Genomic DNA, 71,562 nt, shown 5'->3' with positions numbered 1-71,562 from the left:
ACTAATCGCCGCTTTCGTTAGCGACTTTGATGGAATACCCCCCAGGTAACCCCCGGCACTATTATCTATTATTATATTATTAATTCTATTACTAGAAAATATACCAGAAAATATACCTTTGGTACAATATTGCTTTAAAAGAAAAGGAAAAGTGAACCAGAAAATCTATCTTTGGTACAATATTGCTTAAAAGAAAAGGTAAAGTGAACCAGAAAATACACCTTTGCAACAAGATTGCTTTAAAAGAAAAAGGTAAAGTGAACCAGAAAATCTATCTTTGCAACCAAGTTATAATGTGCCATTGAGAGTGGTGTGATGGTGACGTGGTTGGACACCGTTAAAAGATAATGTCTAGTTTGCAAAATGTGTGCAGGCAACGCTATTAAAATTCCTATCAGTCTTAGTCACTGTTGAAACAGTATTTGAATAGTACAGTTGCCGTTATGCCGAAGTCCAAGTTCCCTGTGCTTCAGTATAGCACTTGGGTCTGTATGTAAACAATAAAGCATGAGTGAGAGTGAGGTAATGGGTATCCCTCTAGAAGCCATTGTTGATCAAAAGCAAACAGTAATTTACACAACAGAGGGGTGTTCCACAAAGCCGGTTTTATCACCTACCCAGCTAAGTTAACCCAGGGTTAGCGGCAACCCTAGGTTTTTCCGTTCCAAAATGACCACGGCATGTAAGTTGCTATGGAAACATATGCTCTCAATCAAACCTGGTCGGAGCAGGTTTTGCGCAGGTTAAGTTTGGAAGATAACCCGGTTTTGCTCAGAGTAGGCTATTTAAACCCACGTTTATCGCAGCTTTTACGTGTTCGCCTATTGATATCGGAGCGCAAATAATTTGTGCAATTCACAGAGATTAATTAGACCACGGCTCGACATATTGTCCTTTCCGGATGACTTTTTGCTGGAGAGATATAGTTTTTCACGTGATTCTTTGATATATTTAAATAGCCTTCTCCAAACCCTACATTGCAAATGTTACCAATCGTGGATCTGCCCTCAGTTCACTACAAACAATTTGCATAGCTTTCCGTTTTTTTGCGACGGGTAGCTTTTTGTACAGTGTAGGAGATGCTGAGCACATAGGCAAAGCTACCGTCTGCCGCTCCGTGCGTCTGTCTTGCGCTGAAGCGGTTGTTGCGTAACTTCATGGAGTTTCACCAACTTGCAGGTCAGCATTATCTACTTTAAGTGTTCCCAAATGGCTCCGAAATTATCCTTGTTGACTTTTCATCTGGGTGTTATATTTCAGGATTTCCTAATGTAATTGGGTGCATTGATGGCACACATCCAATGTGAGCAATACATTTCAACAGGGTGCGTTGCATTATTAACATATCATAGACCTCATATAATTGTTGTGCTTGTGCAAGATAGCTCAAAGTTTGTATTTGATCGCAGGGCAATTCGATGGGGATCTCCTAGGAGATCGAGGGTATCAATGCCTCCCGACGCTCATCACCCCGTACCCTAATCCCGCTCCTGGACCACAGACAACATTTAACCTGGCACACAGCAGAACCTGCGTTAAGATTGAAAATACATTCTGGATATTGAAGTCCAGATTCCAATGCCTACGTGGACTAAGAGTTTGTCTGGAACGGGCATGCGATGTAATTGTTGCATGCGCCGTCCTCCACAATATAGCCACTCTGCGCAAAGAGATGCCTCCCCACTTTACCCGTTCCTCGAGGAGGAACACATTCGCAAATGTTTGTAAGGGCTGACAAAGGATGCAAGACCACATTTGCAGAAATCATTTAAATAATAAAAAATAAAAAAAAACTTTTCTTCGATGATTTTTATTCTTTAGTTGCTGAGGGAGGAAAAAGAATAATTAGTACCTTGATCGGTAAAATATGCGGCCCGTTTCGCCATTTTGATCAGGATTTCCATGATCCATACATCACGTCTTTATAGGTTTGCCGTGAACGCGCACAACCCTGTGTTAACCAACCCCGTGTTGATTGAACTAATTCATAACCGGTGCTGTGGAACCGACAGCTCTGGGTTAGTCGGCACAGGATCGGACAACCTAGAGTTCAGCGTTAACTCTGTGTTTGTTAAACCTCCGTTCTTGGCACACCCCTCAGGAAGTGAGTGAGGACTGTCAGTGTTTGTTTATGTCGTGCAAAATGTATGGATAAATGGCAGAGAATGGGTTATGGAGCAGATCGGCTGGTACCTAACCGATTGCTAGGATGTGTAGATGAGTTACCAAAGTATAATGTAGAAGAATAATGTAGTAGAACGTGATCATTAATGTTTTAATGACAAGACGCGGTTGCCGGCACTGCGTGTCATTACCAGATGTGTGAATGTGTGTGTGCGTGTTGATCAGTTAAATGTTGTGGGTAGCAGATGTATACGTGAAAAGGAGGGCTGCCTTTTCACAATGTGACTTATTGTTATTACAGAAATACAAATATTTTATTTTTGTCATTTTGTGTGTCCAGAGAACATGCTGAGTGCCGGGGAGGAAAACCGCTTCTTAGAGAAGGCGAAGCGAAAGATCCCCAAATTGCTCAGTAAGTAAGCCACCAACATATTCTCCTTTGGTTTGCCTTGTTTAGGTTTCAATATAGTTCAATTCAAGTTCTGGTACAAGCTTATTTATAGCCTTGAATCCCTGTTTACAGTTTAAAAGAGCTTTACATGCTCACAGTCCTCATGTTCCCTAGTATGTTTCCTTATAGCAGGCAATAAGGAAACATACTAGGGAAAATGAGAAGAAGTCCTCTGAAGGCCATGACCATGAAGAGATGGTGCCCCATTTAGGGTTTCTATTTTTTCTCTTATTAGATCGACTGGAAAAAAAGGCCACATCGCTGGACCTTGACCTGGTCCAGGGCTACCTTACTGGCTACCTGGCCATTCTAACTGGACACCGGCCAGTGGTGTTCAATTCTTTGAAGAAGAAGAAGGAGGTCCTGGGGGCAGAACACGAGGGAGAAGGATATGTAGTGTGGGTGAGTTACATGTCAGATGGTTGTTTTTCATGCTTGTTATCAAGTGTGTGTGTGTGTGTGTTTGACTACCATGTTTATTTTGTCTTTCAGGTTGGGGAGCATAAGACTCAAAAAAGCTTTGGGCATGCCCAGATGGCTCTCTTTGAGGAGGAGTACGGTTGGCTGAGACGTCTGATGGACATCAGACGTCCAACTGCCTCCACAAGGACTCGCCTTACCTCATCCACAGGCATGATGGGCAGCAACATTCAAAATTGAGTCGTCTGCTCGTTGGCGCTTGGGTTGATGCTGGCATGAAGGGCAGCATCAACTTTAACATGGTGCGATCCAGTGTCAGCAGTCAGCTAAGTGTGGAACCTTGCATTGCATTCTCCACCATCAGGCTTGAGTGTGAAAGTGGACATAACTTACACCAAAGTTCTCTGAAATTTTTTGTCCTCTAACCAACTTTTATGTCCTCTTTTTTTTTTTTTTTTTTTATAAGTTTATTTGAAAACAGGGACAGTGCACATTAATAACATTACGAAACATAACGAAATTTGAATTCAGTCCGCCCCCATTTACCTGGAGGATGACCTAAACTATCAATACAGTTAGGAGCTGCACGGCAATGCCATTCAATCAGTTCACACGTCAAGATGGTAAGTAGTCTTGTTCTTCTTACGGGTCCTAATTTGAACGTTGAAGTTGGAAGTGAGTTCAATTTTTAACTATTACAGTGTAATACCATCTTCACTACATGTTGATAAGCATTTGTAATTCGATTGAATGTTGATTTTTATTTTATTACTTGTCCATTATTTGTCCATCTCCTCAGCCAGACAACAAAGAGTGCCCGATTTGCGGGAAATGTATGTCCCACCCGAGGCAACACCTGACGGCACATCATAAAGTACCAAACGTTGAGGAAAAAACCCTGCTCCTCAAATGGTCCAGTGGACGGTGAGTCAAAGTCATAGTTGAGTGCTCAACTACTGTTATTATTCTTTATATATTTATTTTTCTTTATTTAACCTTTCTTTCCACTACAGCACTCGCTGCATTGTCTGCAAGAAATGCATTCTGTAGTTTCAGAATTATTCCTAACCCTATCTACAGCCAAGGCTTGATGGAAACTGTTCTTGTTTTTAGGGTTACAGGTAAACTGAACTGCAGTGTTTGCGACAAGGTGGGCCTGTCCCGCCTGGACAAACACCTGGCGGACCTCCACCAACTTCCTCCAAATGTGAGTTCACTTAAAAAAATAAACATGCTACCTTTATTGATCCACATAGGAAATATCCATGACACAGCAGAACACAATGGACCTCAATAAAAGAGCTTCTTATAAAATGTACAAATATAAAACAGTGAAATAAGAAATAGATATAGAATGAAAACCTTTGTTATACATTTGCAACTGTCTCTACATTGTGTTTATAATTGCATTATAATTGATTCAATATTTGTATTCATTCATATTAACTTGCAGGAGGTCGAAAAGCAGATGCTACTCGCAAAGCAGCAGCTTGTTGTGGTGAAGCTTGGGGAGCTGAGGGCAACAAGGCCCACTTGCTCGATGGTGTCCAGTTTGGATCTACCCCGCTCAACCCGCAAGCACTCTCCATTGGCCCCTCCCCTACCTTCTCCAGGACCAGTTTCCAATGGATTCCTGGCTTCCTCCCCATCCACACCTGCCATCCATCCAGTCTACTCCTGCATGTCATGCACTGCACTGGAGAAGAGAGTGGAAGGGTTGGAGTTGTCAGTAGGTCGTCTGCAGGCCATGGTGTCCCTGCAGCTTGATAACAGCACTGGAACAGCACAGGCCACCTCTTCAGCCACCCTTGCCAGACCCAGCCCTGGAAACACACACAGCCTTGACATGGAGATCCCATCCACACCAAGGTCACCTGCATCACCCGCTTCACTGAAAGGGTATTCGGAGGGTGAGCACCTGAACACTGGGCCGACAGTGACACTGAGCACACAGCCCGAACCCGCTGTACCCTTTTCAATGCTCTTTTTCTTGCAAGACCTCCACAATTTGTCCTATGCCCAATACATGTCACCCACGTCCACGGGCGCATTTAATGCATAAAGGATCCAATGTGGCCATTTTAATAAAAGAATGTTTGATTGTTGACCGTCTTAATTACTGATTCAATCATGTACCGTTTTCCCCCTAACTGGCCTTCTTCTAAGGCAGGGGTCTCCAGCCTTTCTGGAGCTGAAGGCTACCAGCAGGATGAGATACTATATGTAGGGCTACTGATTCAAAATAATTTTCTTAAATGAAACACCTCTTTAAAATAAGCCTATGTCTGTTGATTTGCTGTTCATTTAACACCAATCAAAGGCAAGATACTGACATTTGAAGTGACATTTTTAATTAGGAATAATTATGATCTCATTAATCTCAACATATATTATATATAGAATATACATAAAACCCTGTAGATTTTGGTGTGTTTTTCACAATGTTTTGATTTTGACAGAAAACTGACACCTTTATGGCGGCCATTTTGTGTAATTGTAGTTTATTTATAATTTGTTTATAGTTTAGTTTATTTGTTTACGAAAGGATTAGTCTCACCATTGAACATATATAGATTTGGAAGTCGGAAGTTGTCATTTTTGTCAGTGTCACCATTAAACATGTGTAGATTTGGAAGTTGGAAGTAGGTAAATGTCCTGAAGTTGGAAGTTGGAAATTAGTTAAAAATCAATGTATAGTCTAAGTCCACCAACCGCAATCGGTTCATGTCTACAATTTGGAAGTTGGAAGTAGGTCAATCTCCTGAAGTTGGAATTCCCACTTCCAAAAGGAGAGGGGTACCGAATCTGGAAGTGACTACCATTCCACAATGAAACAACAGAAATGCCCCAAAATAAGACACTGGGCTATTTTAGGGATGGTCAACAGCAGAGTCCAATTTAACCTATCGTTTCACAAAGTGTTCCAAATTTAATTTCTATATCAAGAAATAGTGCCTTCTATTGATGATGACATGTGCTGGAAAGAGCTCATTCAGACCTCTCCAAAACACGTGGCCTCATGCCTCTAGGCCAGGGGTTCTCAAAGTTTTGACAGCTGAGGGCCAATTTAGGAACCCAAAATTTGACTGAGGGCCACCAAAGGAAAAAAATTAATAAAACAGAAAAAAAATCCCATTTGTAATAATTTTAATGACCAGGTTGCATCTCTACAGTTACATGTATTGGTCTGCATACAGTATAAACACATTTTAAATAACAAATTAGGCAAAACCTGGCACAACTTTAGAAAACCTTGAGAAACATTTTAACTAACACACAATCCCTGGGGTTCTCTGCCCTATACAGTCGAATTTGGGATATAACAGTCCTGTGTGCATTTCATAATATATGTAAAAACTTATTTAGAAGAGTTAGTCTCATTGTGCCTTCCTTGAGAACAGAAAAAAATCCCATCTGTAATCATCTTAATGACCAGGTTGCATCCTACAGTTACATGTATTGGTCTGCATCCAGTATATATAATAAACACATTTTAAATAACAAATTAGGCAAAACCTGGAAAACTAGAGAAAACCTTGAGAAACATTTTAATGTTTAATGTTTCTGCGGGCCGCCATTGGCCCGCGGGCCGCACTTTGAGAACCACTGCTCTAGGCCTTTCTTTCACAAAGTTATAAGGGTTCAAAGTGGCTTTTGGAAGCACCTTTGACCCTCTCTAAAAGGCCAAAGAAAATATGTTTCTGTCTGAGCTTGAGGTATGGTGTAGCATCAACAGCCTTCTCTTTTGGGTATAAGCTTCAGCCTCTTAAGATGGCAGAGCGGCACCGTTATGTCAATAGGTCAAATAAGGCCTAACCTTTTGGAATAATTTCCAAGAACTAAATCTGTCTATCAACCTTTTGCTCCAACAAGTTAATTCAAGCAGGTTAGCCTCGGTGGTTCACCGGGTAGAGAGCATAACATCAAGGTCTAGTCCTTAACACTGCGACCAGTGTTCGATTCCTCCATGGGTTATTGGGTCTCATTTCTATAATTAGTAAATAAGCTTTAAAAAAGACAATAAGGTAAATTAGCTCAAACAATTTTTGGACAGGGTCTGAATTATTATTTAATTATTATTATTATTTCATTCCTGGAAGCCCATTGCCAAGATGGGGCTCAGTTGTCAATCCTTTGTCATGTATGTAATATTTGGACCCTACAACATTGACATTTATAGAGCGTTTAGGGAATAATATAACATTCTTGGAAACCATTCACCACAAGTGTCAGACACATCAAGTGTCCATGATGGATTGCCAAAGGCAACGTCATACATTCTGTATCTGTGGAAGTGTGTGTGTGTGTGTCCTCCTTCTTTCTTGTATATGTGGTCTGCTGCTGCCCCCTTGTAGCTATGTGTGGTTATTACAGCTTTGTATTTCTGGTATAGCACTGACCCCTATTGGCTATGTGTGGTTACTACAGCTTAGTATTTATATATGCTAAAATACTTAAAAGTTAATAGTTTAGTTTATAGTTTAGTTTACTAAAGACTTACTTAGCAGGAGCAACAATCTACATGTTCAATGGTGACACTCTGACAAAAAAAAAAATCAAACTTCCAACTTCCAACTTCAGCATATGACCTTTCTGCCCCCTGGTTGAAATATAATTATTTGTAAAAATTACTTGCATGCATCTGCCCCCTGCTGGTGAAAAATGCACTTCCAAATTAAATGCACTTCCAACTTCTGACTTCCAAATAAAGATTTGGACTAGCGCCCCCGAATTATGCATGGTCATTGATGGAATTGCAACGTTAAAAAAAAAAAAAGTATAACTCAGAGGAAACAAATGATAAAGTTTTGAAAATATTTTCTAGGGTTAGGGTTGACGAACCCTAACCTTCAACCCTAACCTTTTGAACCGTAACCTTTCTGGGAATTTATAAAAAAAATACCTTCCAAAATCAGCCCCTCAACTTCCAACTTCCAAATTCAAAGTTCCAAAATCAGACTGAGGTTAGGGTTCAAACCCTAATCCTAACCCTACTAACCCTAACCCTAACCTTTACCAAATAAAGTGAGTTAAAAGTGATCGGCTGTTTCGGCTGCCTTTTCTGAAAAAGAACACAACAATTTTGGTAAATAGGACATAATAATGCAATGTATCGGGCCGTCTCCCAGAATCCTCAGGGGACATTATGGACACGTCTACGGATCAATTCATCAACACAAAGGACATGTCCTGTCATAGTCAAATACCATCCCAACGACTTCACTTTTGCATATACATTTGTACATGTGTGTGCAGATAGTTAGCCTCTAACACCTACTGTTCCTGGGCCCAGTTTCCCGATAACGATTGATCCACGCTCAAATGATCATTCTCATGAAGGATCTTTCGAAACTTCGTAAAAAATGTTAACCTCTCGCCAGATGAATTTCGTTCGACCTAGCCCCACTCATCCATCTGGGATCGATTCCGTTGGGCGGGATTTGTGGACCAGATCGAATGGTAGAGCCAATCAGGACCGCTGGGCGGGATTTTTATAGATGTGACGTAGCGCAGACTATTTTGATTCGGACAACAATGGCAGCTCACATCAGCGTCACGGGTTGGTTTTGATGTGAGTGGTTGAAGTAGCACATCAATAAAGATGACGGACAAGTGGTTTATCCAATCATATGCAAGGATTTTTGATAAGGCCCAGCCTTCTAAAACACCTCTCCAATGGATTGATCCCAGATGGATGAGTGCAGCTAGGTGGAAAGAAATTCATCTGGCGAGAGTGAGGTTAAAAAAATGTCAGAGCGTTTCCCAAAACTCCTCTTAACATGAACACGCGTGCACTGCTCTAACGACGTTTGTAGGCTTGTAACTGTCTCAAGGCCAACAGCAGAGTAGCCTACGAATATAATTGACTAATATGAATGCTACGGATACTAAAGCACAATGGATTAGGCCTAGGCCGACATATGCTATATCAGTCCTAATCCTGAATTTTTTTTTACAGAATTTCCCCCCCTGAAATAATTCCATATTACAAAAAAAATAAATAGCTTGTGTCTGTGACAACAGACACAAGAGTGTTTTCACGACATTCGTAACGCAACAATGCTTTTGGGAAACGGTGTGAAAACTGTACGATGCTCGTACGACGAACTTCACAAACTTTCCAAACAATTTTAATAGTTAAAGACCGGGTAAACCAAATTCAGTATTTTTCTTCTTATCATATTAATTAGGCCTTAAATGTGTCCCTCAAAACATGTAAAAAATATTTTTCCCATTCATCATTTCCTTGAGGAGCTAGGCCTCAGAGAATGTTCTGTGTGCAGGTTTAAAATGGGCGGGTCTACATTGATGACCGCTTTACGTAAAGCGGTCATACTCACATAAACCCGCCCCCTGCTGCCCTCTAGGTATAAATACATTAACCGCGCACTAGCATTCTGTGGTTTCACCCGTCTATGGTTTTACCGCTCAAATTGTCAGTTTGCAGCTAGCTTGCCCGTTATGCCTCTTCAACCTCGTTGGTGCATCTTCCCTGGATGCCACAGTGGGAAACGTAACGTTAACGGTTCGTTTACTTTATTTAAGTTTCCGACCGAAGACGCTGTAAAGAAACGGTGGATTGATTTTGTTAAGAGGAGCTGTGGAGATTTCAAAATCACCACCAGAACCCGCCTCTGCAGTCTCCACTTTACCCCGGATAGTTTCACCAACTATCACCAGGTAATGGGTGGATTCCTGAAGAGTCCGTTGTTTCTGGTCAGGGGAGCCGAACCGACCATCTCCCTCAGCGGCGTACATCTCCATGTCCCGCCCGCAGCAGGTGCCACGGTAACCGCCACAGACATTGTCCGCTCGCCGGAAAGAGTAAGTGTGTGCTTGCTTATGTCATACTAAGCCTAACGTTATATTTTCGCTGTACATAAGTTAGAAACAAATTGTTTTTTTTGACGGTGCTAATCCATAAAATGATTTCATATCTTATCATGTCATTCTTATGTCACATTACCTCAAGCTAATTGAATTATATTGGCATCCATGTAGGCTGTGGAATCGCGTTTTAATGCAAACCATGGTCATATTTTTTTTCCATATTAAAAGCCAATCCATAGCTGCCTCACAACATTTAATACTGAATACTGACATCGCGATGATTTTGTGTAGGGGTGGATTGATCATGTTTGTTCTGGAGACTCACACAACTGCGGTAGTCGACCACGCATTCATACACGCTGTCACCGTTTTTAGAGAGAGAGAGAGAGAGAGAGACAGACAGAGGGGGGGTAACTAGTAAATAGTACGGTAACATTTATTAAAGCTCCTTTCTGTTTTCACATATTAGCTCCGTCCAACCACAAGAGAGACAGGGTCCCAGTGTGACATAAAAGTCACCAGGGAAATCGGATGCCAGACATACATCACTGTGCCCAAGAGGACAGTAGCCACACAGTTGTCAAAGACAACACTCAGCAGCACGAGAAATGCAGGTATGTTGAGATGTTATCAGATTAAAAAAAACGTTTTTTAGCTTGTCCCTCTTGTAAATAGCAGTATGATATGGATAAATCCATCCTTATTACATATTGAATCACTCAAAATAAAAAGTCTAATCACTATTCACGTCAGCATCAACCTTAGGCCTCCTAATTTGAGGAAGCATAGCTCCAGTTTTTACTTTTGCAATTCTCCTTGGATCGTATGATCTTTATACCAAATCAAGCTTTTGTCCTTTTTTACTTCCCACCTCTTTTTTAGAAACAATAATGCTGACTGATATGGTTCTGATACTGTGCAATGCTGCTTTGTCTGTATGTCTACTGCTTGTATGTCACTGTACTTGTATGTTGCTATACGGCTCTATGCACTCTTGCCCAAGACAAATTTCCCCTTTTGGGGACAATACATTTTATCTAAGTCTAAAATCTATTCTTGAATTTATATTCTCCAGGTTCTCAAACTACTGTGGCAACTGAGAGTGTATCCGAGTCTCGTCCTTTGTGCTCGTCAACTCCCATTAAGCAGAAAGCAGGCCCAGCAACAGATTCAACACCCACAAAGCGCCCTTCATTGGAGCTGTCCTCTCTCCAAGATTCTGGTATCAGATTTGAAGATCCTGATGACACCAGCTACCACCCCAGTGTGTCTGAATTTACTGACATCTCCACTGAGCAGTAAGTTGGATTTGCCTTTTGTAAATCTTATGCAAAAATTATGTTCGACATTATTTGATTTTTATGCATTAACATGCTGGTGAGTAAAATCTGTCAGTATTGCACTATGACAGAGAGATATTAGAAGTATTTTAATAACATTTGTAATGAGTCTTTTTATGGCTTGTTTTTCTATTTGTTGACAGATCACAAGTCAAGACACCAGAGTATGACGAAGTACCTGGTTTTTGAAGACTGCCTTCTTGAGCTTTTCAAAACCTGTCCCACCTGCTCAAGACTCTGTAAGGTGCAGACATTTGTGAAAGGCACATTTCTGTCTGTGACCCAGATGTGCCTGTACCAGAGTTGCCTGTACACCAGAGAGTGGAAGAGTCAACCACTCATTGGCAGCTCACCAGTAGGCAACATCCAGCTGTCAGCTGCTGTGTACTACACAGGCTCTTCTTTTATCCAGATGAACAAGGTTAGTAAAAACAGGAAATATAGATGTTAATTTAAAATGTGTCTGCATACCCTTTACTTTTTATTTGTATTTGTATTTGTATTTTTTTTTCATTAGTTCAAACTGACAAAGAAACTTTGTTGTTTTATGTTACAGGTGCTCAATGCCATGCATGTGAGAACATTCACAAAAATGGCACATCAAAAACACGTACGTGGCTACATCCTCCCTTCCGTGCTGCATAAATGGCAACTGCACCAGTCTGACCTGCTTGGAGAACTCAAAGATAAGGAATCAGTTTGTCTTGGTGGTGACATGAGAGCAGACAGCCCGGGCCACTGTGCAAAGTATGGTTCCTACTCAATGATGGATCTCACCACAAGCAAGATTGTTGACATCCAGCTTGTACAGGTAAGTAGTCTCTTTTCTCCCCACCCCTCAACAACCAGAAGGTTTATATATTATGCAAAGCCTTCAGAGATAGCTGAGGCAGACAACTCAAGCTGTGCACATCCTAATCAGCTGATCAGTCACATGGTCTTCTCATCCAAACAGGGCGGGTTATTTAAGACCCCCAGCTTACCTGGTCATCCTTGGCTGTGCTGCCGCTGCTGCAATGTTCTGCTCTGCTCTGCTGCTGCTGTTCTGCTGCTGCTCTGCTGCTGCTGCTGTCGTTGCTGTGTTTTTGCTTGCCATGCCTACACTCAGTCCTGCTGCAACCATGCTCAAGAATATGCTAATCAAGCTGTGTTTCAGTTTGCCATGCTTAAGCTCAATACATCATTTGTTCTCATTCCAGAGTTGTCTGACTGAACTGTTTATCTTACACAGAGCAATGAGGTGGGAAGCAGTGTGCGCATGGAAAAGGAGGGACTGATTCGAAGTCTAGAGTTTCTGGATAGAGCTGGTGTCAAAGTTGCTTCCCTGGTAACGGATCGTCACAACCAGGTGCAGAAGTTCATCCGAGAAGCGAGACCAGACATCAATCACTTTTACGATGTGTGGCATTTATGTAAAGGTAGGCTATTTTGGCATTCAAGGGCAATATGACAGTCACCATAATTTCTATAGTTTTAATGTCAATGACTGAATGGGTATCAAATTGACATGAAAAAAAGACCTCTCCCGACTTCCTTCATCACTTAGGCACACTCTCAAGCGATCCTCTCCCCTTCTTTAGTGGCTCAAATGAGTTACCAAAACATAAAATATCACCATATGAATATCCAAAATTCTTCAACTCATCAAACTCTTATTGAACAAACAAAAGCAGAAACATCAGCCACTGCACAGACACAAACAGCTGAAGTTTCAAATTGCCCCTGTAAAGATTATGTAGAACTACTAATTCTGTTAAATGAAAAATTACACTGTAGAAAGAAAGAACCAATGATATTTGTTTTCAGGACTCAACAAGAAGGTGGAGGCCATTAGCAAGGAGAAGGACTGCCAAAAGGTCAAACTGTGGCAAAAAAGCATAACAAATCACCTGTACTGGTCAGCATCCACTTCTTCCAGTGGAGAGGAAATTGTAGGGGAGTGGACATCACTTCTGAACCACATTCAGAATGTGCATGTCCACGAGAACCCAGTTTTCCAGAAGTGCTGTCATCCTCCCTCCACTGACCCAAAAAAGTGGCTGAAGCCTGGTATGCCACTATTGAAAGCAACTGTCATTAAATTACAATCCTGTAATATACCATGACCTGTTATGGCCTTATAGATTTATATATTGTCTTTTCACTCTCCAGCCACAAAGCCAACATATAAGCTTGAGAAAGTTCTCATGAACAAGCGTTAGAAAAAAAAAATGCATATACCCATGGGTTAGTTACCATGGAACAATCATCAACATCAACACCACACAATACAATCAATATGTCATACGGTCATAAAGGCATAATCATAAAGACACATAAGTATTCATCAATGGAAATTTTGTCAAAACACTTCTAGGCATAAAACATAAAATTCATATACTTTCAACATATGTTGAAGATCAACACTACAAAAAATTGAGCAGCATAGGTAAACAGTTAAACCTTTTTAAAATTCACTTCTGTTTTTCATAACACAAAATTTATACCCTTTCAGTATGCATTGAAAATTTACCGAATATAACAAAAATAAAAAAATTTCAGTAAGTATTGAAAATCTACTGAACATAACAAAAAGTAACACCATTTTTTCAGCATGTATGGAAAATCTACTGAACATAAAAAGTAGCACAATTTTTTTAGCATGTATGGAAAATCTACTGAACATAAAAGTAACACAATTTTTTCAGCATGTATGGAAAATCTACTGAACATAAAAAGTAACACAATTTTTTCAGTATGTATGGAAAATCTACTGAATATAAAAGTAACACAATTTTTTCAGCATGTATGGAAAATCTACTGAACATAAAAAGTAACACAATTTTTTCAGCATGTATGGAAAATCTACTGAACATAAAAAGTAACACAATTTTAAATTTTCTTCAAGTATGCATAGGTTTGAATGGCTCAGTGAGCTTTATGTATGTAGAGTTTTGGACATTTTACATTTAAATCTAAACAAAATTTTGTAATAGTAAACATGACTCTCATAAGTTTGTTCAATGTTTCATCATTCAAATAAACCAGGTATATTGCTTCTCTTAGATACATGCACTGAACTTCTGGGGACCGGGGACTATTCTATGTAATTTAACCTGATCACATCGGGCCCTTCGGGTTGCTGCTCACTCATTGTCTCCGGGGTAGGTTTGATTCCTACATAAGCCTGTAAGACATCTGGCAGTCTTGGGAGCACTCACTGCTGTGGTGATCAACCGATTCAGTAGTCCTCGTATGCAAGGAATGCAACAACAACAAATCACAACTAACACGGTTATTGCTACTATTCCCATCATGAAGACTGAGTGAATTGGACCCATCCATTTACCAAGTATGTTCTCCATCCACCCGGTGATAGGGTTAGTGATGCCCGAGTTCTCCGCCCACTCTAATCTGAGGGCCTGTAGGCCTGCCAGCGCTCTGGACACTGACCCATCTGGAGCTGCGTTATTGGGGATATAAGTACAACATGCTTTTCCTATCATCTGGCACACCCCTCCTTGCTCAGCCGTCCACATGTCCAATGCTAACTGGTTTTGATAGGCCATACGAGAGGTAGCATCTAATTGTTCTGATATTCCCCTAATCGCCTCGGTGGTAAAGTTGACAAACCGCTGTTGGTTATAATATATATAGTTTATCCAATCAACATTTTTATTAATGGTGGCCCACCAAACAAAAACAGATTCAAATCCTGCTATTACTTGATTGCGAGCTTTATGTTCTTCGGGGACGCCTCGGGGCACACCTATGGAGTCTATGTAAATAATTTTATCTAAACTTCCTGAGACCGGTTTCAGTGTTCGTTTCTGGCGAATAAAATTTGGGAAGTCTCTATTCTTCCATATCTTGAGATTCATCACGTGTTTGCTATCTGGTAAAATATAGATAGGCATTACAAGTTGAATTACAGCGCATGTCCTTGAGAAATTTATGGGGAGAACCCTCTGATGATTTGTCCTCCGCAGAACCACCATATGTCACTACGAGCATGAGTCATATTAGATAACAGATCTATCACTCTAGTGGTGTTACATACTCCAGGAGGAAGGGACCCCACTTTCTTACCTATGCCATTACCTTGGATGCAATGGTAGCCAGGAGTAAGATTAACTTCGAAGCTGGGGGGTATAGCCCTAATTAGGGTCTCAGGATACATAATATCTAATAAGCCTTTTACATTAGTCATACACCCAGTGATGTGGCCGTCTACAAACAGTTCTAGTAAGCATGCAAACCCTTCTTTTGAGTTAAACGGGGTAATCCTAGCGGGAGCTGTGGTTAGAGTGGGTCGTCCTTCAGCGCAGATTATACAGTCGGTCTTTCCCTGAGCTTGTGCCATGTAATTCAACCATTTTAACCATATATTTACATTATGTCCCCCTGTTTCTACTTCCCATTTATCTGCTTGCACAGGGATAGTATCCCTCCTTGTACCCAGGATGTGTGAACCATGACGTCTGCTTTCATACCTTGAAGGCACTGGGGCCGCGGTAGTATATTGTAGGCTCAGTTGAGAGAGAGAGAGAGAGAGAGAGAGAGAGAGAGAGAGAGAGAGAGATCGATCGATCAGCCATCGTCTGTGTGTGGTGCCCGTGCCTCTATGCCTCTTGGGGTTGTTCTTCTACACCTCTGCGTCTAACCTTCCAGAAGGGAAGGCTCCACGGTTACAGTGTCAACCCCTCAGCAACAGGCGGAACGGGTCGCCACGGCTGATTCTCTTCCGTTGTATTCTCCGGGTCTATCGGGTCCATGTGGTGCTTCCTTCCACCTGGATGGCTGTTGGCGTTGCTCTGATGACTTTGTATGGTCTTTCTCTCCTGGGTTTGTTCTTGAAAACCCTTAGGTAGATCTGGTCACCCGGCTCCACTCCCCTTGGTGGGTTCTCGTCTGGCTTTGAGGTTCTGCTTTTCTCTTGTTGGAATACAAACTCATGTACAGCAGTTAGTCGTCAAACATATTGTTCTTAATTCTATATAATTGCTTTAACGGAAGTCCCTCATGGGATCCTTGAAATGAAGTTGAAGGCATGGATCAACCAGTAAATATTGAGAACATAGCATGTAGGATCACTTCCTAACAGATAGCAGCTAATCGACCTGTTGTCCATGATTCTATATTTTAATTGATGTAATTCTACTTGTACAGTTTAAGATTTACGTTTTATTATATGTATTTCAGTCTCATAATTGTCATACCCATTTTTATTCAATTATCCTTTCCAGTGTGATTTTTCCTATTACCTTTTTATTTTTATTTTTTTTAAATAATATTTTTATATATATTTTTTAATTAATCTATTTTACACTTTTATTATTATTATTATTTTTTTACTGTGATATCAATGATATCTGTGATATGTTGAACTATGCATTAACTCTGCCGTCCCCGAGTCCTTTTAGGGCGGGTCCTTCTGCTCAGATTGGTGAGAGAGGATTTTCCCTGAACTCTTAAAAGAGTCCCCAGCGCTGGTTGACCCCTGGACTTCTGTGGACGAGCGGTGTGTGTGCTATGGACAACTTTATATGCTAATTGTTCACGTTATGGAGTCTAGATAATAACCCCAAAATTCTGCGATTACCATGGGACGTATTGATCATGGTGTCCCTTTACTAGAAAAGAGTTTACACCTGAAACACCATTTGGTGCTTTTCTCACCTTCTGTGATCTTCTAAAGTTTTTCTCCTCTGATTTACTACCTCTGGGCTGGGCCCTTTGTCTCTCTGTGTGTCTCTTTTTTCTGACTCTAAACATTTTTGGCTGCACCTGGGGTCATAAATCGATAACCCCAAGAAGTACCCTTGTCCCACTTTTCTTAGTGGGAGACAAAATCTTGAAAACAATCTCCACTTTATAGGGTTTCCTTCAACACATGGACAATCGTACACCACAAAAAATAATGTTCATCATAACTAAACACATATTTACAAGTTCGAACCATATAAGTGGAACTGACCGATTTCAGGTTTTCAATAATCTTTTCTGGTTATTCCAGATTCCTACACGTCTAAATTCAACACCGTCATGGGGGATTTTAACCCTTATAGGGGATTTGAACCACTTGCCGAATAGAAAAAAAAGGGGACTAAATTTTCCCACAAAAAATAGAAACAGCTGCAAACTAATATGTACATTACAAAAAATAACACAATCCAAAAATAAACACCAGCTCAATGGGTTAGTAGCTGATTTTGAAAACGTTTACTCTGACGATAATCTGTAGATAATATTTAACGGTGTCTCTGTCTCTTCCTATCTCTTAGAAGAGACAGGGACATGGGTAAAAATGCCGATTGAATAACTAAGTATCACTGTTAGTGTGCATGATGGATCTTAGGTGTACAGAGCAAATATTTTCATAGACAATCAGGGAGAACGAAAAGTGTTCTTCTGGGCAGTAGGGGGGCGATTGGGTAATTGTTGAGAGTTGGATATGATTTTCCTTTTGAAAGTAGGGGGGGTGATTATTAGCATGGACGTTGATTAGGTGCCAAGCACAAAGTGAGGAACCTATTGTAATTGTTAGTTTTATTATTATTATTATTCCGCCCCGTTTGCATTACACAGCCTAAACCGCTCGCACGCTTTTTATGAAACTTACTAGACCTGTAGAGGTTGACCCAAGATTAACAGACAGCAAATATTACACTGATTGGCCCAAAGGTGGCGCTATACTAACTGCCCAAAAATGCAAACTTTGCACAAGCATATCTCGTAGCCGGTTTGACCTACCCTCATGAAACTTTGTTCACACGTGCATATCCTCAGGCTGAACAAATATACCTCAAGAACCTATGACTTGCGGTTCCTAGATTTGCCGCAGGAGTCTGTACAATAAAGTTTAAAGCACCCATGAGTCATTGACTTCTAAAAGAGGCGTGGTTTAAAACACAAAAATAGTTAAATGCTCATATCAACATCAAGTTGGACTCCTATGATCTTGACTCCAATGCAAAAGTTGTTTGGAATCAAATTCTGAACAAGATAAAGTCAACATATTTAAAAATAGGGCGTGGCATCGAAATGGGTGTGGCCTATCACAAAAAACACCACAGCTCATAGACACAATGTTTTCTTTGAGCGGGACCAACTTCCTGGCTGTTGGGCCCAAAGTTCCAGCTAAGTGAAATGAAAGTGATTGGCAAAACAACATGGCTGCCAGAGGCTCAAAATCCTCAAAAATTGTCAAAATTTAACTTAACGTCAAAAGTCAGGGTTAACCTAACCCAATCACCATCAAACCTGGGATAGTCAAAGGTACATGGGTCAAGATGAAACTGTCCAAATTGTATCTAAATCAGCCTAAAGTTGGCGCTATTGCAACAGTCTAAAAATGCAAAAAATGGTTTGATGGATTATTTGTCGGCTCAGGCTTGGCACCGTAAAATGCTGTTTGCAGCTTTATTTCACCTTATTGTTTGACCATGAAAAAAAATCACAATATTAAGATTTGCATCTTCAATAGTAGACGAATATTTTGCTTTGACCGTTATTCATAATCACAATTAATGCTCTATTATTCTATTCAATTGTCTCTTTTTTTTTAACCCAACTATTTAAATCGGATGGCCTGATCTTTATTTATGCTACATATTGTTTGTATTTAATATTGTCTATCCTTTGCTACACTTCTACCTTCTGCATACCACATCAAACGTGCATATGACTTATTCTAATAAAGTAAAACCTGGTTTCATCTTTACGTTCTTATAGTTACATGAGTATCTAACCTGTTCATTACTATTTCCAAAACAGTTTCCTAGCTATTCAAGTCCCTTATTTGTCTATACCACTACAAAAAAACATCTACAACATCAACATCTAATCAATACAATATTCTCAACCTCTGGTCGGTTCGTCTGTTTGTGAACAAACATCACACTGATCACATCATCTTACTGAACAACCCCCAAGCAATCCTCTCAGGCCCTCTGGGTTCCAGCCAACTTCTTATCACAACTTTAATAACATAGATCATTTAAAAAATGTCCAGTTCAAAAACATAGATACATCGAAAAATTAATAAATCCACCATAAATCAATTCTACGGCTTCCACATATAACGAAGGTTTCTTTGTCAGTCTGGATGAGGGACCACCTTCCAATTTCATCATAAATTTCTTCACGTTTTTCAAATAACAAAGGTCTCTTTACTAGCCCGGACGATTGACTACCTTTACATCCTCCATAAATTTCTTCATGGTTCAAATATAACGGAGGTCTCCAATACATGTGGATAAATGCATGAAGACCTACTCTGTCGTATGTACATAATGGGGTAAATCCACTTAAACACAAATCAATAAATCCACCGTAAATCAATTCTACGGCTTCCACATATAACGAAGGTATCTTTGTCAGTCGGGATGAGGTACCACCTTCCAAATTCACCATAAACTTCTTCACGGTTTTCAAATAACAAAGGTCTCTTTACTAGCCCTACTAGTGTGTGTGTGTGTGTGTGTGTCCATTGGAGTGGGACAGGGGAGCAAATCTGGAACCTGTGGTGGTTGTGTGGGTTTGCGTGAAAAGGTGGAGGTGACCAGGAGATACTTTAGATTTTTCCGATAGGCTGATATGATTTTGTAGTGGTGTGTGTTGTTGTGTGGTGGTGAAGTGGGATTTGATGCTGTGGTGTATGGAGAGGGTTCTATGGGAGAAGGTGGTGACGAAGGATAGGATTGTAGTGGGGTGAACTTGTGAGTTAGGGTGGGGGTTGGGTGTGTGTGTGGGGGGGGGGGGGGGGGGGTAGAGGTTATGGTTGGGAGGGGGGGAGGGGTTAGGTGTGGGGAAGGGGTAAAGGGTGGGGTTAGGGGAGGGGTTAGGTGTGGGGGAGGGGTTATGGTTGGGGTTAGGGGAAGGGGAGAGGTTGGGGAAGGGGGGAGGTTAGGTGTGGGGAAGGGGTAGAGGTTGGGGTTAGGGTTGGGTGTGGAAAAGGGGAGGGGGTTAGAGTTAGGGTAGGGGTTGGGGTAAGGGTGGGATGTGGGAAAGGGGAGGGGGTTGGGGTTAGGATGGCAGCCAAGAGGTAGGTTGGTGGTGTGTGTGTGTTGTTGTATGGTATGTAGGGTGGAGGATAGTGGTGAGGTAGCTGGTGTAGAGTTGGGGGTAGTGTTTGAAGTTTGGGGAGCGAGTGGGAGCGAGTTGTGCTAATGTGTCCGTTTTAATTGTCCTGAGGAACCTTTTGCTGTAACCACGTGCTGTGAAGAGTGTGCTGATGGCGTGGTGGAGGTCCGTGTGGTGGGTGCAGATGCAGATTCTGTGGTAACGGGTGATTTGTGATTTAATGATGCCTCTAAATGTATGTTTTGGGTGGTAACTGTGTTTGTGAAGGAGTGAGTGTGTGTCCGTGGGTTTGAAGTAGACCCTGGTGGTGAGTGTTTTGTGTGTGAGGTCTGGGTGGGGTTCTAATGTGACTCTGGTGTCCAGAAAATGTACTTGTGTTGTGTCTATTGTGTATTTTACTTTAATTGTGTCGTGGTGGGTGTTGAGTGTGTGGATAAATTGGGGGAAGAGTGTGATGTCGTGTGTCCATGCCCCTATATTGTCGTCAAGAAATCTGTAAAAAAAGAGTGGTTTGTGTGTGCATTTGTGAAGTGCTCCCCGCTCCCACTCGCTCATGTAGATATTGGCGTATGAAGGTGCAAATCTTTGGCCCATGGCGGTTCCCTGGATTTGTAAATATTCTTTCCCATCGAAGGTGAAGTTGTTGGTTGTGAGGCAGATGTGTAAGAGTTGTAGGAGATGGGTATCGGGTCTGAGTGGGTCTGGGTTATTGTTGAAGGTTGTCTTTATTGAATCTATGCCTAAAGTGAGGTCTATATTTGTGTATAAGCTGGTAACTGGGGTGGATGGTGGAGAGTGGGTTGAGGTGGTGTTCAAGGTAGTGTGCGATGTGGTGCTGTTGCAGTCAGAGACTATTGGTCTGCCGGGAGGGACCTCGAAGGGAACTGTCCAAGTATCTGGATCCTTGTGTATTTTCGGTAGAAGGTAGAATTTGCGTGGTCTGGGGTTGTCCGGTCCAAAGAGAAAGTTGCGTTGTTTTGCAGTGATGAATTTCTGGGTGTAGAGTGAATTGATTATGTGTCTGAGTTTAATTTGTGTTGTGGGTTGGATGTTGGAGGGAATGGGTTGGTAGTGTGATGTGTTGGTGAGTTGTCGGTTGGCTTCAAATAGGTATTGGTGGGTGTCGAGTATAACAATCTTGGATCCTTTGTCGGCCGGTTTGATGATTATGTGTGGGTGTGATTTGAGTTGATGAATTGCTTGTCTCTGTTGTGCGGTGATGTTGTCCGGGGTGTCTTGGGTGGGTTGTAGGTGATAGAATGAGTCCAGGTCTGACTTGATAAGTTGGGTGATGTGTGGGTGACGGTGTGCAGATGGTGGTTGCCAGTGAGAGGGTTGTGTAAATGGGGTGAAGTTGGTATATGGCGTGTAATGGAAGTGGTCGAGTAATATGAGTCGTCTGTGATACTTGGACAGGTCCCTCCGAAGCTCCTCCCGGTCTATTGTGGTGGGGCGGGGAATTAATGTGAGGCCTTTTTCTAAAAGTGTGGTCTGTGCTGTTGTGAGGGTGAGGGATTTGGATAGATTGAGGATGTTGGAGGGGGCTGTGTGTATGTGTCTAATTCTATCTGCTGTGGGAGGTTGCGGGGAAGGGGGAGTGGATATGTCGTGTCTGTGTGTGGTGGTGGTGGAGGGTGGTGTAGTGGAAGTGTCCTGTGTGAGGTTATGTGTTAATGGAAATTCAACTGTGTGCACCAGTGGGCGAGGATGTGTTGTGCTGTGTTTGGTGTCCAGTGTCCTTCTTAAGCCAAACCTAGTGGTGCTCACAGCTACCCCCAACTTAACACAACAATCCCTGTAGGACCCACATCCTGTTTTCAATGTGGTGAAACAGGTAGAAGCTGTCGGGTAGGTGGCATCCCAGTCAACACTGACGTACAGCTCGTCCGGCAGCACCGCCCAACCCGTCCAAAACTCAGTAAGCTGCTGCAGTTCGGAGGAAGAAGGAACAGACAACAAAAAACAAAAAACACATGGTGTGTGTGTGTGTGTGTGTGTGTGTGTGTGTGTGTGTGTGTGTGTGTGTGTGTGTGTGTGTGTGTGTGTGTGTGTGTGTGTGTGTGTGAATAAGTGAGAGTGAGTGAATAATTGAGAGTGAGTGAATAATTTAGAGTGAGTGAGAGCGCTGCAGCTATACATTTCTCACCTAAGCTGATGTACTGCCGCAAGTGAGCAACCACACTGCAGTAATCATCAATTTCTTCCACTTCATCACTGTCTGGTTCTGGCCACACAATTCGTTCTATTATCATCTGAAAGAGAACATGAATTATAAAAACACGACCATGCAAGCCCTGTACGTGGTCTGTAGGCCCGACAGGTTACCTCTGGCTCCAGCTCTGCCTCTGCAGATCTGGGGAACAAGGCAGATGCCAGTTCAGGCCGTTCTTTTATTTTATTTTTATTTTATTTTTTTCAGGACGCGAGTGTCCTTCAGCCCTTGTCGCAACTGCACCATTTGCCTCTCACGTCTGACAATTACCTTTAGAAAGGAGATGGCACCAGAAACAATATTTAGCAGCATACTGTATCCAAGAACACATTTACTGTACATGTAAATAGCTTTCTTATTTTTTATTTAATTTGATTGGGCATACCCCATGATGGAGGATTTGTTGTGACAACAACCTCCTGTTGTTCTCTGTAAGAGTGGGCAGGTCCCAGCTGAGGGCCAAGTTGTTCACCTGGTCTACATTTTCGGGGGTCAGGACAGTCTGGCTTTCAAGCTGTTAGAAAGCATTTGTAATTGAATACAACACTGGTCAACAATTAGATGACACATGGGCAGATGAAAAGAGGCAGCACAAATTGAATTGTTACACTTACAAGGCTGACAATCTCCACAATGTCCAAATCTGGACAATCTTCTAACTGCAAGATTATGGCCCCCATGTCCTTGCTGGCCAGCAGAGGGAAAAGGCACTGGCAATTCACAGGTTGTACAATGGTGATGTCTCTGTTCACTGTATTGCACATGGCTGGAAAAAGGAAGTCCATAAGGCATTTTGTCAGGTCTGTTGTGTAGTAAAATTGTCCAATTGTTTGGATGACTACCTACATTTCAGTCATCAATGTGGTCTTCTGGATTCTGGCCATGTCAATCGCTTGACCACAGAACACACACTGCACCTCACACTGTGTGTATGCTCCGGGCTCCTCTGTCTGGGAGATGGTCTGGAAAGACAAAATGAAGTGAGGCAAGGCAACTTTATTTATATAGCACTTTTCATACACAAGGCAGACTCAAAGTGCTTCACATAAAGATTGTCATACAATAAAATAAAATAATAGATAAGTAAAAAGTAAAATAGATAGAAAATAAAGGCAAAGTTTAAAAAAACATTTTAGAAAGGCAGAGTTTAAAAAATGCATTTTAGAAAGTGAGAAAATAAAGGCAAAGTTACTAATAAAATAAAAAAAAATAGAAGCATTGTAGATTTAAGATTTAGCAGAAAGCTAAAGCAAACATAAAAGTCTTCGGTCTTGTTTTAAAAGCTGTAAGAGTTGGGGCAAGTCTTAAATCCTCAGGGAGTTTATTCCAGCTATTTGTTGCATAGTAACTAAAACCTGCTTCCCCATGTTTCGTGTTGACTCTGGGGATAATTAACAGATTGGTCTCAGAGGATCTTAGTGGCCTAGAAGGCTTATGTAGTGGAAGCATATCAGTTAAATATTTAGGGATTTATAGGTTAGCAACATGATTTTAAAATCAATTCTCTGACATACAGGGAGCCAATGTAATGATTTAAGAATTGGTGTAATATGTTAAGAAAAAATTGAAAAGAAAGAAAAGAAATAGAGTTCTGTCAGCTGGTGTGGATCAGCTGATGTGGGCTGGCTTTGGCATACTAACAGCTGATATGGTGGGCTACAATTTCATTTACAAACCAACTTCTAGAGAATTCAAACTCTGTTGCAGCAGAGACCTTAGTGTAAAAGGGAACTACATACTACTCTACATTAACAGCAGGAATTTACAACAAATACAGAGATTAGGTGCAAGATTAACCACTTGATTAGAGGAGATAGTATGGCAAAGGAAAAGGAAGGGAGAGTAAATGGCTACATTAACTACATGGCCTTCCAGCACTAATGCAGAATGCTCAATTTTACATACAGCACATGATGGATAGAATGATATAGATATCATTCTATCCATCTAATCTAATGATATAGATATAGATATGATATAGACCAGCCACACTCAAATGGCGGCCCGCGGGCCTTTTTAGGCCCATTGGGCATTTTTTTCTGGCCCACGAGCTGTTTTGAAAAGTTTTGTATTTTTTATTATGATTATTATTTTTTTTTTTTCAATCGCGCTGTCCGCTCTTATTTTGAAATCGCGCACCGCGATCTCAAGACGAGGCTGGGGATTGCCTCCATGGTAACGATAAACAGATAAACTCGAGATAGTAGTCACTCGCTCAGCAGCAGCAACACGTTTACCGACCGGAGCAATAATGGCATGCTCGAAATTTGCCCCAAAAAGAAAACTGGACAGCGAAAACCGCCAGTTCCAGCCAGAATGGACAGAAAGGTTTGCGTTCTTTCTACCACCGTCCAGCACTCGCCCTCTGTGCTTAATATGCCAAGAAACTGTCGCGGCAATAAAAATGTGCAATGTGAAACGACACTATGAAAAAAAACACAAGCATTTTGAAGAGACATATCCGCAAAACTCCGAGATCAGAACAACGAAATTAAATGCTCTTAAAGCATCATATCAAACATCCAACCGAATCCTCCACACTTCTTTGACAAAACAGCAAAAGGCAACACAATGCTCCCTCAGAGTAGCGTGGGTTTTGGCGAAGCACATGAAGCCATTCACGGATTCAGAGGTAATGAAAGAATGCATGATTGGTGTGATGGACACGTTGCTTGAAGGCAAAGAAAAAGAGGAAATGAAAGCCAAAATTCAACAAATCCCACTGTCTGACTCCACAGCATGCCGACGTTCCGAAATGTTGGCTGATGATGTTGCAAAGCAGCTGTGTGATGGAATAAAAAATGCAGAGTGCATTTCCCTAGCTGTGGATGAATCCACTGACACTACTGATAATGCTAAGTTGATGGTGTTTGTGAGATACTTTGATGAGTCAAAAAGGGAGTTTATTGAAGATGTGCTGGGCATGGCAAACCTTTCTGGGCAGACGAGGGGTGAAGACATTTACAATGCAATAATGGGAGTGCTGAATGAAAAAGGAATTGATGTGAAGAAAATTGTGTCAGTGGCTACTGATGGAGCGCCATCTATGATAGGCAGAGAGAAGGGACTAGTTCAGCGCCTGAAGCTTCTTCACCCTCAACTCATATCATACCACTGTATAATTCACCAGTCCATCCTTTGTGCAAGTCTTGGAGAAATCTACGCTGAAGTCATGAACACAATGAAGAAGCTGGTGAATTTCTTGAGAGCATCATCTGCACTACAGCATCGCTTGCTGCGGTCATTCCTATCTGAGGTCAATGCTGAATTTGATGACTTGCTTTTGCACAACAACGTCAGATGGCTGAGCAAGGGCAAGGTCCTGGAGTGGTTTTGGGCCATTAGGAATGAACTACAACTATTTCTGTCACAACAAAAAAGTGCAAAAGCAAAACTGTTCATGGATTTCCTGCGCAATCCAGAAAAGATGGAAGCTGTGGCATTTTTGACTGACATGACATCTCACATGAATGACCTGAATCTGAAGCTCCAAGGGAAGGACAACACTGTGTGTGAGCTGATATCAGCAGTGCGGGCATTCCAGAGGAAACTAGAGGTCTACAAGGGTGACTTACAGGTAGGCTGTTAAACATTGTCTGCCACACACATCTTCATTTCATTTTTATTTTATAAAATGTCATGCCCTTTTAAAATAATAACAATAACACTACTACTAATTACTATTACTACTACCACTACTACTACTACTACTACTACTACTACTACTACTAATAATAATAATAATAATAATAATAATAATAATAATAATAATAATAATCATAATCATGGTCCTAATAACAATCATTTGAAATGCCAATAATAATGACTATTTTTTATTGTTATGTACAGGAGGAATTGCTCCATTTCCCCAAACTTTTGGAGCAGACCAAAGAAAAAGAAGCTCAACTGCAACATATTCCATTCCTGGAGAAGATGATTGAGAATTTCAAAGCAAGATTTGATGACTTCAATCTTGGGACACAAATCCTTCTATGCATCGGAAACCCATTTCTGGTAAGAAATGTGAGCAAGTTCTCCTCAGAGGCAAACCAGATCTTTCCATGGATGCCAGCTGCTGAATTGCAAAGTCAGCTCATTGACCTGCAGGAGAACGTGGCACTGAGAGAGACTCAGTGTGACGTCATCACCTTCTGGTCAAAAATGGTAACTACAGCCAACTTCCCTCTGCTGCAGAAGATGGCAATTCACATCCTGACAATGTTCGGGTCAACCTACCGCTGCGAATCTGCGTTCTCAACCATGAACATTGTTAAAAATCAGTACCGCAGTCGACTCACAAACGAGCATGTGCATCAGTGTGTCTGCCTGGCCATCACACCATTTCAGCCAAGGTTCCAAACATTGGCCAAAGACACAAGAGGCCATTTCTCACATTAAGCTGAGAAAGGTGAAATAGTTCTTGACACAGCGATGCATGTTAAACAAAGCACAAGAAATGGGCTGCCTGAATAATTTTTGTTTTGGATCTTGAACAGGGTTATGCTTGGTTTTATTTAGTTATTCATTTTAATTTATGCCCAAATGCAAATTTTGTTTTGAATAAAAAGGAAATGTTATGTTATAAATGTTATACATACGTTATGTTATATTGTTATGATATGTTATCATACACAGCCCCAATAAATGGCCCCTTGAGTCATTGAAAAAAAAATTGTGGCCCCTCATCATTTCTATTTGAGTACCCCTGATATAGACAATCATGCAAAGCAATTACATTACAGTCTTCATAAACAAAATATTGTTACCTCAACATCAATATCCCTTTGAAGGGGCCTGGCATACATAATTGCCTGCCTGATATTTGCAGTACTACATAAGTAGTGTGGCGTGTACTGTTATGATATTTTAGTCCAGGAAAGGCCGCCGAGACAGGATCGGTTTTAACTCACTTTATTTGGTTAAGGTTTTGGTCTATTGTCTATCGTCTATGAAACAAAAGGAGAGGGATGGTATATAACACGCACGGACCGTCTCTAAGCTTGATATCTAGGATACGCCGCCTAAGAGATTCTGATTCTAAGATGGCGGAGTCCGAGTTAAATAGGCAGGTAGAGGTGGGCGTGTTCTGTGGCTTTAAAAGCCCGCCCCCTTCATCTATGCATGATCAACTGCTGCCCCCTTGTGGCTATGCGCAAGTGTTACAGCTTATGTTATATGTACTCAGTACTGTGGCTATGGGAGAATATTATGGCTGAAATATGTTACAGTACCCTTCCATAGGACAGTCGATGGGGAAGGATAGTCTCTTCCCAAGTGGCCATATATATATTGGCATAAGCCGGGGCAAAACGTTTGCCCATTGCTGTGCCCTTGATTTGTAGGTAATATTGTTTATTGAACTCAAAGTCATTCCTTGTCAAGCTGTTAGCAGTTGGAGGATGAATTGGTCAGGACGGGATGGGTCCGGATATCTGTCCATTAACATTTTTACAGCCCTTAGTCCCATTTGGGTGTCAATGTTTGTGTACAGACTTTCCACATCCATAGAGAAAATGAGTGACGGCTCTTGTATCGTCATGGATTTAACTTTTCCAATAAAGTCGTAGGTGTCTTTAAGGTAGCTGTTGTGGAGGGTAGAAAGAGGTTTAAGATAGTAGTCCAAGAATTCAGCTATTTGGTAGCTCTCACTGCCGCAGTCCGATACAATTGGCCTTCCTGGTGGCATTAGAAGGGGGACTGGCCAGGTGTCATGGGCTTTGTGGATCTTGGGGAGGAGATAAAAGATCCTTTTTCGCGACGTGTCATCCCCGAGTAGATATTTCTTTTGTTTTTTTATGATAATCTTGTTTTGGGTCATTGAATCCAGGATTTCCCGTATTTGAGTCGTCGTTTCCATGTATATAGGGGTACTAAGAGGAACATAATAGTTTGTATTATGTAACTGTTTTAAAGCCTCTGCTATATATTATTATATATTATTTTAATTCTCCTTGACCTCAGCTCAGCTTTCGATACGGTGGATCATGATATCTTGATTAGCCGTCTGAAAAATTTGGTTGGAATCAGTGATGTGGCGCTCGACTGGCTTACTTCATACCTTTCTAATAGGTCCTTCTCCGTCATGCTTGGGGACTCCTCCTCCTCTAGGGCTCCTCTTGTTTGCGGGGTCCCGCAGGGGTCCATTTTAGGACCCCTCCTATTTACAATCTACATCCTACCCCTTGGGAAAACTATTGAGAAGTATGATGTCAATTTTCATTGTTATGCTGATGATACCCAGCTGTATGTACCTTTAAAACCTGGCTGTTCTGATATGTCTCGCATAACGTCTTGTCTTGCTGACATCAAGGAATGGATGTCTAGCAACTTTTTGCAGTTGAATGACACAAAGTCAGAAGTGCTCATTGTCTCCCCTGCTGGCTCCAGCACGAGCACTGTGTTTCTCTCTTCTAGTCTGGGTGCTCTGTCCAACAGCGTTCACAAAGAGGCCCGTAACCTGGGTGTCATCTTTGATTCCGAACTCTCGTTTGATACTCAGGTTACCAAGGTGCTGCAGTCCTGTTTCGCACAGCTAAGACAGTTGACCAAAATCAAACCCTTCCTTTCCCATACTGATTTAGAAAAGGTCATCCACGCCTTCATTTTTTCCAGGCTAGATTATTGTAATGCTCTGTATTCTGGTATTAGTAAACGCAACATTCAGAGACTACAGTCTATCCAAAATGCAGCTGCCAGGTTTTTAACAGGTACCAAAAGAAGTGACCACATCACACCAGTCCTTGCTGTTCTTCACTGGTTGCCTGTGAGTTTTAGAATTGATTTTAAGATTTTACTGCTTGTCTTTAAAGCCTTACACGGTCTGGCTCCTGCCTATATTGTAGACATGATGACCCCCTATGAGCCGGACCGGAGCCTGAGGTCCTCTGGTAGGGCCCTCTTACATGTTCCCAAAACCCGCTTGCTCACCAGAGGGGACCGGGCTTTCGCTGCCCGGGCCCCTCGGCTCTGGAATGCCCTGCCTGGGGATCTCAGGCAGGCAAACTCAGTGTCCTCTTTTAAATCACTTCTTAAAACTCACTTTTATCGTTTGGCCTTCTTAAACTGATTCTCTTTTACTATTGTTGTGACTCTTTTTTATTTTGTATTCCTGTATTTTAATGTTGTTTTATTGTTATGTATTTTAATATGCATCAATTGTTTTATTGTTAAGCACCTTGTAACTTTGTTTTGAAAGGTGCTCTACAAATAAAATTAAAAAAAATATATATTGGTGTCTATCCATTATCACCACCGAACTGCCTTTATCCGCCGGTTTGATGACAATCGAGGTATTGCGTTGTAATTCCGTTAGAGCTTGTTTTTCTGTGTCCGATAGGTTGTTTTTTTCGGGTATTGGTTGTATATTGCGTAATGTACTGTGGTCTTTTCGAAAAAGGGTTAAGAGGGCCTCCGGAAGGTCAGCCGAATTTGGTTCCCAGGTTGATTTGGAATGAAAAGGGGTTGGTTCTTTGATCGGTCTTCCTTCACAATAGGATTGGAGTTTTAGTCTGCGGTGGTAGCTAGAAAGATGAGCCATGAGAGATTGTCTCTGGTTGTTGACTGGTGGAGTTGGGATGAAGGAAAGGCCCTTTTGCAGCAATTTGTGGTGTCGGGGTTGGGGCATAAAAGTTTGGGATAAATTTATCACTGATTTGTCCTGTGTTATTGGTGGTCTAATAGGTGTTGGGTTCCCTGGCCTAAAAAAGACCTCCAGTGGTTCCACATGTCCCTTCCCGTGTGTCCAGTCCAATGGATATTGTCTTCTTCCGTGTGGAATTGGCTGTGGCTAAGTCTGGGGATGTGGTTGGGGGTAGCCTTGATAAGTCGATTGAGAACGTTTATGTTCGCCCTATGTGTGTTGCTAAGTCCATCGGACGCGTTGATGACCGGTAGGTGAATTAGGGCATATGGGAAGGTTGCCTTGGTTGCTAGCAATAATTTCTTAAGGGAGCTGTCCAAGAGAGAGGTGTTGCCCCGGTGTTTGTCGTTGATGCCAAATGACAGGACCACCTTTTCCACATTCTCTGATGTTGGGGTTTTGTTTTTGATAAGATGTAGGGCCTGTGAGAGATTAGCCCCAGGGAAGCAGTCAACCTGGACCCATTCGTCCAAGATAGTGGGAAGTCGTGCTATATTGGAATCCCCTATGATCAGGATTTTCCTGGTTGGGTTTAGGGCCCAATTTGTCCTCTTGTCGCCCTTATGGGGATGGTGGGTGTAATGGTCCAGTGGGGGGGAGGCCGGTAGGTCAAAATCCGAGCGGGACAGGGGTCCAGAACGGTCCGGTGGGGCATTTTCGATGGTTTGGGGGAACTGTAGAGAACGTTTAGGTTGAGGGAAATGTTTGATCGCAGTCTGGTTGGCTTTAAGACCCAAGTTTGCATTTGTGTTCTTATTTGGGTTTTTGGTCCGAGTCTGTAAAAAAAAAGTCTCTCCAAAGTCTCTCAGCTCTGCGCCGTTGAGCAGCAGACCAGAAAGGGTTGGCTTCGAGCACCGACGCGGAAAGGGCCAGCCATCCGTGCTCCACAAAATGCGCAACCAAAGGAAGGTGAGCGTCCTTTTTGCGTTTGATGTTGTGTTTGTGTTGGTGGAAACGGACACGTATGGTGTTTCCCGTTTCCCCCACATATTGGAGATTGCATGCGAGGCAACGGATGAGGTACACACAATTTTTGGTGTTGATGTCTGAGTGCCGGTCAGTGGGAAAGACATCTCCATTATTTTTGTTGTGGGCCCACGGAACGAAATTATAAAAATAGGAGCGTCTGTCCACTTTAGGCTCAACCAGGGGCCGTAGTTTGGCCCTAATTAGAAGATCCCTTATATTTTTGTTCCTACGGTAGGCCGCAATAATATTATAACCAGGAAGGTAGGTGGTGGAGTCCAGAAGACACTGGAAATTATTTCTGACACATCGGGTCAGGCGAGAGGAAGAGGTGGAGTAGGTCGTTACCAAGGGGATACGCTGTCCCTCAACGGGTGGACGCACTAATTTAAACTCCTTAAGGGAGAGACGGCGGGCCGAGCGCGAGTAACCCCTAAGGGAAAGGGCTTGAAATAGAATTTTGACAGCCGCCCAGAAGTCAGAAGTTCTGGAGCAGATGCGTTGAAACCGTAAGAGTTGCGACTTAAGGAGTCCAGCGAATGTGTGTTTGGGATGGAAGCTGTTCGCATGCAAGAGCGCATGCGTGTCAGTGGGTTTGAAGTAGACCTTGACGTCTAGAGTGAGGGACATCGCAAAGTCAGGACCTTTAAACGTGGTGGTGTCCAGGAAATCGACCGAGGAGAGGTGTTGACATGATTTAAGTGTGATAGATGGATCGTGTGTGTTGAGGATTTCTAAGAAAAGTTGGAATTCCGATTCTGAGTGTTGCCAAACGCCCCAGATGTCGTCTAGATAGCGCATGTAGGAGAGAGGTTGCAGAGGGCAGGCGGCGAGCGCAGAGGTTTCCCATTGGGCCATGAAGAGATTAGCGTAGGAGGGGGCGAATTTCTTCCCCATAGCCGTACCCTTAACCTGAAGGAAGAATTGGTCGTCAAAGAGGAAATCATTCCTAGTAAGGTTAATCTCAAGCAGGCGGAGGAGTTCGTCATCAGGGCGCGTGACGTCAGGGTTAAGATTAAAAGCATTGCGCACGGCGCGCATGCCCCCAGCAATATCAATATTGGTGTATAGGCTGTCAACGTCCATCGTAAAGAGGAAGGCGTGCGTGGGGATCCGGAGCGCACGCACCTTGGAAACGAAATCATAGGTATCCTTCACGTAGCTCGCGTGGGAGATAGACAAAGGATAAAGGTAATGATCGAGAAACTCTGCCGTGTGGTATGTCTCGCTGCTGCAGTCAGAGACGATGGGTCGTCCCGGGGGGATTTTAAAGGGCTCACTCCAGGCCACAGGCTCCTTATGTATTTTGGGCAACATGTAGAAGAGTCTGGGCCTGGGCTGGGCATCCCCTAGAAGGTAATCGCGTTGTTTGTGCGTAATGTATTTTTTTCTCCAAAGGGAGTGAATCAATTCAAAGATCATCGGAACGGTCTCAGTATATATGGGAGCCTCAAGTTTTGAGTAATAGCGTGCATCGTGCAGTTGCCTATGGCCCTCCCATATATACTGAGACCTATCCATGATGACAACAGCGCTGCCTTTATCGGCGGGCTTGATGACTATGCTTTTGTTTCCAATCAGTTGTCGGAGAGCCTCCGACTCCTCGGGGAGGAGGTTAGCGGGGGCCGGGTTGATCCTAAAGGAGTCAGCGTAGTACAGGAGGTCATCACTGATCAGACGCGTCACCTCAACCGGGACATCCTCATCTGGCGGAACCCACGACGACTTGTAAGTAAAGGGTGTTTTCTCAGACGGGGGGTGATCTCTAAAGTAAACAGCGAGTTTAACCCTACGGTGATATTGTTGCAAATCCGAGCGGACCTGTTGGTAAAGCTCACAGGGGTTTATGTCGGTCGAAGGGATGAACGTGAGTCCTTTGTCAAGAAGGGAAAACTGCGCCGCGGTCAATCGGAAAGACGGAGAGAGATTTATAACGGAGCGGCTCCCTCGAGGCGTGTCTAGGGACGCGGGAGCGCTCAGTTTAAAAACTTAACCCATTGGCCAAAGAGGAGCGCTGCCGTGTCTCGAGACCAGTGGACATTGTCCCTCTCAGTCACAAAGGACTTCTTGGGCAGAGCGGGGATGGATTCATAGCGGGTGGAGATAAAGGTATTTAATTTTGAGAGAAGCTCCTGTTCCCTGAACGGGAGCGCGCGAGAGTAATTAATCTCCGGGATGAGGATCGCTGCGCAAGGGAACGCGATGCGCGCCCATTTGACTGCGGTTTGAAGATTACCCACACAAACCCGTTCTGTTTTGTTACCCCTCTCGTTGATTCCGAACGCCAGAACCAGTTTGCGGACCTTGGGGTCGACGGCGGTCTTCGCCAGAACCGCGGAGGCATGACGAAAGGACGCGCCAGGGTAGCCGTCGATCTGAAGACCAGGTAAGCCATATTCGGCGAAGCGCGTGACATTAGAATCCCCTATAACCAGAAGCGGTTCCCTCGACTGCAAGCGCCATTCCTGGCATTTCTTACCCGTGCTGGGGTGACGGGTGGGTCTGGCGAGAGTCACAGTCGGGGTGGAGATCGGGAGGGCGGGGCCCCGCGCGTCAGCAGCCGCGTCGTTCCTCTCAGCGTTGGCCCGGGCTAACCCATGCGTGGGTGTCGAGCCGGAGGGCGGTAGAGGAAGAGAGGAAGAGGGAGTCGGAGAGATGACCCTGACCGGAACAGCAGCGGGCGTCAGGACCCCGTGCAGAGGCGCAGGTGCGGAGGATGGCGAGGAGGGTCCCGGAGCGCGCGTGGCTGCGGTGCGTCTGCGGAGGCGGCAGGACGCGAGCCTGGTCCTGCGGGCCAGCGGTGTGTCGCTCCGAGGGGGTCCCGGGACTGCAAGTCGTGGAGGAGAGGGGGTGGGGGGCACAGAAGACGAAGAGGAGGGAGGGGGGGAGGCTGGGGGGATGGGGGGGCACAGAGGCGGAGAAGACGGGGAAGAGGAGAAGGCCAACGAGAGGGTGGGTGACGGCAGCCTGGAACGCCGGTCAGCAGGCCACGCCCCCATGTTGAGGTCAACCGGACCGGGCCCAGGGGTCCGGAAGCCGGGGGCAGGCGGGGGAGAAGAGGAGAAGGCCAACGAGAAGGTGGGTGACGGCAGCCTGGAAGGCCGGTCAGCAGGCCACGCCCCCATGTTGAGGTCAATCGGACCGGGCCCAGGGGTCCGGAAGCCGGGGGCAGGCGGCGGCGATGCCTCAGGTGGGTTGAAGCGCGGCAGCGCAGCGCCAGGCGCGATGTCCGGGAACAGCTGGACCAGTCGAACCGGGGTGTCCAATGTGTCTCGGAGGCGAGCGCGCAGCGCCTCCACCGTCTCCGGGCGCAGGCGTTCTCCGAAATGACGTTGAGCCCAGGCCAACGCCACAACGAAGTTGGGGCGCCAGATGGGGTCTGACAACAGGAGGAGCGCACTAACCTTCTCCTCTAAGGCAGCCTTGTAGTGGTCGCGGAGCACCAGCATCGTGGTGTGCTCCCAGTTGCGTGCGTTGCCTTCTATGAGTTGCGCGGTAGCAGCGTTGGGGACCGCAGGGCGTATGGAGACCCTCAAATTCTCCGCGAGCCTGGCGACAACGGGCAGGGGCTCAGGACCCACGCAGTTGGCGAGGTGGTGAGAGGCCTTCAAGGCCGCCAGGATCAGCCTGTTCTTGCGCCTGAAGTCCGGATCGTCGGAGAGTTGAGCGGCAGGGGCGCGCGCGCGCGGCGCTTGACTGGGTGGAGGCGGACGCGCAGACCCAGTGCGCGCCGCGTTAGCCACCGGAAGTTCCGGACGTCGTGGAGGTCGGGGCCGGTCTCGGGGTCGCTGGTCAGGACGTGGGGGTGGAGGCCTCACCTGTGGCTGTGCTCTCCGGGGTCCGGCGGGGGGGCCCGGGGCCCAGGCAGGGCGGCGAGGAGCCCGACGCGCTTCAGGCGCGTGGCGCTGGGGAGGCCTCTGCATCGCCCGGTGAGGAGGTGAGTAGGCATACCGGCGAGGAGGCGAGTAGGCCGGTCGGCGAGGAGGCGAGTGGGCCGGTCTGCGGGGAGGCGAGTAGGCTGGTCGGTGGGGAGGCGCGTAGACCGGTCTGTAGGTCTCAGACCAGGATCCGTGGTAGTGGTGGCGAGCAGGCCCGTGGGGAGACCAGTACCTTACGGGCCTGGCGTATTGCTCACTTCGCCCTGGAGACGAGTGGCGCGGGACCCAGAGGCGTTCATGCCCGTCATCACGTCGGCGGAAACGATCCTCCGGGACAGGTGGCGCCCACGTGGAAAGGCTCATTAACGGAGGAGGCTGGGTGGGTCCACGAGGAGACCGTCTTCTACGGCCCCTTTGGACCAGGGTCCACTCACCATCGGCTGGGTGGTAGTCGGGATGCATTGTTCTCCTCTAGCAGTGTAGGAGCTTGAACGATAGCGGAACGAAACTATGCTAAACTGTAGGTTTTTAAATAAGACAAGTGTGATCCAGCCAATATCCGTTTTTATTTCAGGAAATTTGGCTGCTGTAGGCTAGTACAACGTTTCGTCAATTGATGACTTCATCAGGTACATTTTAAATAGCAATAGAGACAGACCGTATGATCGAGAATCCTATCAAGCCGAGGTAACTAAGCACGAATAAGACAGCACAGAAACAAATACTTTTATAGACAGTTACAGTAGAGGGAAGGGACATTTAACATCTGGGGCAGAGGTGTCCAATGGGGGGGCCATACAACACAACAAATTTGAAGTTTGGGGTGGAAAGCCAATCGGGGGGTCAGATGAAGAACCAATTGGAGGTCAGGGGAATAAGATTTGAATTGGGCCAATAGAGAGGTCAGATTTTCAAATGTAAATGTGCCTAATGCAACAATGTATATAAATATATATATGGTTGTATCTCCCAGTCACCAGCAGGTGGAGTGAGAGGGACCACGGTGCCTGCACCTTCTGGAGGCGCCAGTAGTGGTCGCTGGTTGTCCCCAGACCGGGTGGCGTTGGAAGGACAGCTCGCGACAGAATCAAAAATAAAAATAAAAACATAATACAATGACGCCGTTGCATTTAATTATTACAGTAGAGGACAAAAAACAAACAGCCGAAAAGAATTAAAGCATAAAAAAATATCCGGAACGTGCCCCAAATATTATATTGAAATCATACGTTCCATCAAGCAACCAGGAGATGGAGCCAGAGAGCCGTGGTGGGGGATCCAAGATGGCGGCCCCCATGGGCAGAAACGTAATCATATTAATTAAATCAGGGCGGTATTAAGGGTGACAGAAATTCAAATGCGTAGCGATAATTAGTAAAGGCAGAACACGAAACAAACCCACGGAAAACCAAACACAAAGGGTTACCATCCGAGCCGAGAACTTAAAAAGAGTACGGGCCAAAATGGCCCCAGAGTGTCCTAGCTCCACGCGGCCACTAGGTGTCGCCAAATAGGTCCAGATCAAATGTTTTTTATATAATGGTGGGTTAAATCAAACAAACCTCCGGGTTTGGAGGGTACATTAAAGCACCTTTCAGGTGCGTAGGGGATGGGGAATAAATAAAGGAATGGCAGGGAAGGGGGGGCCCATAGGACATCAATTGAATAAATACCAAGGGTGCAATTGGAAACCAAATTAAACCGCATTATTTATATGAAAAACAAAAAAGAGTAGGGGGACGAAGGGGGCCTGGGGCTGGAGCATGGGGGCAGAATAAATAGACACAAACATGGTAAGAAAAAAAATTAAATAAAGGGGGATCCTTTGTGGGGGGCCGGGGGCTGGGTTGGAAGTCGTGTAAGGGGGTCTTAGTGGGGTAGGAAAGGGAAAGGTTGGGGTTAGGTTCAGGGGTGGGAGAGGATAGGTTTAGTGTTAGGGAGTGGGGGTAGGGGTTGGGGTTAGGGTTAGGGGTTAGGGTTAGGGCAGGGGGTGGTAGAGGTTAGGGTTAGGGCCAGAGAGGATGGGGTTGGGGTTAGGGTCTGGTGAGGGAGGGGGTTATGGTTAGGGTGGGGGGTGGGAGAGGTTAGGGTTAGGGCCAGAGAGGTTGGGGTTAGGGTTAGGGTTAGGGTTAGGTGAGAGGAGGGAGTAGGTTAGGGTTAGAGTGAGGGTGAGGGTTAGGGTTAGGTGAGAGGAGGGAGTAGGTTAGGGTTAGGTGAGAGGAGGGAGTAGGTTAAGGTTAGGTGAGAGGAGGGAGTAGGTTAGGGTTAGGTGAGAGGAGGGAGTAGGTTAGGGTTAGGTGAGAGGAGGGAGTAGGTTAGGGTTAGGTGAGAGGAGGGAGTAGGTTAGGGTTAGGTGAGAGAGGAGGGAGTAGGTTAGGGTTAGGTGAGAGGAGGGAGTAGGTTAGGGTTAGGTGAGAGGAGGGAGTAGGTTAGGGTTAGGTGAGAGGAGGGAGTAGGTTAGGGTTAGGTGAGAGAGGAGGGAGTAGGTTAGGGTTAGGTGAGAGGAGGGAGTAGGTTAGGGTTAGGTGAGAGAGGAGGGAGTAGGTTAGGGTTAGGGTTAGGGTTAGGGTTAGTGGTTAGGGTTAGGGTTAGGTAGTTAAGAGTTATCTCGATGACCCCCCCCACCTCGTCCGACGACTGGGTAGTTGAATAGGGGATCAAAGGAAATGCACGCGCCAACTCAGTCATCCGCAGCTCTCTTTTCCCATATTACCAGGAACAGAGTAAGATGAAATGGTTTGTCTTGTTATGAATGCATACTGCTTTTGAATTATAGACTTGAAAGAAAGTTTATTTCATTCTAAGGTATGAAAGTCAATCAGAGTTTTGCGTCTGGTTTGGTTGGAAGTAAGATTATTACGTTCTGTTATCTAGCTTAAGGTTGAAGGGCCCCTCATTTTGTTAGGTAGTTAAGAGTTATCTCGATGACCCCCCCCACCTCGTCCGACGACTGGGTAGTTGAATAGGGTTAGGGTTAGGGTTAGAGGTTAGGGTTAGGGTTAGGGTTAGGGTTAGGTAGGAGAGCGGTGTGGTACATGGGTTAGGGTTAGGGTTAGGGTTAGGTATATTTCTTTATCCCATAGATCTCCCCACGTTGTCCGACGACTTCGCAGTTATACAGAGATCTAAGGCAAGGCACTGGCCGGCGCATGTTACTCATGGACTCTTTGGCCACATGTACTTTGACCCAATAATAATAAATAGTTAGAAAAAAACTTTTGTTTACCAGTTTGGAATCAAAAAATTGAAATGCTTATCGTATTCTAGTTGGAATTTGTAAAGGTTTTTATTTTGCTGGTTGAAGTCCTAAGGCTGAAGGGCTTTTTGTTTTGTTCTGTTTTTATGTACTTTTTCTGAAAAATCTGTTGAAGAATTGCAGGACACGTCATCAGTTATGTACCACGGGATCATCGAGCGTTTCGGCCATTACCACAAGACACTCTCACCCGAGGAAGGCCCCCCGAGGTCGATCAACTCCCGGGTCATGTCCCACAATCATCAACAACTTTTTCTTAACTTTATGTATTGTCTTTACCATAGCAAGTTAAGGGTTAAGGTTAGGTATGAGGGCTAGAGGTTATGGTAAGTGGTTAAGGTTAGGGACTAAGGCTAAAGGTTATGGTTAGGATAAAGATATAGATAATGGTTAAGGTTAGGGTTAGAGGTTATGGTTAGTGGTTATGGTTAGGGATTAAGGCTAAAGGTTATGGTTAGGGATTAAGGCTAAAGGTTATGGTTAGGATAAAGATATAGGTTATGGTTATGGTTAGGGTTAGAAACTTATGTTAAACTTAGGTTTAAGATTAAGGTAGCGGGTCGGGATAAGGTTAAATCTCTTACCACCTGATCAGCACAAACCAGTTGTTAACACCGCTAGGTAGCTCTGGTTTGGCCAGGCAGGGCTGAGATTCTGGGTCCATCCAGGGATCTGGTTTGGTTCTGGTTTGGCAGGGCTGAGCATCTGGGTGTATCCACGAGTAGACTCCTCCCGTTTCCACTCCAGAACACCCCAGAGAAAGCAAGAATTGCTATAAAAACAATTGCTCCAATAAAGCAACAACTGTTCTAAAAAGCAACAATTGCTCTAAAAAACAATCCTGTACTCCATACACCGCTCAGTCCCAGGTATTGTTAATAGGTTTTTCCTTTAACAAGATACTTACCTGACAATAGAGTGGTCTATCGTCATCGCCGTCATTGATTTTCTGTTATTTTTCTGTTCACCCCATTAAAACGAATGACGTTTTAAACAATGGTGTACTTTTATCGCCACAATTCTTTTAGAGATCGCAGTTGAAACATACATAGTTGAATGCAGCAGAGCGAGGCGATTATTTTGATATATAATACATGTCTGTTTGGGTAAGTTATGAGGGAGTTATAATCCAAAGTTTCATATAAACGTCACAGGTGCATTATGGGTAATTTAGACGCTAATTGAGTTTGTCATTTTGCTGTACTTTTCTACAAAGAACTGATCAAAGAGGCTGGTCTGGGCCAGGATTGGAGTTAGGGAGGCTGAGAAGGGTTAGAGAGAGAGAGAGAGAGAGAGAGAGAGAGAGAGAGAGAGAGAGAGAGAGAGAGAGAGAGAGAGTTAGAGAGAGAGTTAGAGAGAGAGTTAGAGAGTTAGAGAGAGTGGGAAGGGTCCCAGTAGAGGTCAGGGAGAGAGAGAGAGAGAGAGAGAGAGAGAGAGAGAGAGAGAGAGAGAGAGAGTTAGAGAGAGTTAGAGAGAGTGGGAAGGGTCCCAGTAGAGGTCAGGGAGAGAGAGAGAGAGAGAGAGAGAGAGAGAGAGAGAGAGAGAGAGTGAGAGAGTGAGAGAGTTAGAGAGAGTTAGAGAGAGTGAGAGAGAGTGAGAGAGTTAGAGAGAGAGAGTTAGAGAGAGAGTTAGAGAGAGAGTTAGAGAGTTAGAGAGAGTGGGAAGGGTCCCAGTAGAGGTCAGGGAGAGAGAGAGAGAGAGAGAGAGAGAGAGAGAGAGAGAGAGAGAGATAGAAAGAGAGAGTTAGAGAGAGTTAGAGAGAGTGGGAAGGGTCCCAGTAGAGGTCAGGGAGAGAGAGAGAGAGAGAGAGAGAGAGAGAGAGAGTTAGAGAGAGAGTTAGAGAGAGTGAGAGAGTTAGAGAGAGATAGAGAGAGAGAGTTAGAGAGAGAGAGTTAGAGAGAGTTAGAGAGAGAGTTAGAGAGAGTTAGAGAGAGTTAGAGAGAGTGGGAAGGGTCCCAGTAGAGGTCAGGGAGAGAGAGAGAGAGAGAGTTAGAGAGAGAGAGTTAGAGAGAGTGAGAGAGAGAGAGAGAGAGTTAGAGAGAGAGAGTTAGAGAGAGAGAGTTAGAGAGTGAGAGAGTTAGAGAGAGATAGAGAGAGATAGAGAGAGAGAGTTAGAGAGAGATAGAGTTAGAGAGAGAGAGTTAGAGAGAGAGTTAGAGAGAGTTAGAGAGAGAGTTAGAGAGAGTGGGAAGGGTCCCAGTAGAGGTCAGGGAGAGTGGGTAGGGTCCCAGTAGAGGTCAGGGAGAGTGGGAAGGGTCAGAGATAAAGAGACGTGCGGTGGTTACCGCGCCATTCTCCCCTGCCGGACTAGGCATACTCTGACCTCCTATCCACCTCTCAATCCCTGGAGAGGGCAGAGAGGTGAGAGGGAGGTTGAAGGGTTAGGGTTAGAGAGAGTGGGGAGGGTCCCAGTAGAGGTCAGGGAGAGTGGGAGGGGTCAGAGATAAAGAGACGTGCGGTGGTTACCGCGCCATTCTCCCCTGCCGGACTAGGCATACTCTGACCTCCTATCCACCTCTCAATCCCTGGAGAGGGCAGAGAGGTGAGAGGGAGGTTGAAGGGTTAGGGTTAGAGAGAGTGATCCGATGTTTTAAGGTTGAACGGTTTAAAGGTGAAACATTTGTTTCTCATTAATTTAAAAGAGATTGATTAAATTGGTAGGGTCAAAGACAACTAAGGCTCAAAAAAGACCAGTTCATCCGAAGGCTCTGGCTGGGTTAGGTATATTTCTTTATCCCATAGATCTCCCCACGTTGTCCGACGACTTCGCAGTTATACAGAGATCTAAGGCAAGGCACTGGCCGGCGCATGTTACTCATGGACTCTTTGGCCACATGTACTTTGACCCAATAATAATAAATAGTTAGAAAAAAACTTTTGTTTACCAGTTTGGAATCAAAAAATTGAAATGCTTATCGTATTCTAGTTGGAATTTGTAAAGGTTTTTATTTTGCTGGTTGAAGTCCTAAGGCTGAAGGGCTTTTTGTTTTGTTCTGTTTTTATGTACTTTTTCTGAAAAATCTGTTGAAGAATTGCAGGACACGTCATCAGTTATGTACCACGGGATCATCGAGCGTTTCGGCCATTACCACAAGACACTCTCACCCGAGGAAGGCCCCCCGAGGTCGATCAACTCCCGGGTCATGTCCCACAATCATCAACAACTTTTTCTTAACTTTATGTATTGTCTTTACCATAGCAAGTTAAGGGTTAAGGTTAGGTATGAGGGCTAGAGGTTATGGTAAGTGGTTAAGGTTAGGGACTAAGGCTAAAGGTTATGGTTAGGATAAAGATATAGATAATGGTTAAGGTTAGGCGTTAGAGGTTATGGTTAGTGGTTATGGTTAGGGATTAAGGCTAAAGGTTATGGTTAGGGATTAAGGCTAAAGGTTATGGTTAGGATAAAGATATAGGTTATGGTTATGGTTAGGGTTAGAAACTTATGTTAAACTTAGGTTTAAGATTAAGGTAGCGGGTCGGGATAAGGTTAAATCTCTTACCACCTGATCAGCACAAACCAGTTGTTAACACCGCTAGGTAGCTCTGGTTTGGCCAGGCAGGGCTGAGATTCTGGGTCCATCCAGGGATCTGGTTTGGTTCTGGTTTGGCAGGGCTGAGCATCTGGGTGTATCCACGAGTAGACTCCTCCCGTTTCCACTCCAGAACACCCCAGAGAAAGCAAGAATTGCTATAAAAACAATTGCTCCAATAAAGCAACAACTGTTCTAAAAAGCAACAATTGCTCTAAAAAACAATCCTGTACTCCATACACCGCTCAGTCCCAGGTATTGTTAATAGGTTTTTCCTTTAACAAGATACTTACCTGACAATAGAGTGGTCTATCGTCATCGCCGTCATTGATTTTCTGTTATTTTTCTGTTCACCCCATTAAAACGAATGACGTTTTAAACAATGGTGTACTTTTATCGCCACAATTCTTTTAGAGATCGCAGTTGAAACATACATAGTTGAATGCAGCAGAGCGAGGCGATTATTTTGATATATAATACATGTCTGTTTGGGTAAGTTATGAGGGAGTTATAATCCAAAGTTTCATATAAACGTCACAGGTGCATTATGGGTAATTTAGACGCTAATTGAGTTTGTCATTTTGCTGTACTTTTCTACAAAGAACTGATCAAAGAGGCTGGTCTGGGCCAGGATTGGAGTTAGGGAGGCTGAGAAGGGTTAGAGAGAGAGAGAGAGAGAGAGAGAGAGAGAGAGAGAGAGAGAGAGAGAGTTAGAGAGAGAGTTAGAGAGAGAGTTAGAGAGTTAGAGAGAGTGGGAAGGGTCCCAGTAGAGGTCAGGGAGAGAGAGAGAGAGAGAGAGAGAGAGAGAGAGAGAGAGAGAGAGAGAGAGTTAGAGAGAGTTAGAGAGAGTGGGAAGGGTCCCAGTAGAGGTCAGGGAGAGAGAGAGAGAGAGAGAGAGAGAGAGAGAGAGAGAGAGAGAGAGAGTGAGAGAGTGAGAGAGTTAGAGAGAGTTAGAGAGAGTGAGAGAGAGTGAGAGAGTTAGAGAGAGAGAGTTAGAGAGAGAGTTAGAGAGAGAGTTAGAGAGTTAGAGAGAGTGGGAAGGGTCCCAGTAGAGGTCAGGAGAGAGAGAGAGAGAGAGAGAGAGAGAGAGAGAGAGAGAGAGAGAGAGAGAGATAGAAAGAGAGAGTTAGAGAGAGTTAGAGAGAGTGGGAAGGGTCCCAGTAGAGGTCAGGGAGAGAGAGAGAGAGAGAGAGAGAGAGAGAGAGAGTTAGAGAGAGAGTTAGAGAGAGTGAGAGAGTTAGAGAGAGATAGAGAGAGAGAGTTAGAGAGAGAGAGTTAGAGAGAGTTAGAGAGAGAGTTAGAGAGAGTTAGAGAGAGTTAGAGAGAGTGGGAAGGGTCCCAGTAGAGGTCAGGGAGAGAGAGAGAGAGAGAGTTAGAGAGAGAGAGTTAGAGAGAGTGAGAGAGAGAGAGAGAGAGTTAGAGAGAGAGAGTTAGAGAGAGAGAGTTAGAGAGTGAGAGAGTTAGAGAGAGATAGAGAGAGATAGAGAGAGAGAGTTAGAGAGAGATAGAGAGAGATAGAGTTAGAGAGAGAGAGTTAGAGAGAGAGTTAGAGAGAGTTAGAGAGAGAGTTAGAGAGAGTGGGAAGGGTCCCAGTAGAGGTCAGGGAGAGTGGGTAGGGTCCCAGTAGAGGTCAGGGAGAGTGGGAAGGGTCAGAGATAAAGAGACGTGCGGTGGTTACCGCGCCATTCTCCCCTGCCGGACTAGGCATACTCTGACCTCCTATCCACCTCTCAATCCCTGGAGAGGGCAGAGAGGTGAGAGGGAGGTTGAAGGGTTAGGGTTAGGGAGAGTGGGAGGGGTCAGAGATAAAGAGACGTGCGGTGGTTACCGCGCCATTCTCCCCTGCCGGACTAGGCATACTCTGACCTCCTATCCACCTCTCAATCCCTGGAGAGGGCAGAGAGGTGAGAGGGAGGTTGAAGGGTTAGGGTTAGAGAGAGTGATCCGATGTTTTAAGGTTGAACGGTTTAAAGGTGAAACATTTGTTTCTCATTAATTTAAAAGAGATTGATTAAATTGGTAGGGTCAAAGACAACTAAGGCTCAAAAAAGACCAGTTCATCCGAAGGCTCTGGCTGGGTTAGGTATATTTCTTTATCCCATAGATCTCCCCACGTTGTCCGACGACTTCGCAGTTATACAGAGATCTAAGGCAAGGCACTGGCCGGCGCATGTTACTCATGGACTCTTTGGCCACATGTACTTTGACCCAATAATAATAAATAGTTAGAAAAAAACTTTTGTTTACCAGTTTGGAATCAAAAAATTGAAATGCTTATCGTATTCTAGTTGGAATTTGTAAAGGTTTTTATTTTGCTGGTTGAAGTCCTAAGGCTGAAGGGCTTTTTGTTTTGTTCTGTTTTTATGTACTTTTTCTGAAAAATCTGTTGAAGAATTGCAGGACACGTCATCAGTTATGTACCACGGGATCATCGAGCGTTTCGGCCATTACCACAAGACACTCTCACCCGAGGAAGGCCCCCCGAGGTCGATCAACTCCCGGGTCATGTCCCACAATCATCAACAACTTTTTCTTAACTTTATGTATTGTCTTTACCATAGCAAGTTAAGGGTTAAGGTTAGGTATGAGGGCTAGAGGTTATGGTAAGTGGTTAAGGTTAGGGACTAAGGCTAAAGGTTATGGTTAGGATAAAGATATAGATAATGGTTAAGGTTAGGCGTTAGAGGTTATGGTTAGTGGTTATGGTTAGGGATTAAGGCTAAAGGTTATGGTTAGGGATTAAGGCTAAAGGTTATGGTTAGGATAAAGATATAGGTTATGGTTATGGTTAGGGTTAGAAACTTATGTTAAACTTAGGTTTAAGATTAAGGTAGCGGGTCGGGATAAGGTTAAATCTCTTACCACCTGATCAGCACAAACCAGTTGTTAACACCGCTAGGTAGCTCTGGTTTGGCCAGGCAGGGCTGAGATTCTGGGTCCATCCAGGGATCTGGTTTGGTTCTGGTTTGGCAGGGCTGAGCATCTGGGTGTATCCACGAGTAGACTCCTCCCGTTTCCACTCCAGAACACCCCAGAGAAAGCAAGAATTGCTATAAAAACAATTGCTCCAATAAAGCAACAACTGTTCTAAAAAGCAACAATTGCTCTAAAAAACAATCCTGTACTCCATACACCGCTCAGTCCCAGGTATTGTTAATAGGTTTTTCCTTTAACAAGATACTTACCTGACAATAGAGTGGTCTATCGTCATCGCCGTCATTGATTTTCTGTTATTTTTCTGTTCACCCCATTAAAACGAATGACGTTTTAAACAATGGTGTACTTTTATCGCCACAATTCTTTTAGAGATCGCAGTTGAAACATACATAGTTGAATGCAGCAGAGCGAGGCGATTATTTTGATATATAATACATGTCTGTTTGGGTAAGTTATGAGGGAGTTATAATCCAAAGTTTCATATAAACGTCACAGGTGCATTATGGGTAATTTAGACGCTAATTGAGTTTGTCATTTTGCTGTACTTTTCTACAAAGAACTGATCAAAGAGGCTGGTCTGGGCCAGGATTGGAGTTAGGGAGGCTGAGAAGGGTTAGAGAGAGAGAGAGAGAGAGAGAGAGAGAGAGAGAGAGAGAGAGAGAGAGAGAGAGAGTTAGAGAGAGAGTTAGAGAGAGAGTTAGAGAGTTAGAGAGAGTGGGAAGGGTCCCAGTAGAGGTCAGGGAGAGAGAGAGAGAGAGAGAGAGAGAGAGAGAGAGAGAGAGAGTTAGAGAGAGTTAGAGAGAGTGGGAAGGGTCCCAGTAGAGGTCAGGGAGAGAGAGAGAGAGAGAGAGAGAGAGAGAGAGAGAGAGAGAGAGAGAGAGAGTGAGAGAGTGAGAGAGTTAGAGAGAGTTAGAGAGAGTGAGAGAGAGTGAGAGAGTTAGAGAGAGAGAGTTAGAGAGAGAGTTAGAGAGAGAGTTAGAGAGTTAGAGAGAGTGGGAAGGGTCCCAGTAGAGGTCAGGGAGAGAGAGAGAGAGAGAGAGAGAGAGAGAGAGAGAGAGAGAGAGATAGAAAGAGAGAGTTAGAGAGAGTTAGAGAGAGTGGGAAGGGTCCCAGTAGAGGTCAGGGAGAGAGAGAGAGAGAGAGAGAGAGAGAGAGAGAGTTAGAGAGAGAGTTAGAGAGAGTGAGAGAGTTAGAGAGAGATAGAGAGAGAGAGTTAGAGAGAGAGAGTTAGAGAGAGTTAGAGAGAGAGTTAGAGAGAGTTAGAGAGAGTTAGAGAGAGTGGGAAGGGTCCCAGTAGAGGTCAGGGAGAGAGAGAGAGAGAGAGTTAGAGAGAGAGAGTTAGAGAGAGTGAGAGAGAGAGAGAGAGAGTTAGAGAGAGAGAGTTAGAGAGAGAGAGTTAGAGAGTGAGAGAGTTAGAGAGAGATAGAGAGAGATAGAGAGAGAGAGTTAGAGAGAGATAGAGAGAGATAGAGTTAGAGAGAGAGAGTTAGAGAGAGAGTTAGAGAGAGAGTTAGAGAGAGTGGGAAGGGTCCCAGTAGAGGTCAGGGAGAGTGGGTAGGGTCCCAGTAGAGGTCAGGGAGAGTGGGAAGGGTCAGAGATAAAGAGACGTGCGGTGGTTACCGCGCCATTCTCCCCTGCCGGACTAGGCATACTCTGACCTCCTATCCACCTCTCAATCCCTGGAGAGGGCAGAGAGGTGAGAGGGAGGTTGAAGGGTTAGGGTTAGAGAGAGTGGGGAGGGTCCCAGTAGAGGTCAGGGAGAGTGGGAGGGGTCAGAGATAAAGAGACGTGCGGTGGTTACCGCGCCATTCTCCCCTGCCGGACTAGGCATACTCTGACCTCCTATCCACCTCTCAATCCCTGGAGAGGGCAGAGAGGTGAGAGGGAGGTTGAAGGGTTAGGGTTAGAGAGAGTGATCCGATGTTTTAAGGTTGAACGGTTTAAAGGTGAAACATTTGTTTCTCATTAATTTAAAAGAGATTGATTAAATTGGTAGGGTCAAAGACAACTAAGGCTCAAAAAAGACCAGTTCATCCGAAGGCTCTGGCTGGGTTAGGTATATTTCTTTATCCCATAGATCTCCCCACGTTGTCCGACGACTTCGCAGTTATACAGAGATCTAAGGCAAGGCACTGGCCGGCGCATGTTACTCATGGACTCTTTGGCCACATGTACTTTGACCCAATAATAATAAATAGTTAGAAAAAAACTTTTGTTTACCAGTTTGGAATCAAAAAATTGAAATGCTTATCGTATTCTAGTTGGAATTTGTAAAGGTTTTTATTTTGCTGGTTGAAGTCCTAAGGCTGAAGGGCTTTTTGTTTTGTTCTGTTTTTATGTACTTTTTCTGAAAAATCTGTTGAAGAATTGCAGGACACGTCATCAGTTATGTACCACGGGATCATCGAGCGTTTCGGCCATTACCACAAGACACTCTCACCCGAGGAAGGCCCCCCGAGGTCGATCAACTCCCGGGTCATGTCCCACAATCATCAACAACTTTTTCTTAACTTTATGTATTGTCTTTACCATAGCAAGTTAAGGGTTAAGGTTAGGTATGAGGGCTAGAGGTTATGGTAAGTGGTTAAGGTTAGGGACTAAGGCTAAAGGTTATGGTTAGGATAAAGATATAGATAATGGTTAAGGTTAGGCGTTAGAGGTTATGGTTAGTGGTTATGGTTAGGGATTAAGGCTAAAGGTTATGGTTAGGGATTAAGGCTAAAGGTTATGGTTAGGATAAAGATATAGGTTATGGTTATGGTTAGGGTTAGAAACTTATGTTAAACTTAGGTTTAAGATTAAGGTAGCGGGTCGGGATAAGGTTAAATCTCTTACCACCTGATCAGCACAAACCAGTTGTTAACACCGCTAGGTAGCTCTGGTTTGGCCAGGCAGGGCTGAGATTCTGGGTCCATCCAGGGATCTGGTTTGGTTCTGGTTTGGCAGGGCTGAGCATCTGGGTGTATCCACGAGTAGACTCCTCCCGTTTCCACTCCAGAACACCCCAGAGAAAGCAAGAATTGCTATAAAAACAATTGCTCCAATAAAGCAACAACTGTTCTAAAAAGCAACAATTGCTCTAAAAAACAATCCTGTACTCCATACACCGCTCAGTCCCAGGTATTGTTAATAGGTTTTTCCTTTAACAAGATACTTACCTGACAATAGAGTGGTCTATCGTCATCGCCGTCATTGATTTTCTGTTATTTTTCTGTTCACCCCATTAAAACGAATGACGTTTTAAACAATGGTGTACTTTTATCGCCACAATTCTTTTAGAGATCGCAGTTGAAACATACATAGTTGAATGCAGCAGAGCGAGGCGATTATTTTGATATATAATACATGTCTGTTTGGGTAAGTTATGAGGGAGTTATAATCCAAAGTTTCATATAAACGTCACAGGTGCATTATGGGTAATTTAGACGCTAATTGAGTTTGTCATTTTGCTGTACTTTTCTACAAAGAACTGATCAAAGAGGCTGGTCTGGGCCAGGATTGGAGTTAGGGAGGCTGAGAAGGGTTAGAGAGAGAGAGAGAGAGAGAGAGAGAGAGAGAGAGAGAGAGAGAGAGAGAGAGAGAGTTAGAGAGAGAGTTAGAGAGAGAGTTAGAGAGTTAGAGAGAGTGGGAAGGGTCCCAGTAGAGGTCAGGGAGAGAGAGAGAGAGAGAGAGAGAGAGAGAGAGAGAGAGAGAGAGAGAGTTAGAGAGAGTTAGAGAGAGTGGGAAGGGTCCCAGTAGAGGTCAGGGAGAGAGAGAGAGAGAGAGAGAGAGAGAGAGAGAGAGAGAGAGTGAGAGAGTGAGAGAGTTAGAGAGAGTTAGAGAGAGTGAGAGAGAGTGAGAGAGTTAGAGAGAGAGAGTTAGAGAGAGAGTTAGAGAGAGAGTTAGAGAGTTAGAGAGAGTGGGAAGGGTCCCAGTAGAGGTCAGGGAGAGAGAGAGAGAGAGAGAGAGAGAGAGAGAGAGAGAGAGAGAGAGATAGAAAGAGAGAGTTAGAGAGAGTTAGAGAGAGTGGGAAGGGTCCCAGTAGAGGTCAGGGAGAGAGAGAGAGAGAGAGAGAGAGAGAGAGAGAGAGAGTTAGAGAGAGAGTTAGAGAGAGTGAGAGAGTTAGAGAGAGATAGAGAGAGAGAGTTAGAGAGAGAGAGTTAGAGAGAGTTAGAGAGAGAGTTAGAGAGAGTTAGAGAGAGTTAGAGAGAGTGGGAAGGGTCCCAGTAGAGGTCAGGGAGAGAGAGAGAGAGAGAGTTAGAGAGAGAGAGTTAGAGAGAGTGAGAGAGAGAGAGAGAGAGTTAGAGAGAGAGAGTTAGAGAGTGAGAGAGTTAGAGAGAGATAGAGAGAGATAGAGAGAGAGAGTTAGAGAGAGATAGAGAGAGATAGAGTTAGAGAGAGAGAGTTAGAGAGAGAGTTAGAGAGAGTTAGAGAGAGAGTTAGAGAGAGTGGGAAGGGTCCCAGTAGAGGTCAGGGAGAGTGGGTAGGGTCCCAGTAGAGGTCAGGGAGAGTGGGAAGGGTCAGAGATAAAGAGACGTGCGGTGGTTACCGCGCCATTCTCCCCTGCCGGACTAGGCATACTCTGACCTCCTATCCACCTCTCAATCCCTGGAGAGGGCAGAGAGGTGAGAGGGAGGTTGAAGGGTTAGGGTTAGAGAGAGTGGGGAGGGTCCCAGTAGAGGTCAGGGAGAGTGGGAGGGGTCAGAGATAAAGAGACGTGCGGTGGTTACCGCGCCATTCTCCCCTGCCGGACTAGGCATACTCTGACCTCCTATCCACCTCTCAATCCCTGGAGAGGGCAGAGAGGTGAGAGGGAGGTTGAAGGGTTAGGGTTAGAGAGAGTGATCCGATGTTTTAAGGTTGAACGGTTTAAAGGTGAAACATTTGTTTCTCATTAATTTAAAAGAGATTGATTAAATTGGTAGGGTCAAAGACAACTAAGGCTCAAAAAAGACCAGTTCATCCGAAGGCTCTGGCTGGGTTAGGTATATTTCTTTATCCCATAGATCTCCCCACGTTGTCCGACGACTTCGCAGTTATACAGAGATCTAAGGCAAGGCACTGGCCGGCGCATGTTACTCATGGACTCTTTGGCCACATGTACTTTGACCCAATAATAATAAATAGTTAGAAAAAAACTTTTGTTTACCAGTTTGGAATCAAAAAATTGAAATGCTTATCGTATTCTAGTTGGAATTTGTAAAGGTTTTTATTTTGCTGGTTGAAGTCCTAAGGCTGAAGGGCTTTTTGTTTTGTTCTGTTTTTATGTACTTTTTCTGAAAAATCTGTTGAAGAATTGCAGGACACGTCATCAGTTATGTACCACGGGATCATCGAGCGTTTCGGCCATTACCACAAGACACTCTCACCCGAGGAAGGCCCCCCGAGGTCGATCAACTCCCGGGTCATGTCCCACAATCATCAACAACTTTTTCTTAACTTTATGTATTGTCTTTACCATAGCAAGTTAAGGGTTAAGGTTAGGTATGAGGGCTAGAGGTTATGGTAAGTGGTTAAGGTTAGGGACTAAGGCTAAAGGTTATGGTTAGGATAAAGATATAGATAATGGTTAAGGTTAGGCGTTAGAGGTTATGGTTAGTGGTTATGGTTAGGGATTAAGGCTAAAGGTTATGGTTAGGGATTAAGGCTAAAGGTTATGGTTAGGATAAAGATATAGGTTATGGTTATGGTTAGGGTTAGAAACTTATGTTAAACTTAGGTTTAAGATTAAGGTAGCGGGTCGGGATAAGGTTAAATCTCTTACCACCTGATCAGCACAAACCAGTTGTTAACACCGCTAGGTAGCTCTGGTTTGGCCAGGCAGGGCTGAGATTCTGGGTCCATCCAGGGATCTGGTTTGGTTCTGGTTTGGCAGGGCTGAGCATCTGGGTGTATCCACGAGTAGACTCCTCCCGTTTCCACTCCAGAACACCCCAGAGAAAGCAAGAATTGCTATAAAAACAATTGCTCCAATAAAGCAACAACTGTTCTAAAAAGCAACAATTGCTCTAAAAAACAATCCTGTACTCCATACACCGCTCAGTCCCAGGTATTGTTAATAGGTTTTTCCTTTAACAAGATACTTACCTGACAATAGAGTGGTCTATCGTCATCGCCGTCATTGATTTTCTGTTATTTTTCTGTTCACCCCATTAAAACGAATGACGTTTTAAACAATGGTGTACTTTTATCGCCACAATTCTTTTAGAGATCGCAGTTGAAACATACATAGTTGAATGCAGCAGAGCGAGGCGATTATTTTGATATATAATACATGTCTGTTTGGGTAAGTTATGAGGGAGTTATAATCCAAAGTTTCATATAAACGTCACAGGTGCATTATGGGTAATTTAGACGCTAATTGAGTTTGTCATTTTGCTGTACTTTTCTACAAAGAACTGATCAAAGAGGCTGGTCTGGGCCAGGATTGGAGTTAGGGAGGCTGAGAAGGGTTAGAGAGAGAGAGAGAGAGAGAGAGAGAGAGAGAGAGAGAGAGAGAGAGAGAGAGAGAGAGAGAGTTAGAGAGAGAGTTAGAGAGAGAGTTAGAGAGTTAGAGAGAGTGGGAAGGGTCCCAGTAGAGGTCAGGGAGAGAGAGAGAGAGAGAGAGAGAGAGAGAGAGAGAGAGAGAGAGAGAGAGTTAGAGAGAGTTAGAGAGAGTGGGAAGGGTCCCAGTAGAGGTCAGGAGAGAGAGAGAGAGAGAGAGAGAGAGAGAGAGAGAGAGAGAGAGAGAGAGAGTGAGAGAGTGAGAGAGTTAGAGAGAGTTAGAGAGAGTGAGAGAGAGTGAGAGAGTTAGAGAGAGAGAGTTAGAGAGAGAGTTAGAGAGAGAGTTAGAGAGTTAGAGAGAGTGGGAAGGGTCCCAGTAGAGGTCAGGGAGAGAGAGAGAGAGAGAGAGAGAGAGAGAGAGAGAGAGAGAGAGATAGAAAGAGAGAGTTAGAGAGAGTTAGAGAGAGTGGGAAGGGTCCCAGTAGAGGTCAGGGAGAGAGAGAGAGAGAGAGAGAGAGAGAGAGAGAGTTAGAGAGAGAGTTAGAGAGAGTGAGAGAGTTAGAGAGAGATAGAGAGAGAGAGTTAGAGAGAGAGAGTTAGAGAGAGTTAGAGAGAGAGTTAGAGAGAGTTAGAGAGAGTTAGAGAGAGTGGGAAGGGTCCCAGTAGAGGTCAGGGAGAGAGAGAGAGAGAGAGTTAGAGAGAGAGAGTTAGAGAGAGTGAGAGAGAGAGAGAGAGAGTTAGAGAGAGAGAGTTAGAGAGAGAGAGTTAGAGAGTGAGAGAGTTAGAGAGAGATAGAGAGAGATAGAGAGAGAGAGTTAGAGAGAGATAGAGAGAGATAGAGTTAGAGAGAGAGAGTTAGAGAGAGAGTTAGAGAGAGTTAGAGAGAGAGTTAGAGAGAGTGGGAAGGGTCCCAGTAGAGGTCAGGGAGAGTGGGTAGGGTCCCAGTAGAGGTCAGGGAGAGTGGGAAGGGTCAGAGATAAAGAGACGTGCGGTGGTTACCGCGCCATTCTCCCCTGCCGGACTAGGCATACTCTGACCTCCTATCCACCTCTCAATCCCTGGAGAGGGCAGAGAGGTGAGAGGGAGGTTGAAGGGTTAGGGTTAGAGAGAGTGGGGAGGGTCCCAGTAGAGGTCAGGGAGAGTGGGAGGGGTCAGAGATAAAGAGACGTGCGGTGGTTACCGCGCCATTCTCCCCTGCCGGACTAGGCATACTCTGACCTCCTATCCACCTCTCAATCCCTGGAGAGGGCAGAGAGGTGAGAGGGAGGTTGAAGGGTTAGGGTTAGAGAGAGTGATCCGATGTTTTAAGGTTGAACGGTTTAAAGGTGAAACATTTGTTTCTCATTAATTTAAAAGAGATTGATTAAATTGGTAGGGTCAAAGACAACTAAGGCTCAAAAAAGACCAGTTCATCCGAAGGCTCTGGCTGGGTTAGGTATATTTCTTTATCCCATAGATCTCCCCACGTTGTCCGACGACTTCGCAGTTATACAGAGATCTAAGGCAAGGCACTGGCCGGCGCATGTTACTCATGGACTCTTTGGCCACATGTACTTTGACCCAATAATAATAAATAGTTAGAAAAAAACTTTTGTTTACCAGTTTGGAATCAAAAAATTGAAATGCTTATCGTATTCTAGTTGGAATTTGTAAAGGTTTTTATTTTGCTGGTTGAAGTCCTAAGGCTGAAGGGCTTTTTGTTTTGTTCTGTTTTTATGTACTTTTTCTGAAAAATCTGTTGAAGAATTGCAGGACACGTCATCAGTTATGTACCACGGGATCATCGAGCGTTTCGGCCATTACCACAAGACACTCTCACCCGAGGAAGGCCCCCCGAGGTCGATCAACTCCCGGGTCATGTCCCACAATCATCAACAACTTTTTCTTAACTTTATGTATTGTCTTTACCATAGCAAGTTAAGGGTTAAGGTTAGGTATGAGGGCTAGAGGTTATGGTAAGTGGTTAAGGTTAGGGACTAAGGCTAAAGGTTATGGTTAGGATAAAGATATAGATAATGGTTAAGGTTAGGCGTTAGAGGTTATGGTTAGGGTTAGGGTTAGGGTTAGGGTTAGGGTTAGGGTTAGGGTTAGGGTTAGGGGTTAGGGTTAGGGTTAGGGTTAGGGTTAGGGTTAGGGTTAGGACAGTCAACAATTAACGACAACACCGCCGAAGGCGGTGGTGTCGCTGGCACGGGCCATCATCAGACGTCCCCCCGGTGGTCCCCCACCCACCCCAACGTTCAAACCAAGGGGTTGCCAGGTCCCCAGCCTGTCAATCCAAAGTCTCTCAGCTCTGCGCCGTTGAGCAGCAGACCAGAAAGGGTTGGCTTCGAGCACCGACGCGGAAAGGGCCAGCCATCCGTGCTCCACAAAATGCGCAACCAAAGGAAGGTGAGCGTCCTTTTTGCGTTTGATGTTGTGTTTGTGTTGGTGGAAACGGACACGTATGGTGTTTCCCGTTTCCCCCACATATTGGAGATTGCATGCGAGGCAACGGATGAGGTACACACAATTTTTGGTGTTGATGTCTGAGTGCCGGTCAGTGGGAAAGACATCTCCATTATTTTTGTTGTGGGCCCACGGAACGAAATTATAAAAATAGGAGCGTCTGTCCACTTTAGGCTCAACCAGGGGCCGTAGTTTGGCCCTAATTAGAAGATCCCTTATATTTTTGTTCCTACGGTAGGCCGCAATAATATTATAACCAGGAAGGTAGGTGGTGGAGTCCAGAAGACACTGGAAATTATTTCTGACACATCGGGTCAGGCGAGAGGAAGAGGTGGAGTAGGTCGTTACCAAGGGGATACGCTGTCCCTCAACGGGTGGACGCACTAATTTAAACTCCTTAAGGGAGAGACGGCGGGCCGAGCGCGAGTAACCCCTAAGGGAAAGGGCTTGAAATAGAATTTTGACAGCCGCCCAGAAGTCAGAAGTTCTGGAGCAGATGCGTTGAAACCGTAAGAGTTGCGACTTAAGGAGTCCAGCGAATGTGTGTTTGGGATGGAAGCTGTTCGCATGCAAGAGCGCATGCGTGTCAGTGGGTTTGAAGTAGACCTTGACGTCTAGAGTGAGGGACATCGCAAAGTCAGGACCTTTAAACGTGGTGGTGTCCAGGAAATCGACCGAGGAGAGGTGTTGACATGATTTAAGTGTGATAGATGGATCGTGTGTGTTGAGGATTTCTAAGAAAAGTTGGAATTCCGATTCTGAGTGTTGCCAAACGCCCCAGATGTCGTCTAGATAGCGCATGTAGGAGAGAGGTTGCAGAGGGCAGGCGGCGAGCGCAGAGGTTTCCCATTGGGCCATGAAGAGATTAGCGTAGGAGGGGGCGAATTTCTTCCCCATAGCCGTACCCTTAACCTGAAGGAAGAATTGGTCGTCAAAGAGGAAATCATTCCTAGTAAGGTTAATCTCAAGCAGGCGGAGGAGTTCGTCATCAGGGCGCGTGACGTCAGGGTTAAGATTAAAAGCATTGCGCACGGCGCGCATGCCCCCAGCAATATCAATATTGGTGTATAGGCTGTCAACGTCCATCGTAAAGAGGAAGGCGTGCGTGGGGATCCGGAGCGCACGCACCTTGGAAACGAAATCATAGGTATCCTTCACGTAGCTCGCGTGGGAGATAGACAAAGGATAAAGGTAATGATCGAGAAACTCTGCCGTGTGGTATGTCTCGCTGCTGCAGTCAGAGACGATGGGTCGTCCCGGGGGGATTTTAAAGGGCTCACTCCAGGCCACAGGCTCCTTATGTATTTTGGGCAACATGTAGAAGAGTCTGGGCCTGGGCTGGGCATCCCCTAGAAGGTAATCGCGTTGTTTGTGCGTAATGTATTTTTTTCTCCAAAGGGAGTGAATCAATTCAAAGATCATCGGAACGGTCTCAGTATATATGGGAGCCTCAAGTTTTGAGTAATAGCGTGCATCGTGCAGTTGCCTATGGCCCTCCCATATATACTGAGACCTATCCATGATGACAACAGCGCTGCCTTTATCGGCGGGCTTGATGACTATGCTTTTGTTTCCAATCAGTTGTCGGAGAGCCTCCGACTCCTCGGGGAGGAGGTTAGCGGGGGCCGGGTTGATCCTAAAGGAGTCAGCGTAGTACAGGAGGTCATCACTGATCAGACGCGTCACCTCAACCGGGACATCCTCATCTGGCGGAACCCACGACGACTTGTAAGTAAAGGGTGTTTTCTCAGACGGGGGGTGATCTCTAAAGTAAACAGCGAGTTTAACCCTACGGTGATATTGTTGCAAATCCGAGCGGACCTGTTGGTAAAGCTCACAGGGGTTTATGTCGGTCGAAGGGATGAACGTGAGTCCTTTGTCAAGAAGGGAAAACTGCGCCGCGGTCAATCGGAAAGACGGAGAGAGATTTATAACGGAGCGGCTCCCTCGAGGCGTGTCTAGGGACGCGGGAGCGCTCAGTTTAAAAACTTAACCCATTGGCCAAAGAGGAGCGCTGCCGTGTCTCGAGACCAGTGGACATTGTCCCTCTCAGTCACAAAGGACTTCTTGGGCAGAGCGGGGATGGATTCATAGCGGGTGGAGATAAAGGTATTTAATTTTGAGAGAAGCTCCTGTTCCCTGAACGGGAGCGCGCGAGAGTAATTAATCTCCGGGATGAGGATCGCTGCGCAAGGGAACGCGATGCGCGCCCATTTGACTGCGGTTTGAAGATTACCCACACAAACCCGTTCTGTTTTGTTACCCCTCTCGTTGATTCCGAACGCCAGAACCAGTTTGCGGACCTTGGGGTCGACGGCGGTCTTCGCCAGAACCGCGGAGGCATGACGAAAGGACGCGCCAGGGTAGCCGTCGATCTGAAGACCAGGTAAGCCATATTCGGCGAAGCGCGTGACATTAGAATCCCCTATAACCAGAAGCGGTTCCCTCGACTGCAAGCGCCATTCCTGGCATTTCTTACCCGTGCTGGGGTGACGGGTGGGTCTGGCGAGAGTCACAGTCGGGGTGGAGATCGGGAGGGCGGGGCCCCGCGCGTCAGCAGCCGCGTCGTTCCTCTCAGCGTTGGCCCGGGCTAACCCATGCGTGGGTGTCGAGCCGGAGGGCGGTAGAGGAAGAGAGGAAGAGGGAGTCGGAGAGATGACCCTGACCGGAACAGCAGCGGGCGTCAGGACCCCGTGCAGAGGCGCAGGTGCGGAGGATGGCGAGGAGGGTCCCGGAGCGCGCGTGGCTGCGGTGCGTCTGCGGAGGCGGCAGGACGCGAGCCTGGTCCTGCGGGCCAGCGGTGTGTCGCTCCGAGGGGGTCCCGGGACTGCAAGTCGTGGAGGAGAGGGGGTGGGGGGCACAGAAGACGAAGAGGAGGGAGGGGGGGAGGCTGGGGGGATGGGGGGGCACAGAGGCGGAGAAGACGGAGAAGAGGAGAAGGCCAACGAGAGGGTGGGTGACGGCAGCCTGGAACGCCGGTCAGCAGGCCACGCCCCCATGTTGAGGTCAACCGGACCGGGCCCAGGGGTCCGGAAGCCGGGGGCAGGCGGGGGAGAAGAAGAGGAGAAGGCCAACGAGAAGGTGGGTGACGGCAGCCTGGAAGGCCGGTCAGCAGGCCACGCCCCCATGTTGAGGTCAATCGGACCGGGCCCAGGGGTCCGGAAGCCGGGGGCAGGCGGCGGCGATGCCTCAGGTGGGTTGAAGCGCGGCAGCGCAGCGCCAGGCGCGATGTCCGGGAACAGCTGGACCAGTCGAACCGGGGTGTCCAATGTGTCTCGGAGGCGAGCGCGCAGCGCCTCCACCGTCTCCGGGCGCAGGCGTTCTCCGAAATGACGTTGAGCCCAGGCCAACGCCACAACGAAGTTGGGGCGCCAGATGGGGTCTGACAACAGGAGGAGCGCACTAACCTTCTCCTCTAAGGCAGCCTTGTAGTGGTCGCGGAGCACCAGCATCGTGGTGTGCTCCCAGTTGCGTGCGTTGCCTTCTATGAGTTGCGCGGTAGCAGCGTTGGGGACCGCAGGGCGTATGGAGACCCTCAAATTCTCCGCGAGCCTGGCGACAACGGGCAGGGGCTCAGGACCCACGCAGTTGGCGAGGTGGTGAGAGGCCTTCAAGGCCGCCAGGATCAGCCTGTTCTTGCGCCTGAAGTCCGGATCGTCGGAGAGTTGAGCGGCAGGGGCGCGCGGCGCGCGGCGCTTGACTGGGTGGAGGCGGACGCGCAGACCCAGTGCGCGCCGCGTTAGCCACCGGAAGTTCCGGACGTCGTGGAGGTCGGGGCCGGTCTCGGGGTCGCTGGTCAGGACGTGGGGGTGGAGGCCTCACCTGTGGCTGTGCTCTCCGGGGTCCGGCGGGGGGGCCCGGGGCCCAGGCAGGGCGGCGAGGAGCCCGACGCGCTTCAGGCGCGTGGCGCTGGGGAGGGTTAGGGTTAGGGTTAGGGTTAGGGTTAGGGTTAGGGTTAGGGTTAGGGTTAGGTTTTTGTGTAATATTCTGCTATTGTAGGTCCATGACCCTAGGTGCACTGGCACACCATCTCCCAATGCTTTTATTTTCTTTTTTGCTTTTTCATATATAAAAAAATATATATATATATATATAAAAATTGTTTTTCATTTTTCTGTTTTTTTTAAAAAAAGGGGGGGAGGAAGAAGAGACGGAATAAAAACAGGGGAAGAGAAGGGGGAGCAGGAGGAGCAGCAGCTGGGGTCTGAGGAGGCGCGGAGCAAAAGTAAGGTAAGTATTTTTGTTGTTTTTGTGACCCCCAAGGGGAAACAAAAGGGAGCAAGGTACCGCCAGGGCCGGTGAAGGCCCAAGGGGCTGGGGTCCCGAGAGGCCTCCCTTAGAGGGGCAGCCAGCACAGCAACCGGGTCGATTAAAAACACATCTATTAAAAAGAGAAGGTAAAATAAATAAAAAGAAGGGGGAGAGATCTATACTGGTCCACACGCACACACACACACACACACACGCACACACGCGCACCCGCATTCAGACCCATCCATACACATCCTCTCATAAATAATAAATCATCAAGAATAATAATTAAAACGCATGCATATAGATAAATAATCAAGGATAAAAAGTTTTGGATAAAAAAGGAAGCACACTGCAATCTAAAATTCATGTTAAGACTGCAGGAAATCCTTTTAATTAAAAACATGCACACACATATATATATGTAAAACGAATAATATAAAAGTATAGATATAAAATGCAGAAACACTAAAAACACGTGGATAAAAGAGAAAAGTGCTAAAATAAGTGCCAAATAATGAATGAATAAATACATAAATAAAATAAATAGGTTGAAGGAATAAAAAATAAGACATATTAAAACCATTCAAACATTCATATCATTCTCTCATAAAAGCAGGGGAGGAGAGAAATAACGAGAGGCCTCCAACAGAACTTGGAACTGGAGGCCTAAATAAAATCATGGCAAAGGAGAACGCAGTAATAAAAACATGCAACATTTTAAAACACACACTGTGTGGACCCGGTGCCATGCAGGGAGCCCCAAGGAGGAGTCCCGGGTTCTCCCAGTGCCCCCAGCAGCGGCCCAGCGCGGTCCCTACTCCCTGATGTTCAGGCCCAAGGGGGTAAGTGTTTTTAGTTTGGCTATCCATCTATGCTCCGCAGCCTTCCTCTGTCTGTCCGACCAGCACGCCTTCATCTCCAGCCCAGTTATGAATAATGAGGTAATGGGGTGTGTTTGGAAATGTTCGACCAGTCTAGTGTTGGATGTACCTATGTGTATGTTATATAAATGTTGTTTGAGTCGGGTAAGTATTGTGTGTTTTGTTTCGCCGACATATATGATGTGGCATTCGGAGCATGTGATGGCGTAGATGATGTTTTTGTCGTGGATTGTGAGTTTTTGAGAAATAGGGCTGGAGGTGGAGGCGTGCCGGTTCCGGATGACCACCAGCTGCTGAAAGTGGCCCTGGTGCGGAGAGGGGGCGCCTCTAGTTGCCGTGGAGAAGCGGGCCCGCACCAGGATATCCTGCAGGTTCCGGTTCTTCCTGTATGCTGAGATTATTTTGTGGTTATGGAGTGTGGGATTGTTGTGTTGTGCGCGTGTGAATGCGTGTTTCAGTTTGGAGTGTATGTGTATGATGTTTTGTGAGAATGTGCTGATGAGGGGTATGATGCGTGTATGTGGCTGTCGCTCCTGTTCGTCTCCGCTCCCGATGTCAGGGGGCCCCTCAGGGAACCTGTTGGGGAAGACCACCTGACTCAGGGATCCAGACACTCCTAGTGGAGGCCCCACCTCAGACGGCCTGTGGGCAGGGGCGGACGCTAAGTCCGCCCCCACAGTGTGGACGGGGAGCCGGCTGAGGTGAGGCATAGAGGAGGGTGGAGGTTGGTCTGGGTTAGGGCGAAGGTGGGGGTCCACGGTAGAGGCCACAGGCGGGTTAAGGTGAGACGCAGTGGGTGACGAGAGGTTATAGTGGGGCGTGGTGAGTGCGAGCTGACTATGATGTACCGCTGTGGAGATCAAATGGCTAGGGTGAGACGGGGTGGGTGGTGGGTGGTGAGGAGGAGACGCGCGGGGGGGTTGTTGGTTGGGGTTAGGGCAGGGGGAGGCGGGGTTAGGGTTAGGCCAGGGGGAGGTGGGGTTAGGGTTAGGCCAGGGGGAGGTGGGGTTAGGGTTAGGGCAGGGGGAGGCGGGGTTAGGGTTAGGGCAGGGGGAGGCGGGGTTAGGGTTAGGCCAGGGGGAGGCGGGGTTAGGGTTAGGCCAGGGGGAGGCGGGGTTAGGGTTAGGGCAGGGGGAGGCGGGGTTAGGGTAAGGGCAGGGGGAAGCGGGGGAGTCCCACACACCGGCAGAACCCGGGGACAAGGGCCCAGACGGAGGGAGGTCCCCCGAGGGGGCCCGGGGACCGAGCTCCGCCAGCGTGCCGGACAAGATGGACCGCAGAAACCGCTTGGTGTACCCCCTGCCCCTCAGGACCCTAAAGAGGGTCCCGGTGGCCCTCCGCATGTCCGTCTCCTCCGTGCAGAGTCTGTGAAACCGGATGATTTGTGACTTAATGATACCCGCGAATGTGTGCTTGGGGTGAAAACTACTTTTATGAAGGAGTGCGTGCGTGTCGGTGGGTTTGAAAAATACTTTTGTATGGAGGACTGTGTGTGGTGCGTTTGTGGCTGGGAAGAAAACGGTTGTGTCTAAAAAATCTATGTGTTGTGCATTTTGTGTGTATTTAACCTTAATCGTAGGATGATGTGTGTTGAATATGTGTATGAATTGCAGAAAGTGATCTAAGCTATGTGGCCAGACCCCGAAGATGTCATCCAGGAACCGACAGTACACCTGGGGAAGCGATGGGCAAGACTGCAAAGCAGAATGTTCGAACCCAGCCATGTAGATGTTCGCATAGCTGGGTGCGAACTTCTTGCCCATCGCTGTCCCGTGGGTCTGGAGGTAATGCTTGTCGTTGAAGACGAAGTCATTCCTGCGCAGGTTGATGGTAAGTAGTTCCAACAGGTGACTGTCGGGCCTGTCGGGGTCTGGGTACCGGAGGAGTGCAGAGCGGACAGCCCGCAGGCCAGAATCTATGTCAATGTTGGTGTATAATGAATCTATATCAATTGTGAATAAAAACGCATGTGTGGAAACCGGTGTCTTATTTAGTGTTTGGATGAAGTGGTAGGTATCTTTGATGTAGCTGGGATGCTTCCGGGAGATGGGGTTGAGATAGTATTCTATAAACTCAGCTGCTGCAGAGGACTCGCTCCCACAGTCGGAGATGATGGGCCGCCCCGGTGGCACTAAGAAAGGGACCGTCCAGGACTCGGGCGCCTTGTGGATCTTTGGCAGGAGGTAAAACAGGCGTTCGCGTGGAGTATCTGGACCGTCTAAATATACTTTCTGTCTATGTGTGATGTATTTACGTTTATGGAGATCAGTAAATATATTGCGAATTTGTTGTTGTGTAGCCAATTGGAGCGAATCCTGTATAGGTCTGTAATGTAATGTATTCCCTAACTGTCTGTGTGCTTCTAAGAGGTATTGTTGTGTATCTAAGATGACTATTTTGGAGCCCTTGTCAGCAGGTTTAATGACTATGTGTTTGTAATTACGCAGGTGTCTAAGTGCGGTATATTCTTGTTCAGTAATGTTGGGTGTTTCTAGGGTGTTGGTTGAGTGGTTATGTATGGCTATGTGTTTATTGCGTCGGAGGAGTGTGGTGAGGTTCCCCGACAAGGCGCCCGGCGGTGGTTCCCAGCTGGACGGTCCCTGAAATGGCGGGATGGGGCCACCGGGACGGTCATGGAAATGTTCAATGAGTTTGAGTGACCGGTTGTATTTATGGATATCACGGATGAATTCTGATTTGTCTGAGGACCGGGGGGTGGGGATGAAACTGAGGCCCCTCTGCAGCAGCTGAGCTTCCGTTTCAGACAGATGGAAGATGGTGGATAGGTTCAGGACGTTGGATTCCTGGGGGCGGGGGTGTCCCTGTTGAGACTTAGCCCCCGCCCGGAGTTTAACTGATCGAGCCAGTGGTGGAGTGTGCGTGATGCGGTGTCTGCTGTCCAATGTATGCCGTCGTGAGCTGTGTGGAATTGAGAGTGGTGTATTTCGAATAGTGTATTGTATTTTGTAGTGATGAATGCATTAAGTTGTGTTAATAGGGTCTGATGTGGTGCAGCTAAGCTATGTGAGAAATTAATGAGGGGGACATAGATTGTGGCCCGCGGGTATTTTTCTACTGTTTTGCGGTGCAGTGCCTGGAGAGAGCCCGTTGCCGTGTCGAACAGGTTCTCCCTATGGTTGATGCCCAGAGAGAGCACCACAATCTTTGTGTGTAAATTGGGGGGATTTTTATCTAAGACCTGTGTGATGTGTTGGAATTTGGCACCCGGATAACTGTCAATTTGGACGTCTATGTGTGTGTAGGGAGGGATCCGACTCAGGTTTGAGTCACCGATGATCACTACGGGCTTGATGGAACAAATAGTCCAATCCCTGACTTTATGGCCCGTAGGATCGTGTCTGGTAATGTTAAATGTCGTCCTGCTCGGTCGAGGCTTCGGGTCGGTGGTTACACTCGGCCGTCTGCGCTCGGGAGTGATGGTGCGGGGACTTAACCTGGCCGAATTGAGGACGTGGTGGAGTCTAAGCTGCAAAGTGCGCTGTGAGGGAGGGGCCCCGGACTGGGCGGCCAGCGGAGGAGACTGGGTGTTAGTTGAGGTGGCTTCAGATTGGGATTGCTTTTTGGGACATTGCCCTTTGCTTTGTCTACCAATCATCACGTTGTTATGCTTAGCCACCTCGTTGAGCCTCTCCGCTGTGCCAGTCCGGGTCTGCTTGGTGGGATCTACTGGAGGGAGAGGAACAGAGTGAGTGGGGGGTGGACTGTTATCTAATTCTATTGAGGGGGAGACTAGGGTGACTATGTGGCTGAGATTATGTGTGTTGATGTATGTGTGCGTGGGTGCCGGTGGCGCCCTCTCTGGGCTGGTGGTGGGCGAACGCTGGGAGGACAACGGGCTACGCAGTGAGTGGGTGACCGTATTGAGGACCTGGGCCTCCACGTGGACCGTCTTACCGGCCGGGACGTTTAGCGTGGGGACCAGGGGGAGTACCGGGGAGGTAGGGGCGTTGTTGGTGGTGGTGGGGATGAGCGGTGGGAAGTCATGGGTGGAAAGGATGTAGTCAGGGTCCCCGGCCGGTGGGGACACAGCCCCAACCCAGACCGATGGCAGGGCAGGGGGAGGGGGGGAGGAGGAGGAAGGAGGGGGTGTGGGAGGGGTGGGAGGAGGAGCTGGTGCCTGGCGGGTCCCGGTAGCCCTCCCAGAGCCGTGGTGGGCCGATGGTGTGGGCCTGCTTCTGATGGGGAGCGTTAGGGTGTTAGCCAGGCGGCTTCTCACACGGGGTGCTCTGGGGGGCAAACCGGGGGGAGGGCTCCTCCTGGGGAGGTCTAGGAGAGGGGTTAGGGTTAGGGTTAGGGTTAGGGTTAGGGTTAGGGTTAGGGTTAGGATTGGGAAAATGATCCCATCCCCTCCTAGAGGAGACGGGGGGTGCACGGTCCTTCCACCTACAAGACCCCTCGCCAAACTGGACCCCCTGCCGCCGACGGAAGCTCTGGCGTCCTCTGCCGTAGTGGACCTCTGTCCAACCTCCGTCCATCCTGTCTTCTAATAATGTTGTGTAGAAATGAAAAATGTCCTCACATCCAATTTTGTAAGCAAAAATGTCTTTATTTTTTATAAAAAGAAGAAAGGTATTTATTATTATTTATTTAACATAAAATGGTCCAAAATAAATAAACAAAAAGCGTGCCTGTACAGATAAAGCGACGTTTCGACTGCATAGAGTCTTCTTCAGGCTGGCACAGAAAAAACTCCAGGAGCAAAGAACACGTGCTGTCCTGGCGATGCTCGACTGCAAAGTGAGCAGAGCTCCCTGCTCCTAATTAAACCCACCCCTTTTCTCTTTTCAGAAAAAAAAGGTAAGTGTTGGATTTGTGAGGTAAGTGTATAGTTTGTATAGTAGGTTGTATTGCAAGTTGTATTGCATATTTATTATTAATGATGTTAGAATGAAAATAAAAATATGAATTAATAATTATAATCACCCCTTTCTCTTTTTCAGAAAATAAGGTAAGTGTTGTATTTGTAAGATAAGTGTATGGTTTGTATAGTTTGTTGTATTGTATGTTTATTATTAATGATGTTAGTATGAAAATAAAATTATGAATTAATGATTATATAAATGTATGACCTATTTATTTGTGTCCAATTAAATGGTTAGGGTTAAAATTTAGAGTGGCAGTAAGGTTAGGTTTAGGATTAGACTAAGGGTTAGGGTTAGTAAGGGCTAGGGTTGGTTATGGTTAGGTTAGGGTTGGTTATGGTTAGGGTTAGGTCAGGGTTGGTTATGGTTAGGCTAGGGTTAGGGTTGGTTATGGTTAGGGTTAGGTTAGGGTTGGTTATGGTTAGGGTTAGGTCAGGGTTGGTTATGGTTAGGGTTAGGTCAGGGTTGGTTATGGTTAGGCTAGGGTTAGGGTTGGTTATGGTTAGGGTTAGGTCAGGGTTGGTTATGGTTAGGCTAGGGTTAGGGTTAGGGTTAGGGTTAGGGTTAGGGTTAGGGTTAGGGTTAGGGTTAGGGTTAGGTTAGGGTTAGGTTAGGGTTAGGGTTAGGGTTAGGGTTAGGGTTAGGGTTAGGGTTAGGGTTAGGGTTAGGGTTTAGGGTTAGGGTTTAGGGTTAGGGTTAGGGTTAGGGTTAGGGTTAGGGTTAGGGTTTAGGGTTAGGGTTAGGGTTAGGGTTAGGGTTAGGGTTAGGGTTAGGGTTAGGACAGTCAACAATTAACGACAACACCGCCGAAGGCGGTGGTGTCGCTGGCACGGGCCATCATCAGACGTCCCCCCGGTTAGGGTTAGGGTTAGGGTTAGGGTTAGGGTTAGGGTTAGGGTTAGGGTTAGGGTTAGGGTTAGGGTTAGTAAGGGTTAGGGTTAGGGTTAGGGTTAGGGTTAGGGTTAGGGTTAGGGTTAGGGTTAGGGTTAGGGTTAGGTTTTTGTGTAATATTCTGCTATTGTAGGTCCATGACCCTAGGTGCACTGGCACACCATCTCCCAATGCTTTTATTTTCTTTTTTGCTTTTCCATGTATACACATGTATAAAAATATACATATATATATATAAAAATTGTTTTTCATTTTTCTGTTTTTTTTATAAAAAAAGGGGGGGAGGAAGAAGAGACGGAATAAAAACAGGGGAAGAGAAGGGGGAGCAGGAGGAGCAGCAGCTGGGGTCTGAGGAGGCGCGGAGCAAAAGTAAGGTAAGTATTTTTGTTGTTTTTGTGACCCCCAAGGGGAAACAAAAGGGAGCAAGGTACCGCCAGGGCCGGTGAAGGCCCAAGGGGCTGGGGTCCCGAGAGGCCTCCCTTAGAGGGGCAGCCAGCACAGCAACCGGGTCGATTAAAAACACATCTATTAAAAAGAGAAGGTAAAATAAATAAAAAGAAGGGGGAGGGATCTGTACTGGTCCACACGCACACACACACATACACCCACACGCGCGCACCCGCATTCAGACCCATCCATACACATCCTCTCATAAATAATAAATCATCAAGAATAATAATTAATATTTAAAACGCATGCATATAGATAAATAATCAAGGATAAAAAGTTTTGGATAAAAAAGGAAGCACACTGCAATCTAAAATTCATGTTAAGACTGCAGGAAATCCTTTTAATTAAAAACATGCACACACATATATATATGTAAAACGAATAATATAAAAGTATAGATATAAAATGCAGAAACACTAAAAACACGTGGATAAAAGAGAAAAGTGCTAAAATAAGTGCCAAATAATGAATGAATAAATACATAAATAAAATAAATAGGTTGTACGATTGAAGGAATAAAAATAAGACATATTAAAACCATTCAAACATTCATATCATTCTCTCATAAAAGCAGGGGAGGAGAGAAATAACGAGAGGCCTCCAACAGAACTTGGAACTGGAGGCCTAAATAAAATCATGGCAAAGGAGAACGCAGTAATAAAAACATGCAACATTTTAAAACACACACTGTGTGGACCCGGTGCCATGCAGGGAGCCCCAAGGAGGAGTCCCGGGTTCTCCCAGTGCCCCCAGCAGCGGCCCAGCGCGGTCCCTACTCCCTGATGTTCAGGCCCAAGGGGGTAAGTGTTTTTAATTTTGCTATCCATCTATGCTCCGCAGCCTTCCTCTGTCTGTCCGACCAGCACGCCTTCATCTCCAGCCCAGTTATGAATAATGAGGTAATGGGGTGTGTTTGGAAATGTTCGACCAGTCTAGTGTTGGATGTACCTATGTGTATGTTATATAAATGTTGTTTGAGTCGGGTAAGTATTGTGTGTTTTGTTTCGCCGACATATATGATGTGGCATTCGGAGCATGTGATGGCGTAGATGATGTTTTTGTCGTGGATTGTGAGTTTTTGAGAAATAGGGCTGGAGGTGGAGGCGTGCCGGTTCCGGATGACCACCAGCTGCTGAAAGTGGCCTTGGTGCGGAGAGGGGGCGCCTCTAGTTGCCGTGGAGAAGCGGGCCCGCACCAGGATATCCTGCAGGTTCCGGTTCTTCCTGTATGCTGAGATTATTTTGTGGTTATGGAGTGTGGGATTGTTGTGTTGTGCGCGTGTGAATGCGTGTTTCAGTTTGGAGTGTATGTGTATGATGTTTTGTGAGAATGTGCTGATGAGGGGTATGATGCGTGTATGTGGCTGTCGCTCCTGTTCGTCTCCGCTCCCGATGTCAGGGGGCCCCTCAGGGAACCTGTTGGGGAAGACCACCTGACTCAGGGATCCAGACACTCCTAGTGGAGGCCCCACCTCAGACGGCCTGTGGGCAGGGGCGGACGCTAAGTCCGCCCCCACAGTGTGGACGGGGAGCCGGCTGAGGTGAGGCATAGAGGAGGGTGGAGGTTGGTCTGGGTTAGGGCGAAGGTGGGGGTCCACGGTAGAGGCCACAGGCGGGTTAAGGTGAGACGCAGTGGGTGACGAGAGGTTATAGTGGGGCGTGGTGAGTGCGAGCTGACTATGATGTACCGCTGTGGAGATCAAATGGCTAGGGTGAGACGGGGTGGGTGGTGAGTGGTGAGGAGGAGACGCGCGGGGGGGTTGTTGGTTGGGGTTAGGGCAGGGGGAGGTGGGGTTAGGGTTAGGCCAGGGGGAGGTGGGGTTAGGGTTAGGCCAGGGGGAGGTGGGGTTAGGGTTAGGGCAGGGGGAGGCGGGGTTAGGGTTAGGGCAGGGGGAGGCGGGGTTAGGGTTAGGCCAGGGGGAGGCGGGGTTAGGGTTAGGCCAGGGGGAGGCGGGGTTAGGGTTAGGGCAGGGGGAGGCGGGGTTAGGGTAAGGGCAGGGGGAAGCGGGGGAGTCCCACACACCGGCAGAACCCGGGGACGAGGGCCCAGACGGAGGGAGGTCCCCCGAGGGGGCCCGGGGACCGAGCTCCGCCAGCGTGCCGGACAAGATGGACCGCAGAAACCGCTTGGTGTACCCCCTGCCCCTCAGGACCCTAAAGAGGGTCCCGGTGGCCCTCCGCATGTCCGTCTCCTCCGTGCAGAGTCTGTGAAACCGGATGATTTGTGACTTAATGATACCCGCGAATGTGTGCTTGGGGTGAAAACTACTTTTATGAAGGAGTGCGTGCGTGTCGGTGGGTTTAAAAAATACTTTTGTATGGAGGACTGTGTGTGGTGCGTTTGTGGCTGGGAAGAAAACGGTTGTGTCTAAAAAATCTATGTGTTGTGCATTTTGTGTGTATTTAACCTTAATCGTAGGATGATGTGTGTTGAATATGTGTATGAATTGCAGAAAGTGATCTAAACTATGTGGCCAGACCCCGAAGATGTCATCCAGGAACCGACAGTACACCTGGGGAAGCGATGGGCAAGACTGCAAAGCAGAATGTTCGAACCCAGCCATGTAGATGTTCGCATAGCTGGGTGCGAACTTCTTGCCCATCGCTGTCCCGTGGGTCTGGAGGTAATGCTTGTCGTTGAAGACGAAGTCATTCCTGCGCAGGTTGATGGTAAGTAGTTCCAACAGGTGACTGTCGGGCCTGTCGGGGTCTGGGTACCGGAGGAGTGCAGAGCGGACAGCCCGCAGGCCAGAATCTATGTCAATGTTGGTGTATAATGAATCTATATCAATTGTGAATAAAAACGCATGTGTGGAAACCGGTGTCTTATTTAGTGTTTGGATGAAGTGGTAGGTATCTTTGATGTAGCTGGGATGCTTCCGGGAGATGGGGTTGAGATAGTATTCTATAAACTCAGCTGCTGCAGAGGACTCGCTCCCACAGTCGGAGATGATGGGCCGCCCCGGTGGCACTAAGAAAGGGACCGTCCAGGACTCGGGCGCCTTGTGGATCTTTGGCAGGAGGTAAAACAGGCGTTCGCGTGGAGTATCTGGACCGTCTAAATATACTTTCTGTCTATGTGTGATGTATTTACGTTTATGGAGATCAGTAAATATATTGCGAATTTGTTGTTGTGTAGCCAATTGGAGCGAATCCTGTATAGGTCTGTAATGTAATGTATTCCCTAACTGTCTGTGTGCTTCTAAGAGGTATTGTTGTGTATCTAAGATGACTATTTTGGAGCCCTTGTCAGCAGGTTTAATGACTATGTGTTTGTAATTACGCAGGTGTCTAAGTGCGGTATATTCTTGTTCAGTAATGTTGGGTGTTTCTAGGGTGTTGGTTGAGTGGTTATGTATGGCTATGTGTTTATTGCGTCGGAGGAGTGTGGTGAGGTTCCCCGACAAGGCGCCCGGCGGTGGTTCCCAGCTGGACGGTCCCTGAAATGGCGGGATGGGGCCACCGGGACGGTCATGGAAATGTTCAATGAGTTTGAGTGACCGGTTGTATTTATGGATATCACGGATGAATTCTGATTTGTCTGAGGACCGGGGGGTGGGGATGAAACTGAGGCCCCTCTGCAGCAGCTGAGCTTCCGTTTCAGACAGATGGAAGATGGTGGATAGGTTCAGGACGTTGGATTCCTGGGGGCGAGGGTGTCCCTGTTGAGACTTAGCCCCCGCCCGGAGTTTAACTGATCGAGCCAGTGGTTGAGTGTGCGTGATGCGGTGTCTGCTGTCCAATGTATGCCGTCGTGAGCTGTGTGGAATTGAGAGTGGTGTATTTCGAATAGTGTATTGTATTTTGTAGTGATGAATGCATTAAGTTGTGTTAATAGGGTCTGATGTGGTGCAGCTAAGCTATGTGAGAAATTAATGAGGGGGACATAGATTGTGGCCCGCGGGTATTTTTCTACTGTTTTGCGGTGCAGTGCCTGGAGAGAGCCCGTTGCCGTGTCGAACAGGTTCTCCCTATGGTTGATGCCCAGAGAGAGCACCACAATCTTTGTGTGTAAATTGGGGGGATTTTTATCTAAGACCTGTGTGATGTGTTGGAATTTGGCACCCGGATAACTGTCAATTTGGACGTCTATGTGTGTGTAGGGAGGGATCCGACTCAGGTTTGAGTCACCGATGATCACTACGGGCTTGATGGAACAAATAGTCCAATCCCTGACTTTATGGCCCGTAGGATCGTGTCTGGTAATGTTAAATGTCGTCCTGCTCGGTCGAGGCTTCGGGTCGGTGGTTACACTCGGCCGTCTGCGCTCGGGAGTGATGGTGCGGGGACTTAACCTGGCCGAATTGAGGACGTGGTGGAGTCTAAGCTGCAAAGTGCGCTGTGAGGGAGGGGCCCCGGACTGGGCGGCCAGCGGAGGAGACTGGGTGTTACTTGAGGTGGCTTCAGATTGGGATTGCTTTTTGGGACATTGCCCTTTGCTTTGTCTACCAATCATCACGTTGTTATGCTTAGCCACCTCGTTGAGCCTCTCCGCTGTGCCAGTCCGGGTCTGCTTGGTGGGATCTACTGGGGGGAGAGGAACAGAGTGAGTGGGGGGTGGACTGTTATCTAATTCTATTGAGGGGGAGACTAGGGTGACTATGTGGCTGAGATTATGTGTGTTGATGTATGTGTGCGTGGGTGCCGGTGGCGCCCTCTCTGGGCTGGTGATGGGCGAACGCTGGGAGGACAACGGGCTACGCAGTGAGTGGGTGACCGTATTGAGGACCTGGGCCTCCACGTGGACCGTCTTACCGGCCGGGACGTTTAGCGTGGGGACCAGGGGGAGTACCGGGGAGGTAGGGGCGTTGTTGGTGGTGGTGGGGATGAGCGGTGGGAAGTCGTGGGTGGAAAGGATGTAGTCAGGGTCCCCGGCCGGTGGGGACACAGCCCCAACCCAGACCGATGGCAGGGCAGGGGGAGGGGGGGAGGAGGAGGAAGGAGGGGGTGTGGGAGGGGTGGGAGGAGGAGCTGGTGCCTGGCGGGTCCCGGTTGCCCTCCCAGAGCCGTGGTGGGCCGATGGTGTGGGCCTGCTTCTGATGGGGAGCGTTAGGGTGTTAGCCAGGCGGCTTCTCACACGGGGTGCTCTGGGGGGCAAACCGGGGGGAGGGCTCCTCCTGGGGAGGTCTAGGAGAGGGGGGATCTTTTGTATCCCAGGTCTGTGTCGGGAAGGGGGAGAAGGAGTATGGGAGGGGAGGGGAGGGGGGAGGGGGGGGGAAGAGGAGGAGGAAGAGGAAGACCTGGGGTTTGGAGCTGTAGGGGGAGGGGTTGGGATCCGAGAGGCAGTGTGCCTGGGGTGGGGGGGCAAGGGACGGTTGCGGGAGCTGTGGAGGGGGGGGCTGGGAGTGGTGAGAGGGGTAGAGGGTCTAGGAGGTGGTGAGGAGCGAACAGGGGCGGCAGTGGTGAGTAATTTATGTGTATGAGGAAGGGTGGTAGGCCGGAACCGGTGTCTATACCGGGTACGGGCCCACCTCGCAGCCACGTCAAAGGCGCCCCCCTCAAACGCAAAGCCTGTGGGAAGGAGGGTGGTTAAAACAGACGAGTAATGTTCATTTAAAATGATCAGGTTCTGCTTGAGCCACTCGTCCGTGTTCCGCTTAACCCTGTTGGAGGTGTGGGGATTAGGGCAGGCAGGTTTAATAAATTCAGCCAGTTTGTTCACCTGTCTAACCATCCCTGGTGGTGGGTTGTTGGTGGTAATGGCGTGTGTGATAATTGTTTGATGGTGAACTGCTTGTATGATTTTAAAATATATTTTGGTGATGTGGGTGAGTGGAGGTGGGTGGTGTGTGTTAGGAGCTGGTGGTCTGTGTGTGGGTGCATGTGTGGAGTGCATGTGTGTGTTTGTACGTGTGTGTGTGTGTGTGTGTGTGTCCGTGTCTCCATTGGAATGTGACAAGACAGCAAATCTGGAACCCTGGTGGAACATAGTAACTCAACAAGAACACAGCCAGGCAAGAGTAGATAATAAAAAGGGAATAAAAGCAAAGAAATGAATAAAAGTAGTTAAAAGAAATAAAATAAATAAAAAAAGTAAAAGTGTATTGTGGGGTACAGGGTAGATTAAAACCAGGGGGATATAGAATAAGCTTACCCCCAAGTGACAACTGGTGATGTGTAGAGAGAGGGTGTGTATCCTTTGGGGGGGTCCGTTGTTGGGTATCCCCAGATGGTTTATGGTAAGTCCTTGGTTAGGGTGGGGCCTTGGTTGGCTTCCCGGCCCAGCAGGAGGTTGTATTGGGTTTTGGTTCTTGTTTCTTGTTTGTCCTGGGAAGTTGCTTTCTCTCAACTGTTAAAATACCCCAGGTAAGCGCTTACCAAATAAAAGTATTAAAATGAATAAAAAGGAATAAAAAGATAGAAAGATAAAGTGTTAGGGTTAGGGTTAGGGTTAGGGTTAGGGTTAGGGTTAGGGTTAGGGTTAGGGTTAGGGTTAGGGGGGGGGTTAGGGTTAGGGTTAGGGTTAGGGTTAGGGTTAGGGTTAGGGTTAGGGTTAGGGTTAGGGGTTAGGGTTAGGGTTAGGGTTAGGGTTAGGGTTAGGGTTAGGGTTAGGGTTAGGGTTAGGGTTAGGGTTAGGTTTTTATAATTATTCAGCTTTTGACGGTCATGCGACCCTGGGTGCACTGGCACACCATCTCCCAATCCTT

General features: G+C 46.3%; 1 pseudogene across 1 annotated transcript; it reads right to left on the bottom strand.

Annotated features, from left to right (window-relative positions):
• Positions 1 to 21,006: 21,006 nt before the first annotated feature.
• Positions 21,007 to 33,929, bottom strand: LOC311362527 (annotated as a pseudogene). The gene is made up of 7 exons (XR_014684202.1): positions 33,526 to 33,929; positions 23,288 to 23,403; positions 23,056 to 23,207; positions 22,827 to 22,955; positions 22,555 to 22,711; positions 22,376 to 22,481; positions 21,007 to 22,175 (listed from the first exon to the last, which is right to left on the bottom strand). The product of XR_014684202.1 is annotated as an uncharacterized misc_RNA (transcript).
• Positions 33,930 to 71,562: the final 37,633 nt, after the last annotated feature.

Source organism: Micromesistius poutassou (genome assembly GCF_964030765.1).
Source record: "Micromesistius poutassou genome assembly, chromosome: 17".
Classification (NCBI taxonomy): Eukaryota; Metazoa; Chordata; class Actinopteri; order Gadiformes; family Gadidae; genus Micromesistius; species Micromesistius poutassou.
Note: the sequence above shows the minus strand (reverse complement) of the source record. Positions and strands in the feature narration are given on the sequence as shown.